Here is a 72089-nt window from a genome sequence, read left to right as displayed (position 1 = left end):
TGCTAATTAATACCCCCCCAAAAAAAAAGTTATTTTTCCTCTTGAAATTATGGTTAATTTTCATTTATATAATTTGATATGGTGTACTAAGTTGTGTGGTTTCTTATATAGATTATTATATTGAAAAAATAATTAATGAGAAATGATATTTACAGTCTTAGAATATATACTCACGACAAGTTGTTCTTGGTCTTCAACAGCAAAGGGACATATGTGATAGAGTGGGAATGATCCTGAGTGATACAAAGCTTCTACTTTCAAACCTCATTAATTGGAAAGTTGTTTTTATTAAAAGATGTGGCAATGAGTTTGCTCATAATCTTGCTAAGGCATCTCTGGAGTTAGAAACAGATGTTGTTGAATTGGATATTAGTCCAGATTGTATGCAGGTTTATGCTATTTCTTTGAGTTAATGAAGTTTCATTTTTTCCATTAAAGAAAAAAAGAATATATAGTCGTTATGTATTCTTTTTAAAAAAAGTGAGTAAATCTAAAATTTATATAAAAGAATTATTTTTTTAATGATCGCCTTTACTTTTTTTCAAATTGAGTATATTGAGACTACACAATCTAAGATGGTATATAGCATTAATGTCCATAATTAAAACATGCCACATAGATTGTAGATTATAGAAGAAAAACATTTCTCATCTTTCAAGGTATATTTAGGTTGGTTACATCTCCTCCCCTTTCTTACTTTTGAAATTTTATTCCCTTTGCATATATGCGAGAAATGTTTATTTTTCAACCCTTCAAGCTTGAGAAGTGAGATCATTATTAATTTGTTCAACAAGCTCTGATTTTATATTCAATTTTTTTTCTCTTAATTTTTATGTTAGATGGTTTAATAATAAAATACATAGTAGAAATATTTACCTAAAGGCAAATTTGGGTCAATTGATGTTATTCCACGAGCACGTTGTTACTCTAGTTATGTCATTCTCAATAATTAAGTATGCTATGCGGTAAAATTAGGACAACACTCTTATGTTTTATAGCCTAAATATTGGGACTAGAGGGAACAAATTGAGACAAAGATTTCTATTTATGCCAAAAATTACCCCTTACACTAAAACGAAAATGGGCTATATTGAGCAATTAATAAGGCCCAAACGAAAAATACTATATAAATTTAAGATGAAAAAAAAACATTTTATTATATATATTTGTCTGATGATTTATAAAGCTCTTTAAACTTTAAATTTGAGCAATTAATCTTCAAAGAGGAGTACTGCTATAGCCACAAAGAAATTACATAAAAATAATTTTACAAACTCACGTGGATTTATGTGATCTGGTAGATTTACTTTATAATAAAAATAACTTTGACGAATTACATGAAGCCAAATCAGCTTGTAGAATTTCTTTTGTATAATCTATTTGTGGCTAAAATATTTCTCATTTTTAAAGCTATATTCAGTTTCCATACAATTTATAACTCTCAACTTAAATTAAGGTGCTCATGTGGCTATTAGTCTCAATATATATGACAACAACTAACTGCAAGAAGACTGCTACTGAATTTTGGTCCTCTCCTTTTGAAGGGTGAGATTTCTCTCTTTGCTTAGGAAAAGACTTCGTCTCTTATTGGTCTGAAGAGGTTGTTATGAAGGGTGAGTTAGAGAAGATGTGGGTCTCTTTTAGTCTCATTGATCAGGAAAAACAGGAAGTTGTTCTATCTCCTTCAACTCTACATGAGTTTATGTCAAAATGCAAGTCTTGTCTTCTAGCACAGGTGATTGCAGATAAGAATGTAAATAGGGAGGCTTTCAGAACAACCATGTCCACAGTTTGGAAACCAGAGGGGTGGATTTGATTTAAGGAAGTGTGGGAAAATAAAATGCTAGTGGAGTTTCAATATGAACAAGACAAGGCAAAAGTGCTATTGGGGAGGCCTTGGACCTTTGATAGGATGCTGGTGTGCATTCAGGAGTTTAATGGGAATACTTCTCCAAAGGAAATTCCTTTCTAACCAGAAGTATTCTAGGTCTAAGTTCATAATATGCAACTTGCTAGCATGACAAAAGATGTGGGAAACCAAATTGGGAAGGGTCTTGAGAAGGTGTTGGGAGTGGAAGTTGATAGCAGTGGCTTTGGATGGGTCAATTCATGCATTTAAATGTAGAAATAAATATTACTTTACCTCTAATTCGAGGTAGATTTCTATCTGTTGATGGTAAACAATTGTGGCTGCCTTTCAAATATGAAAGACTTCCAATGTTTTGTTTTCATTGTGGAGTTATTAAACATGTAAAGAAAGTCTGCTTTATGGTTGCACTACGGTAGAGTGCTTTAGAAGAGAAGAAACTACAATATGGTTCATGAGTATGTGCCACCCCATCAAAACCAGTTGGAGATTCATACAGGAAGTATGGTAGAGATAGGGGTCAGCAACTCCATCACAACTGGCAACAGTGGAGTCTAAGCAAAAAGACTATTAAGGAAAGTATCACAATGATCACTGATATGCAAGAGCCATATCAAGCTCCAATCAATGGCTGTTTCAATCAACAGGAGGATCACGACCATTTTGGAAAGTTTCCTAACTCAGCAAAGGTCTTAATTCAAAAACAAGAGGGAAGTTTGGAAGGCAAGTCAACCTTAGATACTAAAGAATTTTCCTCAAATGAAAATATTTTAGGAAAGGAAAATTTGACCAAAAGGGAAAGTTGACTTTAGGGAGGAGGATTGTATGGAAGATATTATAGGAAATGATCAACAGGATTCAATTGATACTTCCTTCTATCACGCGCAAAAATGACTAGTTTATCTTGGAGTAGGTGAGTTCTTTGTATCACTTTATTAATACTCAAATTCGGGTGCTTGCTAAAATAAAAAAAAAAAAAAAAAGGCCAGTTGGAAGAGAAGAGCTTGTGAAAATTTTTTTCACTTGTGATTCCTCTAATGACCATAATATGTACCTGTTAGTTATGGTCAAACCAAGAGGAGAAGTATTTTAACTGGAATGGAGGATTAGCCCAAAGGAGTTCCCAAGAAGGCAAAAACAATACTCTTATCTGGAGAGAGCTTAAACCAGACAAACATGGTGGTGGTTGCCAACATAAATGAGTTGCCTTAGCTGGAATTGTAGGGGCTTAGGAACTCTCGGACATTTTGAGAGCTTCACCTTTTGGTGAAAAATAAGAGTCCAAGTTTCATCTTCCTGATTGAAACTAAGTGCAATAGAGAAAAAGTTGAAATAGTGAGAATAAGATTAGGATTCGATCATAGTTTTGTGATTGATAGCAAAGGCCTCAGTGGAGGCATTGCTTTTCTGTGGATAGGAGACTATGCTGTAGTATTGAATCATACACTAAGAGTCATATCTCTTTAAGCACTCATTCTTTAGCATAAGAGGAATGGATTTTAACTGGTTTTTATGGAAATTCTCTAACTTCTAGGAGAACTGATAGCTGGAACCTTTTTAGCGCTGTAAAACCTTTATATGGCATGGCATCGCTGCTTGTGGGAGATTTCAATGAGATTTTATACCAGGATGAGAAGTTTGGGGATGCTATGAGACCTTACAATCAGATGGAAGACTTCAGACTAGTTGTGGAGGACAGTGGTTTGAGTGATTTAGGCTATGTGGGAGACATGTTCACCTGGAGCAACAATAGAGAAGAGGGCAGTTTATAAAGAAAAGACTGGATTGTGTTTTTGGCAACTCAAGATGGCAAGACTTATTCTCTTTTTCTTTTGTGACTCATGAGATGGCACAAAGTTTAGATCATAAGCCTATTACTGTCACTATAGCCCCTCAGAAGCCTTTCAGGTATGATGCTAATTGGGCACTAAGAGAGGATTGTTTGCTTTTAGTAAAAGAGAAATGGAAGAAACCTATGTTGACTTCACACAAGCTAGCAATTGCAACTAAAGGACTACAAAGATGTAAAGCCAAATTGCAGACCTGGAGTAAGGTGACTTTTGGGAACTCTAAGAGACTTGTCAACTAAAAACTATCTTAGCCCTCGAGGCTTCAGGAGTCTAACAAAGGTGTTAAAAAAGAGGTTGACTTACTTCTTGAAGATGAGGATGTTAAATGGAAGTAGAGAGCTAAACAAAGATGGCTTAAAGAAGTGGATAAGAACACAAAATTTTTCCATCAATGTGCAAACCAAAGGAATAAAATCATCAAGGAGGTTGTGTTCCAGATGAATTCTCTGAGTTCACTTGACCTAGATGGTTTCCTCCTTGCTTTCTACCAAACTCATTGGGAGTCTGTTGGAAAAGAAGTCACTGAAGTTGTTCTCTATGTTCTCAACTCTGGTGGTATGGTTTTTGATATCAATGACACTTTCATTGCACTTATTCCTAAGATAAAATCCCCTACTAACGTGTCTGATTTCAGGCCCATTAGTCTCTGTAATGTCCTTTATAAGATCATTTCCAAAACCACTGCAAATAAGCTGAAAAAAATTCTCCCAAATATCATCCCACCAACTCAATCTACTTTTGTTCCAGGGAAATTAATCTCTGATAATATCATTATAGCTTATGAAGCCATGCATATGATGAACAGTAAAGTATCAGGAAAATAAGGTTATATGGCATTGAAACTTGACATGAGTAAGGCCTATGATTGTGTAGAATGGGCCTTCTTGAGAGTTGTAATGAGGAAGATGGGTTTTGCACACCAGTGGTTTGCATTAGTGATGAAAGTCTTACTCCATCTTGATTAATGGCATTCCTCAACCATCTTTCAAACCATCTAGAGGAATTATGCAAGGTGATTCATTATCACCTTAACTATTTATCCTTTGTGCTGAAACTTTGAGTTCCCTACTGAATAATGTAGAACAAACAGATGCTATCAATGGAGTCCCCTTGAAGAGAGGAAAACTTTATATTAATCATCCTTCTTTTAAAATTTTTTTTTACAGATAGTAGTTTACTTTTTTTGCAGAACTAACTCATTAGAATGGAGTAGATTAATCTACCTGCTGAATACCTATGAACAGGCCTCTGGAAAAAGACTCAATAAGGACAAGACATCTATACAATTCAACAGGAATACTCCAAGAGAAACTCAAGCCATTGTTCTAAGCATTGCAGGGATTAGATCAAGCATATCATATGAAAAATACTTGGGACTCCCAGCCCTGATGGGAAGAGCTCGATCTAAGTCAAGTCTCTCATGGAATCAGTAACTTCAAAGTCAAGTCTCTCTCACATGCAATCAAGGAAATCCTTTTAAAAGCTATTATATAGGCCTTGCCTACTTATAGATGGCAGTTTTTAAACTCCCTTATAACTTGCTGAGAGCGATTAATAAGGTGATGTAGCACTTTTGGTAGGGGTAGCAAGAACAGGAGAGGAGAATCCACTAGATTTCACGGAACAAAATGGGAAAATCAAAAGCAGTGGCCAGAGGGATGAGATTTAGAGATTGGGAAGATTTCAATCTCGCCATGCTCGCTAAACAAGGATGGAGGCTTCTTCAAGACCCTCATTCACTAGCATCCCAAGTACCAAAACAGAAGTACTTTCCAAAGGAACAGTTCTTTCAAGCTTAAACTAAGTGGAAAACTTTCCTATATTTAGAGAAGCACCCTTGCTGCTCGAGTCCTGCTTAAGAAGGGCACTCATTGGAGAGTTGGCAATGGTAGGGAGATTCATATTTGGAAGGACAAGTGGATTTCAAAATCCACTAATTTTAGAGTGCCAGGTGCAGTCAATGGTCTAGATGAAAAGTCAAAAGTCCATGAGTTGATTGATCCAGATACTAATCACTACAGATTTTATCTAATTGTAGGGATGTTTTCAAGTGAGGATACTGAGAACATAATGAATATCCTAACAAGCTATACCAATAAACCAGATAAATTGATTTGGAAAGGGACACCCAATGGTCAGTTCACAGTGAGAAGTGTTTATCACTTTTAAAAAGAGCTGAAGGAACTCGCAAAGTGTCAACCTTCAATATCCAATGATAAAAGAGCTGTGTGGTCAGTTCTATGGAAGCTGAATATCCTTCCTGCAGATAAGATTTTTTTTGTAGAGAGCATGCTTAAAGGGTCTTCCCACCAAGATGAACCTGTTTAAAAAAAGAGTTATTGACAATCCTCAGTGTCCTATCTATTTTGTAGAATAGTCTATAGTCCATGCTTTATGGTCATGTCCTACATCACAGGATGTCTGGAGCCTATGTTCTAAGCAAATTCAAAAGTGTGCCTACTCGAAAAAAACATTTTTAGAGCTGTTTGAGGCCTTTTGCTCAGGTTTCGAGATAGGCATTGTGGATGAAATATCAATGGTGGTAAGGAGGATTTGGCAGAGAAGGAACAAGTTTACTTTTCAAAATTATTTTTAGCATCCTAGAGTGGTGGCTCTGTAATCTAAAGAAGTTTTAAAGGAGTTACATGAAGATCAATTAAAGATAGTCATTACTAGGGAATCATCTAGCAATCTAGTTCAAACATGAGAACCTCCCCCTTTAAACATTCTCAAAGTCAATTGGGATATTGTAATAGACAAGGTAAAAGGCATTATTGATATTAGAAATAGTATAAGAAATAGTGAAGGATCAGTGTTAGCAACATCACATATAAATAGAAGCAATAGGAGCCTTACAAGCTATCCTCTTTAGTCTGGAGTTGGGTCTACAAGCAATTATTTAGGAAGGAAATTCACTACAGTTTATAAAGGACATCTCAAAGGATAGTGATAATATTTCTATCTATGATATGGTGTTAAGTGACATTAAGTCAAAGCTGTTGAGCTTCACTAGTTGGTCAACACATCATGTGAAGAGGGAGGCTAATTGTGTAGCTCACTCTTTAGCTAAATCAACATTACTTGTTACTGATATAATAGTGAATAAGGAGGATTGTCCTTTATGTATTGTTTCCCTACTTTAAGGGCTCTGAGGAATAAAAACTTCATTAAAAAAAAGAAAAGAAACTAACTACAAGAAATTAATTCAAGAGAATTTATTTCTTCCAAGGAACTGCATGCATTGCTTTCATGCATGACTAGTCACTAGCTATGAAGACATTCATGTCCCCTGTGAATTGCAATTATTTTCAAAAGTTAGAAATGTAGTGATTAAAGTCTCTTCTCTCTCTCTCTCTCGTCAACAGGGGTAGAGTTTTTGTAGAAGTCTTTTTTTCCTAACCTTTACACTATCATCTAAAGTGTTGAGAAAAGGAAAAGGTCCTAATTAGAGATGGAGGAATGGAAGGATCGATGGGGGAGATTAGCCTAAACTGAAGAGGAAAACTTAGTACTTGAAGTAAATGATGATAGTTTGATCGAGACTTAGAAGAAGGTGGAACGCAACATGGTTGAAAAGGTTGACACTAAAAGAACTATTGGGAAGGAAATCATCGCTTCAACCATGGATAAAATATGGAAGGTGAGCAGACCAGCAAAGTTCCAAGATTGTGGGACTAATATGTTCATAGTAACATTTGCATGTGGATAAACAGATTGTAATGGTAGAGAGGCCATGGTTGTTCGACAATAGTCCATTTGCTCTCAAAGCTATTGATGCTTTCACCCCACCTAGCAAAATTAAGTTTAATAGTAAAGTTTTCTAGCTTCAGACACACAATATGCCATTTGCATGCATGAATAAAGACTGTGGTGAGCAAATAGGTAGGTCAATTGGTGAGGTGATTGATATGGATATTCAAGAAGATGGGATAAGATGGGGGGACATTTTCTTAAAGTTAAAATTGAAGTTCCTCTACAGAGTGCACTAGCTAGAGGATGTACCATCTACGTTCATGGTGAGAAATTTGGATCCCATTATAGTATGAAAAATTGCTTGAATTTCCTTTGATTGTGGATGGATTGTAGATGGTGCTGCCGGTGTCTATCTAAAAAGAAAGAAAGAGTAGAGAAGGGAGCAAAGTAGTCTCAGTTTGGGTTATGGCTAAGAGTTGACATGAGTTTGATGAGGAGGGTGCAAGGTAGGCTCGGAAAAGGTGATAGTGGGGACAAGAAGGAAAAATTGGTGGAAAAGCTTTGGAAATGGTGAGGTTGATTGTAGTATCATGAAAATAAAAGTAAGGCCAGTAGATGGGAGAATTTCGGTGACAAAATGTTCGTGCAAGGGGAAAGAGATCAATGACTGATGTGGAGGAAATCTCATAGGGATATTGGAAGTTAGTGATCGGATGAGCACAAAAGAGGATAAAGGGGAACATAATAGCCAAGATTCTTTTGAAATTCAGCTTAGGAGAGATAAGAGTGTAGTAGATCAGAATAACCAAGATGATGTGGAGAAATAGAACAACCAAGGAATACATTTAGAAAATGCTAAGGATATGGGAAGGATGAGTGAAGATTTGAGTCAATTTCCTATGGCTCAAAGTATGGGCTTTGGATGGGAGGGAGGAAAGCTCACAAATAGTATGTTGGCTATTGAGAGTAACGAAGGGCCAAAGAACAACTAGATAAAGGATTTGGATTCAGTAGTGGTCTAGGAAAATGAGATCAGAGACAAACAACACATCCCAACATACCAAACCTATAGCATGAAGCAGAATAAAGGTAAGTGGAAGAAGATTGTGGGAGCTAAAGGCACAAAGAATTTGACTAAAAATTTAAATATACTAAAGAAAAGGTGTCTAGTAAATGAAGTGATAGAGGATGGCTTGGGAGAGCTTAACAAGAAACAAAAGATGGCTAACTTTATGGTGGATATTTGGGCCCTAGAATAGTTCATAAAAGCCCCGGATAGTTCATAAGCTTCACTGGATTATGAAGGAAAAGATGCCTGATTTAGTTTTACTATTGGAAACTAAACTTAATAAAGGTGGGTGGGAGACTTTGAAGAGGAGATTAAAGTATGATTGATGTTTTATAGTGGAGTCGTGTGTTAGAAGTGGTGGATTAGTTTTGCTATGGAAAATGGAGGTTGAGGTTGATATTCAGTCCTATTCTCAAAATCACATTACTGCTTTAATTAAGTATGCAGTGAGGTTGGAAGACTAGCAATTCACTGGATTTTATGGACATTCAGAGGCCAGTAAAAGGCATCAATTGAGGGATCTATTAGGTCTTTTAAAACTTAAGGATCAAATGCCATGGTTTGTTTGTGGTGATTTTAATGAAATAGTCTCACAGAATAAAAAAGTAGAGGGAAATCTACAAAGTGAAAGTTAGACGGAAAAGTTTAGAACACTTTAGAAGTTGGTGAGCTACATGACCTGGGATGGATAGAGATGGCACATATACAAAGGAGAGGCTAGATAGCGGTGTTGCAAATGCAAAATAGATCAGTTTTTTTTTTAGGAATGTGAGAGTTGAAACATCGGCAGTAGGTTGTTCTGATCATAGACCACTACTAATTTGCTATAACAAAGAACATTTCAATAGGTTGACTTACAAAAGAAAATTTAAGTATGAATGCAGTTGGGGTAAGGAGGAAGAATGTAGGAAGATTATACAAAAAGAGTGGCAAGCTAGAGGTGAGTAGACATAAGAGTTCTGAGGGAGAGAAGAGAATAAAGGTATTATATGAGAGAATAAGGCAGATGCAAGATGTTGAAAGGCAGCACACCATGGATGAATTGTAAAAATGTCAAGAGGAGTTAGAACTGCTGCTGCAGAAAGATAATCTATAGTGGAGACACAAAGGGCCAAAAGTCACTGGTATAATCTTAGTGACAAGAACACTTGCTTATTTTGTGCTACACAAAAGAGGATGAAGAATTTTATAAAGCATATCCAAGATAGTGAAGGAAAAATAGTGTATGAGGAGTCTGGTATTACAGCAGCCTTCAAGAATCAATTTCAATTGATCTATTCCTAATATGAACCTAAAGATGCAGTGATAGAAAAATGTTTCAAATATGTATATACAAAAGCACGGAGGAGATGAATGTGTAGCTGAAGATGCCATTTTCCTATAATAAGGTTTATGAGGCATTAACACATATGGGGCCTTTTAAATCTCCTGGACTAGATAGCTATGGTGCAGTTTTTTTCCAAGAGCATTGGTTAACAGAGGGGGTAGAGGTATGTAAGTTTGTACTTCAATTTCTTAATGGTGGAAGTATGCCAAGGGATTTAAACCAAGATCAAATCTCCTTGCCCTGTTAATGATTATAGACCAATATCACTTTGTAATGTATTGTATAAATTGATTGCAAAAGTCCTTGCAAATAGGCTAAAAAATATACCGCCTAACATTATCTCTAGCAATTAGTGTGCTTTTGTAACATTTAGATCAATAACAGATAATGTAATGGTGGCTTATGAGGTTCTTCACTCTATGAAAACAAGAAAGAAAGGAAAAACTGGATGTATGGCACTAAAACTTGACATGTCAAGGGCGTATGGCAGAATAGAATGGAGGTTTTTTGGAAGCCATGATGAGAAATATAGATTTTAATGAAAATTGGATATGGTTGTTGATGGAGTGTGTCAAGTCAATATTATATTTAGTATTGATAAATGGGATAGAATGAGAAGTGTTTAACCCAATGAGAGGCTTAAGGCAAGGGGATCTCCTTTCCCCATATCTTTTTATTTTATGCACTAAGGATTTGAATAGCTTGCTGAGTAGAAGTGAGCAAAATTAAGGGATTAGTGGGGTGGCAGCAACGAAAGAAGGAACAAGGATAACTCTTTTTTTTTTTTTTTTGCATATGATTGCGTCATATTTAATAGAGCTTCTTAAATTGATTGGCTAAGAATCTTGGAAATTTTGCAGCTCTATGAAGAATCATTTGGCCAATTTTTGAATAGACAAAAGACATCTGTCTTTTTTAGTAGTAACACTAGTGGGGTGGTTTAGAGGCAGATTCTTGAGGAAGCAAATTCAATATTGTGTGGTGATTATGGAAAATATTTGGGGCTTCCAACTATAGTGTGAAGGTCTAAATATAAAACCTTTTGGGTTATAAAAGAAAAAAATATGGAAGAAGGTCAACATTTGGCAATCAACTTTTCTATCTGCTAGTGGAAGGGGAGTGATGACTAAAGCTGTGCTCCAAGCCATGCCTACAAATAAAATGAACGTGTTCCTTTTATCACAACACCTGTGCAAGGAGATCAATGCAATAATTGCAAACTTTTAGTGGAGTAGTAAGAAGGATGGGAAAGCCATTCATTGGAAAAAGTGAGAGAAACTGGGGGAATCAAAGCAACTTGGAGGCTTGAGGTTTAGAGACATCCAGCAGTTCAATATTGCAATGTTGGCAAAGCAAGGGTAAAAATTTATACAAGAGGTTGATGTATTGGTCAGCAAAATTTTTAAAGCGAAATACTTTAAAAATTGTCAATTCATGAAAGCTAGACTGGGACAAGCCCCATCCTTTATATGGAGAAGCATCTGGTCCACACAGACATTGTTAAATGAGAGGCTAGTATGGAGAGTAAGGAATGATAGGGACATATCAATCTAGGGACATAAATAGATATCAAAGGCAAGCTCTTTTACAACAGTCTCTCCTGTAAAAATTTTGAATGAGAATGTTAAAGTTGGGGAATTAATGATGAAGGAGTTAAGAGGTTAGAATGAAAACTTGATATATGAGATTTTCAAGAGAAATGAAGCTGTAAATATTTGCAGCATTCCTTTAAGCAGAATGGATGTTAAAGATGAGGTTATATAGGGGTATACTAAGGATGGATTGTTTTTGGTTAGAAATGCATACCACTGGGGAATGAGCTTGGAGAAAGATAAGAAGGGAGAGACATCAATTTTTTAAGAACATAAAGTAATGTGGTAGAGATTATGGAAGTTAAATGTAGATGGTCCAACAAAACAATTTCTCTAGAGAGTTTTACAAGCCATCCTTCCTACAAAGCAGGTGTTGTTCAAAAAGAAGATCACAGAAGATGAACTATGCTTGATTTGCAATAAGGATATAGAATCCATAAGCCATGTGCTTTGGTCTTGTCTATTAACTAGTGATGTATGGGCATAAAAGAAAAGCCTGGTGCACAAGTGGAGCAGTTGTGATATGGATTTTGTACACCTGTGGAAAAAGTTGCAGGAAAATTTTAACTAAGAACATCTAGAAGAAATGACAACGATTTTTAAAAGATTGTGGCATAGAAGGAACAAGTATGTTTTTGAAAATAAGTTTGAAAGTCCAAGTTATGTTTTAAAAGCTCCAATTTCTAGCCTTGAAGATTTTCAAGAAGCACAAAAACTGAATAAAAGACAGCAAGAAAATGGGGAGGCAAACAGATAAAGGATTAGATGGAAACCACTCGTAGAGGGGTATACAAAAGTTAACTTTCATGCAGGGGTGGACAAAGTAAATAGGAAGCTAGGGATTGGTGTAATTGCTAGAAATAGCAAGGGTCGGATTCTTTTTTCATAAGGCACTTGTTCTTCTTTCATAGGCCAACCTTTTTTAGCTAAAAGTTATGATTTGTGGAAGGCAATTGAAATATGTTCTTATCTATGGGTGAAAGATGTAGTGTTTGGAGGAGATGCAAAGAATTTGATCCAAGCTATAAAGGAGAGCAAGCAGGATTGGACTTAGACAAGGCAGTTGTTGATAGAGATAAAAACACATTATGTTATTGAGGACAGACTGGCATGCTCATTTCACTTATCGTGAAGGGAATGCAGCTACTCATGTATTAGCACATAAGGCACTTCTAAGGAATGAGGAGCAAATATGGACAGAAAAATGATCAAGTGAGATAAGTGTTATTGTATTGAAAGAAATGGATTGCCTGTATATGATTTGTTGCAAAGTAGTAGAAAGAAGTTTTGGTTGATTAAAAAAAAAAAAAAAAAAGAAATGTAGTGGTTACACTTTTGGATAAAAGAAATTAGGGTTAATGACACTTTGCCCACTTGAACTTTTACTCAATTCACAATGTGCTTCTAAAACTAATAATTGCATCAAAGTGGACCTGTTTACTTTCAAAACTTCCCAATTCCCAATTTCCATCTACTAGCAGTGTTAAATGTAACCGAAATGCCCTCCACGTGCTGCTCACATGCATCTCCCTCACTGTAAAGACAAAACCACCCCTCACTTATCGACTTCATTGTCCCTAAACTAAAAGAGAAATTCAAAAACCCTTAAATGCAAAATTTGAAAACCCTAAGTCAAAAACCACTACTTCCTCCAAACTAGACCATCAATCATCGATCGATTGCTATTCTCATTGGTGTTTTGTTCATCTTTATCGAGTTGCTAAGAAATAAAGATGAAATTGCTTCTTTTTTTTAACATTTAAACTGACTTGGTTCTTTATATCCAATTGATTAGTCTGCAGAAATAGTTTCTGTTGGAACTAAAATGAATTCATGCTTCTTGTTGTTTGTAGCAGCTACACATGCCTAAGAGCTGCATACTTTGTTTCGTATAAAATGGGGATATAGCATAAGCAAGTGACGCAAGTATTCCAATTCTGCCATGATATTGTCTTAATCTTAATGTTATCATGGTCAGATAATATTCCAGTTTATTTGTCATGATATATTGCCTGGATCCAATTCTGACATGACTTGGACTCATATACAGACTAACAAGTATATTTCAGCAGGTTGTGAAAGATGCCCAATGGTTCATCTAGCACAAGCTAGGGTGGTAAAGCACCACCGAATAGCTCATTTTGCTGTTGCAATCTGTGAATACATCTAAGGTGTCAACTAAGGACGATAACTACAAAAGGAAGTTTTGAAAATGCCCATATTGGACTCCTGGTTGTCAACATGGGAGTGGAGACATGTGTTGTACATTTTTTGATTTGATAGATTATGATTTTTACTCCACATGCGGAGATGTCGTTGGCCAGATACAAGATAGACTCTAGATAGGTGTCGTGAATTGAAGATTGAGAAGTCGGAATTGGGGGCTAACTTGGTGATGGAGAGGGAGCGCATGGAGCATATCTGTTGCCCAGATGACTAACACAAGAGGGGGGGTGAATTGAGTTGTATTAAAAAAATAACAATTATAAATCAAATATATAATATAAAATATAAACAAAATATGAAATAACAATAAATATAAAGAGTAAGGGTAAGAGAGAAGCAAATTCAGTATGTTAACAAGGTTCGGCCCCACTGCCTACGTCCTCGCCTCAAGCTACCCCTTGAAGATTCCCAAATTCACTATTCAACCTCCTTCAGGTGGAGATAGAAACCTATTACACCTTTGAACAACACCGCTACAAAGGATCCGTGTAGAACACCCTCTACACTTGCAATCACCTTACACGTGATGATTCAACTATTCCCCGTGTAGAATACTTTCTACACGCACAAGGGTTATACACACCATTTTTCTGATACAAAAGCTGATAGTGGGTAGGTTATCAGAAAACACTCATCAATGAGTGAAATAAGAACAATACAGCGCAAACTATATCTCTCAAAATGAACAAGGATTAAGGCTCAATGCTTAGAGAAGAGAGAATGAAAGTTTTGAATGAATGTTGTATGCTCTTGGTGTTGTGAATGTGAAGCTCTCAAATGATCTATTTATAGGCATATGAGACTTCATATTCAAATTTAAAAAGATTCACATGTCAAAGACAACATCATTCATTTTTTCAAAAAATTCAAATAAAAGGTTCTTCTTTTTCAATTGTCAAAGACAACATCATTCACTTTTTCAAAAAAATCAAACCTAATCTTTTACTTTTGGCATATGACAAAATGAGCATACTTTCCTTTTTCAAAAAATTCAAACCTAATCTTTTACTTTTTGTATAAGTCTAAAAAAACATCAATCACTTTTGAAAATATTCAAATAAAACATGCACATGTGAAAAATGACAATCAATCATCTTTAATATTTTCAAAGTTCAACCCTTTAATCAAGGCATGCACATGCAAAAGATGACAATCAATCATCTTTCAAAATTTTCAAATTTAATTTTCAAAAATATTCATGCACATATGGAAAATGTATTTTAATGCTTTATGATAAAATATTAATTTTGAGCATTAATCCTAATTTCGAATTTTAAGAGATTTACAACATTACTCTATAACTTTAATGTGAACTTGTTTCCTTCTTGCTCATGCTTGGTTCTTTGATGTGCTTGATTCCATTGTGTGAACAACTTGAGCTTGAAACTCCTTTATTCTTTGAATTTATTTGTTATCATCAAAATCCATGTGTAGATTTATAATCACATGAAACTTGAAACCTTGAGTTCAACAATCTCCCCCTTTTTGATGATAACAAATACTTGATAGAACTTGAAACCTGTATTAATACTTAAGCTCCCCCTGAAAATATGCGTTAGTTTTTCAAGCAAAAGTATAAATATAATTCCAAGCATATATAACAAGTTTAGCAATTTAAACAATGTTAATGTTCTAATCTAAAACTTCTCCCCCTTTTGGCATCATTAAAAAGGATCGGCAGCAAATAAATGGACTAAAGAAAACGATGCGTTTAATAGTCACTATAGATAGTTGAAAAATGGAACCGTCCGTGACTCGACAAGTGCTGCAAAGCCTCGAGGCCTAACTCTATGAATTTAATACGGCTGAAGATTTAAACAATTGCCTGATGTTGTTGACAAACGGGATTGAAGGCTCCGAGTTTCTATAAAAAAATGATCATTTTCATCTATCGGATGCCAAAAAAATAATCGTTTCTTGACCTGAGTTCTGTTTTTCCACAACGATAGAATGGCTGAGCAATTCTCTTCCACTAATGTTCCAAACTTGAATCAGGAACCCTTGACGCATCAATCATCAATCTTCTCTCCTGAGGCCGTCAATACCATGATAGAAGCAGTGAACCGTTTTTCTAGTAAGACTGATTCTGAGATTATTGCAGAATCAAGAATGCTCAGTAGTCAATATGCTACCTCTGTTACGATCATGTCTCGGAGGTTAATGGTGAGGGTGAGTGAGATTGATCATCTTAACATGCAAATATTTGAGTTACGACAGAAGCTTGCTAATAAGGATAGTGAGAATAAAAGGCTAAAGCAAGAAAACCAAGAGTTGAAAAAATTTGCAGATTGGTATGCTCATGATCTGCAACCACGAATAGAGGAGCTGGAACGAGAAAGAGTTCAGATACAAGGTCAACATCGGCAGATAACAGCAGAGGTTCATCGTTTACTAGAAAAATAGGGACAATCTACTGTTAATCTCGCTGGCTTAGTAAGAAAACTTTTGACAATATGTGTCCAGCATATCTTGTATTTCTTTTGACTAAATAAGATTTGAAGAGACAATAGGTTGTCTTATTCTTTATGCTATCTCTATAAAATCAATCCTGAAGTTCATCCAATCCGCATCAAGTTTTCATCTCATCTCTATAACTCATCTGCATTCCTTCAGCATTCTCGTTTTAAGCCTTCTATTATTTTCTCAATGGCTCATTCTTCTAACATTTCTCTAGATCCATCCATGAGGCATTCTGCATCTCAACCTCCTGTCCTTTCTGCAGCTGCCATTGGTGCCATGTTGCAGCAAGAAAATAAAAATCTGACTAATAAGTCAGATTCTGATGCTATTAATGACTTGGTGAGTCTTGGGACTCGCTACTCTTCCTCTATTGTTGCTTTTTCTCAACGGCTACAAGCCAAAAATCACGAAGTTGAAAAGCTCAAAGAACAAATTGTTGTACTTCAACGAATTGTTCAAGAGTCTCACACAAGGGAATGAATCATTCGGCAGAAGAATAAACAGTTGAAATCTTTATTAGATTCTTCATTCCGCTTGCCGGTTCCCATGGATAAGAATGACATGATATTGTATGAAGAGAATGAGCGTCTCAAACATGAGGCTAAGAATCTCAAGTTTATGTAAAAGTATTAAAAAATCTATCTCTATTTTTATTGACTCTAGTCTATCTTTTAAGAGATATTCATAGCATGCATCATACCTATTTCTCTTCTGATCATGCATAATCTATCTTCTGGTAAAGGTTTTGTGAAAATATCTGCTAACTAATCGTGTGTGTTTGTGAATTCTAGTACTATATCGCCTTTCTGCACATGATCTCGAAGAAAATGATATCTTATTTCAATATGCTTAGTTCTAGAATGTTGTATTGGATTCTTTGAAAGATTTATAGCACTTGTATTATCACATTTGATTGGAATGTGATTATACTTGAGTTTAAAATCTTCAAGTTGTTGCTTCATGTAGAGAACTTGAGCACAACAACTACCCGCAGCAACATATTCTGCCTCAGCAGTAGATAGTGCAACAGAATTTTATTTTTTACTAAACCAGGAAACTAATGCATGACCTAAGAAATGACATGCTCCACTAGTGCTTTTTCGATCTATTTTACAGCCAGCATAATCTGCATCTGTGTAGCTGATTAGATCGAAAGATGTGTGCTTAGGGTACCATAACCCTAGGTTAATTGTATCACTAAGATATCTAAGAATGCGCTTAACTGCAATTAAATGTGATTCTTTTGGAGATGATTGAAAGCGTGCACATAAGCATACACTAAACATAATATCTGGTCTACTGACTGTTAAATATAATAAGCTACCAATCATACCTTGATATATCTTCGAGTCAACTGGCTTACCGGATTCATCTTTATCAAGTTTAGTTGATGGGCTCATTGGTGTTCCAATTTCCTTAGCATTTTCCATCCCAAACTTCTTCAGTAATTCCTTAATATATTTTGATTGATTGATGAATGTCCCACTTTTTGTTTGCTTAATTTGCAATCCGAGAAAGAATGTAAGTTCTCCCATCATGCTCATCTCAAATTCTTCCTGCATAGTCTTAGTAAAAACTTGACACATATTTTCATTAGTAGCACCGAATATTATATCATCAACATAAATCTGAATCAAAAGAATATCATCATTTTCATATTTAATGAAAAGAGTTGTGTCGACTTTTCCTCTTGAAAAACCTTTTTCAATCAAGAAACCACTGAGTCTTTCGTACCAAGCTCTAGGAGCTTGTTTAAGTCCATATAGTGCTTTTGTGAGTTTGAAAACATGATTTGGGGAAATATGATTTTCAAAACCTGGAGGTTGCTCAACATATACCTCTTCATTTATAAAACCATTTAAGAAAGCACTTTTAACATCCATTTGAAAAAGTTTGAAATCTTTATAACAAGCATATGCAAGTAGCATTCGAATAGCTTCTAATCTTGCGACAGGTGCATATGTCTCATTATAATCGATTCCTTCTTCTTGATTAAAACCTTGGGCTACAAGTCGAGCCTTATTTCTAGTAATGACTCCGGACTCATCTTTCTTGTTTCTAAAAACCCATTTTGTTCCAATAATAGTATGATTTTTGAGTCTAGGAACAAGTATCCAAACATCATTTCTTTCAAATTGATTCAACTCTTCTTGCATAGCTAGAATCCAAGATTCATCAAGAAGTGCATCATCAATATTTTTGGGTTCAATTTGAGATAGAAAAGCAGTATGATTGCAAATATTTCTAAGAGATGATCGAGTACTTACACCTTGTGAAGGTTCTCCCAAAATTTGTTCCACTGGATGATCTTTCACAAATTTCCACTGTTTGGTTGCATCTTGTATTAAATTTTGATGATCTTTCCTGATGGCTCCATGTTGAACTTCCTTTATTGTTTTCTCTTTGTTGAGATTGAGACTTTCCGTATTATTTATACCTCCTGTTTCTTCATCAATAGATTTCTTGGAGAGTGAAGAATTAGATTCATCAAATACTACATGCATAGATTCTTGTACAGTCAAAGTCTTTTTATTGAATACTCTATAAGCTTTACTATTAGTAGAATACCCGAGAAAGATACCTTCATCAGATTTTGCATCAAATTTGTCTAAATTATCCCTATCATTCAAAATAAAACATTTGCATCCAAATACATGAAAGTAACCAATGTTGGGCTTTTTCTCATTCCAAAGCTCATAGGGGGTTTTATCTAACTTAGACCTTAGCATAACTCTATTTATAACATAACATGCAGTACTTACCGCTTCAGCCCAAAAATAACTAGGCAAGTTGTTCTCATTGAGCATTGTTCTTGCCATCTCTTGAAGAGATTTATTTTTCCTCTCTACTACCCCATTTTGTTGAGGAGTTCGAGGAGCAGAAAAATTATGCACAAAACCATTTTCATCACAAAATGTTTCAATATTTTTATTAACAAACTCTTTTCCCCTATCACTTCGGATACTTGAAATAGTATAACCCTTTTCATTTTGAATTCTCTTACATAACTTGGTAAATGCATTATGTGTCTCATCTTTATGAGCAAGAAAGATGACCCAAGTATATCTAGAGAAATCATCAACAATAACAAATGCATAATATTTTCCTCCTAAACTTGCAACTCTATTTGGTCCAAAAAGATCCATGTGTATCAGTTGCAATGGTCTAGTAGTGGAAATATGTTTCTTAGTTTTAAAAGAAGTTTTTGTTTGTTTACCAAATTGACATGCATCACAAATTTTGTCTTTAAGAAAATATGTTTTTGGTAAACCTCTCACAAGATCATTTTTTGAAAGTTTGGAAATAAGTTCCATGTTGGCATGACCTAATCTTCTATGCCATAACCAACTAGTTTCATTTTGAGCTGAAAAGCAAATAGCATCTTGTGAAGTAATTTCTTCAAAATCAATTGTATAAACATTATTGTTTCTAAAAGCAATAAAACAAATATTACAATCATGATCATTCAAAATAATGCATTTATCCATTTTAAAAGTAACTGTAAATCCTTTATCACATAATTGACTTATGCTCAAAAGATTATGTTTTAAACCTTCAACAAGTAGAACATCTTCAATTATGAGAGAAGATTCATTACCAATTTTACCTATTCCCACGATCTTCCCTTTAAAGTTGTCTCCAAATGTCACGTGTCCTTCTTCTTTAGATCTAAGATCAAAGAACTTAGTCTTGTCTCCCGTCATGTGTCTTGAACATCCACTATCTAAAAACCACTTATTTTTACTTGTGGATGACTTCATGCATACCTATAAAAACAATTAAAATGATTTTTCTTGGTACCCAAGTTCTTTGGGTCCTTTATTTATTAGTATTAGAAGAAACAAGATTTTTAGGTACCCATATGGCCCTAATAGTCATTGTATGATTTCTTCTAATAGGACAAGTATGATAATTATGACCATTTCTATTACAAAAATTACAAATAGCATGTGACATATATGAAAAACTTGAATGATTATAATAATATCATTTTTTGACAAAATTATTTTTATGAAAAGAATTTTGAATATTAGTCTTTGATGTAGAATGATTATCAAAGAAATTTTTATAAGGTTTGTATTTTTGTTTTGGCATATCTCCCAAACCTGCCTTGTCAAAAACACAACTTTGACTACCAAGAAATTTTTCAAAATTTCTTTTTCCATTCGTAAAGTTTTCAACAATATTTTCTAAATCGGTCTTCTTCTTATTCAATTCAAGATTTTCATCTTTCAAAATGATACTTTCTTTTCTTAAAATTTCAATTTCGTTTGTTAAAGAAGAATTTTTCTTTTTCAAAGCAGTATACTTCATACCCAACTTTTCAAATTCCTCATAAATCTCTTCTAAAACATTTTGCAATTCTTCATATGAAAGATTTTTAATATTATCAAGATTTGTTACCTCAATGTCATCTTTAGCCATAAGACAAAGATTTGTTGATTCTCCATTGCTTGATTCACTATCTGAACTACTTGAATCATCATCCCATGTAACTTTCATTGCTTTCTTGCCCTTGTTTCGATCTTTCTTTAGCAGAGGACAATCTAGTTTGATATGACCAGGTTTATTGCATTTATAACAAATTAAAGTGTCATTTTTACCTGAATCTTTCTTGGAAAACTTTTTGAAAGATTTCCTTGGAGGAGTTCTATTTTTCTTCAAGAACTTCTGAATTCTTCTTGTTATCATCGCAACTTCTTCATCTTTATCTTCATTTTCCTCATCTTCATCACTTTCACTTTCATGAGGAACAACTTTAAGTGCTAAGCTCTTATTTGGCTTTCATTTTTCTTCTCCTCTTTTCAATGTGTACTCATGGGTGATAAGTGACCCGATGAGTTCATTGACTTCGAGCTTTTTGAGGTCTCTAGTTTCAAGAATCGCTGTCACTTTTGATTCCCAGCGTTTTGGTAGAGAGTTGAGAATTTTTCTTACTATCTCCACCTTGGAATAAACTTTGCCAAAAGCTGTCAAGCTGTTTATGATGTTAGTAAAACGAGTGTGCATACTAGAAATAGATTCATCATCATTCATCTTAAACATTTCATATTCATGAGTAAAAATATAAATTTTTGATTCCTTGACTTGCGAAGTTCCTTCATAAGTATCTTCCAAGTTATCCCAAATTTCTTTTGCCATAACACAAGTCATTATTCTATTAAACTCATTTCCATTGAGAGCATTAAATAATAAATTCATAGCAGTTAAATTCAAAGTATAAAGTCTATCGTTTTCACGATCAAACTCTTCTTCTTCCTTTTTGACTTTTACTCCATCAACCACTTTTGTTGGAATATAAGGTCCATTTACAATACATTTCCAGATTTCTCTACCTTGAGCTTGAAGAAATATTCTCATTCTAACTTTCCAGAATGAGTAATTATCTCCACAAAAAGGTGGAGGCCGACTGCTAGATTGACTTTCACCAAACGAAGCTGAAATGTTAGCCATAAGATCTTAACTCAAAAGATAGTTAATCTTATAATAGAACTCTTAGCTCTGATACCAATTGTTGCCCAGATGACTAACACAAGAGGGGGGGTGAATTGAGTTGTATTAAAAAAATAACAATTATAAATCAAATATATAATATAAAATATAAACAAAATATGAAATAACAATAAATATAAAGAGTAAGGGTAAGAGAGAAACAAACTCAGTATGTTAACGAGGTTCGGCCCCACTGCCTACGTTCTCGCCTCAAGCTACCCCTTGAGGATTTCCAAATTCACTATTCAACCTCCTTCAGGTGGAGATAGAAACCTATTACACCTTTGAACAACACCGCTACAAAGGATCCGTGTAGAACATCCTCTACACTTGCAATCACCTTACACGTGATGATTCAACTATTCCCCGTGTAGAATACTTTCTACATGCACAAGGGTTATACACACCCTTTTTCTGATACAAAAGCTGATAGTGGGTAGGTTATCAGAAAACACTCTTCAATGAGTGAAATAAGAACAATACAACGCAAACTATATCTCTCAAAATGAACAAGGATTAAGGCTCAATGCTTAGAGAAGAGAGAATGAAAGTTTTGAATGAATGTTGTATGCTCTTGGTGTTGTGAATGTGAAGCTCTCAAATGATCTATTTATAGGCATATGAGACTTCATATTCAAATTTAAAAAGATTCACATGTCAAAGACAACATCATTCATTTTTTCAAAAAATTCAAATAAAAGGTTCTTCTTTTTCAATTGTCAAAGACAACATCATTCACTTTTTCAAAAAAATCAAACCTAATCTTTTACTTTTGGCATATGACAAAATGAGCACACTTTCCTTTTCAAAAAATTCAAACCTAATCTTTTATTTTTTGCATATGACAAAAGGAGCACATTTTCCTTTTCAAAAAATTCAAACCTAATCTTTTACTTTTTGTATAAGTCTAAAAAAGCATCAATCACTTTTGAAAATATTCAAATAAAACATGCACATGTGAAAGATGACAATCAATCATCTTTAATATTTTCAAAGTTCAACCCTTTAATCAAGGCATGCACATGCAAAAGATGACAATCAATCATCTTTCAAAATTTTCAAATTTAATTTTCAAAAATATTCATGCACATGTGGAAAATGTATTTTAATGCTTTATGATAAAATATTAATTTTGAGCATTAATCCTAATTTCAAATTTTAAGAGATTTACAATATTACTCTATAACTTTAATGTGAACTTGTTTCCTTCTTACTCATGCTTGGTTCTTTGATGTGCTTGATTCCATTGTGTGAACAACTTGAACTTGAAACTCCTTTATTCTTTGAATTCATTTGTTATCATCAAAATCCATGTGTAGATTTATAATCACATGAAACTTGAAATCTTGAGTTCAACAATATCGAAGAGTTGTTGTATAAGGAGAAGGAAAAATCTAAGGACTTGTGCAAGAAATACAATAACTGCATATGGTGTGGTGTCACTATAATTGTTCTTGTTGTTGCTATTATCTACATGAAAATGTCCCATGATGGTGATGAAGGTCGCAAGAACTTGATAGCGTAGGATTGGTTAATGTAATTTTTTGCATGTGTATTGACTATGGTTGTTGTTTTGAGTTTGATTCTTGTATTGGACATTACTTGTTGTGTTGACTTCGGTTGTTGTATGTAATTTGGTTATGTATTAAATTTTGTGGCAACAACTTATTGTGTTCTATTGGTGACTATTAGGTTAGACTACTGCAAAGTATTTATTTCATACATTTATCATATATAATAAATATGGTAAATTAAAGATCACACATAGCAAGAGTAGGTTGTTCCCTATCCAAAAAACCTCAGTACATAGTAGTCAAGTGGTGGTAATAATGTCACCATACATATCAAAATTCCTCAATTAGAATGTCACCATAACATTATAAAACCAAAAATGCACTGGTTTTGGATGATTACAACAAAAATCTTCTAATACCAGCAATACCATAAAACCCTAACTACACTATTACAACAATAGTCAATATTTCTAGTTTGGTCTCTTCCTTTTTCCCTTTTAATTTTGGTTCATCCTCTCCACACGTGAAGATGACTCTACACCATTCCCTTTCTGCATTAATGCATTAGCCTTGGCAGAGGCACTTGGGTGTTGGGTGGTAGTTAACCAACTCTGAATTGCATACCTCCCTTCAAGATGGTCCCAAAAACACAGTCTTCCTTGTGCTGGATTGCTTGTATCAACATCTAAGTTCACAAATACAAGTGGCTGTGTACTAGTCTATGAGTGGTGGCCCTCAAGTCTTGCAGACTGCTTTCTAGGTGGTCGTTTGGCAATCAACTTTGGCACAAGACCCAAATTGGCTTGCAGTTGATTAATTTGGTCTGCTGGACTTGTTTGCCATGCTGCCTGCAAAGGCTCTGACAGGGGAGTCTACACTGTTGAACTTGTTTGCCATGCTGCCTGCGAAGGCGACGGCGATGGAGTGTGCTCAATTTTCCTAGATTGGGTTGTTGGCTATGAAGGTTCTGACAATGGAGATAGTGAAATGACCTAGTAGTATATTTAAATGTAAATGAACATTTTCAACATATATGTAAATGAATACTGTATAGTAAATAAGGAATAATTAGTCACAAACCAGTTCATCTAGAAATGAAACAGCTTGAAATTCTATTGCAGAAGTGAAGAAGGGCGTGTCTGCATTCCCCTGCTAACATTTTCTTCTTTTGTGATCAGCTTACTTACACTTTGAACAGGTCATATACACACACCAGTTTTTCTCAATTTGTTTGCTCCTTATTGATCATTCTTATTTCTTCTTCGATGTTTCTTTGGCCTTCTGGGTTGTTTCCTAACCTTAGGAGTAGTGGGTTTCTCATATGTGGTAGTGAGCCACTGATCCTCATTAGGCATAGGGTAAATTAAAGGCTTGTATGCTGCTCTCCACATCTCCACGCTATAGTAATGGTGCACATATCCCTTTCGGTCTTCGTCAAAATACACAATACATGTGTATGCATGAGGGCATGTGTCCCATCTCAAACATGAGCTGGTCTTCTTACCCAAATCAACCACATATTGCCTACCAGTATTGTTAACCTCAAACTGACCACCTCCTACATACATTGGAGTACAATAGATGGACAGGTCATGCATAAGTTCAAGCTTTGTAATTATTCGAGGTGTTATTATATTCTCCCATTTACCAATTACTTCCCTTTTCAACTGATACCACCTCATCAGTTTCTTCCGTATGGTCTCCACCATAGTCACAATTGGCTTATCTCGTGCTTGTAGAATATACGCGATAAAATATTCACTGAGATTATTCACTACTAGGTCAGACTTACAAAATGTGTTAAACCATGCTCTAGACCATTATGATGGATTTATGACCTTCAGGTAGTCATATGCAGGCTCACTGAGGGCTTTCAATTCCTCCCTAGCTCTCTCAAAGTCCCTCTTGGTCTATGTTGTGGCTGCCTGCCACAATTTCTCCTTCAAAATCACACCCCTATGGCCAGCATCTCGAAAAATTGGTATATAAATGCCTCATACAAATACGGTTGTTATTGTAAGGCACTAACTCCTCCATTGCTGGCTTTAAACCCTACATATAATATTAGATGAGGGGCTCAATTAATAGGTTGACTTAATAGAATATATTGAAAGATTTACAAAATTACCTTTTACCTGTCACTAATAAATGTCCACTCGCCTTCAACATGTTGTCCCCCAAGATCGAATATAAGTGTTTCAATAAACCATCCCCAACTATCATTTAACTCTGCCTCCATAATGGCTATGGCAATGAGGTATATGTTATCATTTGCATCCCTACTAACAGCACATAAGAGCTGCCCCTTAAATGGTCCTTTTAGGAAACAATCGTTCAAACCAATCATTGGTTTACAACCAACCTTGAAACCCTCTCCATAGGCTGGCAATCCTACATACAACTACCTTGGTTCATTTGTTTCAGGGTCTCATAATAGTCTCATGCCTTTGCATACTGTTCTCTATGGCTGCCAAATATGGTAAACTGAGCCTTCATTCGAGCATGATACAACTTCATTTTAGGAGCTTCCACTCCCCACTTTCTCTTAATCTCATCAGCAAGTGCATGAATAGGTACATTAGGTTGGCTCATAAACAGTGGCATCAGCTTATCTGCAATCTAGGATGATGTGACAATGGAGTTCTCATAACTTCTACTACACTTATGTCTTGGATTCATAAACTTTATCTGGAAAATCTGTTGCCCTCTAATCCAAGACCCATAAACCCGATAAGAACATTTAGGGGTATTGCAAACAATAGTAACCATATCCCCATCATTCTTTGCAAACTTTATAAACTTACCAATATTTAGGTTGAACCTTCTTACTATCTCTCTAAACTGTGCTGTAGATCTAAATTTCATTCCAACATATATTTTTGCTGTAGATCTCAAAGTCAACATGTTGAAACTCAAGGAACCTGAAATCACGATGTCCTTCGTTGTCACTAGAGACAAGAGATTGAAGGCCATCACTTGGGGCCATATCAGATAAGTTACCTACTAATTGTGAAACCAAGCACTGTTTAGTAGCTTTAGAAAAATGAATACTAAAATAATAAATAAGAAAATAAAGAAGTATTTTATACCATTGTCATCCTCCTTTGGCCACCTTGGACCACTTCTGTCCTTGCATGTTCCAGGTGGCAGATGATTCCTTTCAATCTCCTCATCCTCAGCATTTGAGGGAGATTGTGACTCTTTATCATCAAGTGTCACTTGACCATCAACACCAGTGAACACTGGTTGTGCAGGCGTTGACTTCGACCTCAATATTCCCACTGTGCTGACATCAATGTCATACAACTCATCCTCACTACTCAACATTGCGTTCCAAAATGGATGATTAAGTCGAAGGCAATGTGTTTCTACTTCCTCCTCATCCTTACTCACATTATCCTCGATGTGATGATCATGCAAATAAGAATGGTGCACTGAAGTTTGAGAATGAGATACAAGATACAAATTAACTATTTATTAAGCCTGAAGTGTAGCCACCATAGACAACACATTATGGTCAGATTTAAGCAATTTAAGACTATTATGCATCCCCAAGCCAAGTTTTCTATAGTAGACTAGATCACTTAGATTGTAACCATACTTGGTCACAATTGTCTATATCTCAATCCATGACATCTGATCCTCATCATATGGTTCATGGTATACATTAGTCTTATCCCTAATATATTCCATATTCTGCCGCCTATCAATTACCCCACCATGATGGACTTAAAATAGCAAATTCCTCGTATCCATCCTACAAAATATTGTCAATTAAATTAGTTATAGACTGTAGTCAATTATTAGACCAAACATAAAGAAAATAAAAGTAAACTATTGGACCAAACAGATAAATTTATGCCTTTTCCTATGCAAGGGACCAGCTTTGTTACAACCTAATAACAAAACACCCCAATATTATTGTGTTCTCAAATTGGGACTACTAAAGTCACTTAGCAATATATTAGCGTCATATTAGGAAGCATACAACATTAGACTTATCCATGTGCAACATTGGACACAAAGATCCCTAAAATCGAAACATTTGCCATGTCAAATTACTCATTTTCACATGAAGAACATACAAATTCGATGAAGACAAAGATGGACTCGTCTCTGTGACACCCACTGTGCAAAGAAGACAGAGAGCAACTTGATGAAGATGAACAAAAATGTTTGAAGCCACTCAGATTGGCGCGAGATGAATGAAATACCAATGAGAACAACAATCGATTGATGGTCTGGTCTGGAGGAAGTCAGTGGTTTTCGACTTAGGGTTTTCAAATTTTGCAAGCTTAGGGTTTTTGAATTTTGCATTTGGGGTTTTTCGAATTGAGTTTTGCTAGGTACAAGCAAGTTTGTACACTGATTCGCGCACCGATGATCTTTTTTATTTAAAAAAAATATAAAAAACTTTTGAGAGAAGAATAAAATCTTCTATTTCATGAAAATTATTTTCGTTTTCAATCCACATCGTTTTATTAAACATATGCATTACATATCAATATCGGTACATGAATTGGTTAATAAACTCTACTTGCAAGAAAATTTTTCCTTTCAAATTTCTCCTTCAGTGATGGGTGATTTTGTCTCTGTAGTGAAGGAGATGCATGTGAGTTGCACATGGAAGATATTTCCGTTTAATTTAATGCTGCTATAGAAGGAAAGTGAGAATTGAGAAGTTTTGAAAGCAAGTGGATCCACTTTGATGCAATTATTAGTTTTGGAGGTATATTGTGAATTGAGTGAAAATTTGAGAGGCAAAGTGCAATTAACCCAGGAAATTAATTAAGACAATTGTATTGGGAAATTGTAATGAAAGTAGAAAATACATGTTGATCGATTCACGCTAATTCCTTATCGAAGTTCCAAAATTTATGTTTTACCGTTTGACAAATATATGAAAATTGGTACAAAAAGTGGAATAAACATAAGATTTTACCCTAGAAGCAATCTTATCATTCCACCAGGTCGAATATATATAAAAATCAATTAATAAAAAAATTTATGTTTTTAAACGTGATCCACAACATCTCCAAAGAAAATAATAAGACTACCTATTAATAAAAACTATCAATATTTTTAAACTTTTTATCTATAATAAAATCAATATTACAAACCCAACAATAACCAAAATAAACATAGACCCAGAATTACAATCCCAACTAGGGGTGTAAGCTGGTCGGTCCAGATCGGAAAAACTAACTAGACTGGACCGGAACAAACTTTAGACCGGTCGGTCTCGGTCCCATAAATTGTGGACCGAGACCACTCGGTTCGGTCTCAGGGTCTATAAATTTTAGATTGGACCAGACCGAATGGACCAAACTCCTATATATATATTTTAAAAATATTTTTAATAATTTAATATCTTATTTTTATAAAGTAATTATATAAGTGAATTATGTAATTTTCATCTAATTTATTATCATTGACCATATAAAATATTTTTTTAATGAGGTAGTTACATAATTTATATTAATTATTCACTTCATTTTAATTTTTTAATTTAAATAATTTTTTATTAATTTATTTTAAAAAAATTTAAGGAAATAATTAGACCATATCGAACAGATCGACTAGATCGATCCTTATGAATGTTCAGTTTGCGAAAAATTATGGACTGAAAATTTCGGTCCATCACCCCCTGATTGGACTAGACCGATTTACACCCCTAATTCCAAAAATAATAATATAATTTTATAAAAAAATAAAAATATAAGCATGTTAAAAAAAAACTAATATTACAATCCAATAATAATAAAATTATAATTTTAAAATAAAATTTAAACATGTTATTACAGGTTAATTTTAAATTAAGCGAGTTGATCTGTTTATTAATTATATTTTAACGGATCAACTCGTTTTAACTTAAACTCAATTATATCAATCTTAATCTCACTAATTTTGTATTATATTCGTATAGAATTTAAAGAACGTATCACGTATTCTCCTTTCTAATTATCGGCCACGTATGTTACTCCACGGCTTTTACAATATGGTATTTATCAAGGGCTAGATTAATGGCGTTGGGTTGGCCCAAGACTTCTATTGTCGGCATCGTTTGGGTTATGGTTCTTCAACTAAGCCCAACCAAACCAAAGCCTAACTCAAACCTAGCGAAGCTCACATTTACCAATAAGATGGGAGCAGAAGCCTGACTCGAGAGTCGAGTGCGAAGATCCGACTCCAACTCGAACCCAGTTCTTGTTTACGACCCCTGCTCCACAACGCAGTTCTTTTCACAAAGCCAGCAGCAGTAACGCAGTGTGTCGAAAATGGGAGGTAGAGGAAGATCTCGAACCCAGAGAAGGCATTTTAAGGAGAACAGAGAGAACGTTTGGAAGCGCCCCAAATCCGATCCTTCCTCTGAAAACAACAACAGCAACAGCAGCAGCAGCAATAATGAGAATTCGTATTGGCAGCCCTTCGCCACCCAAAACCCTGCCTTTGATGAATACTATAAGGTACTTTTACTCTATAGACTTGATGAGTATTTCTCATACACTCAAACGGGTTCTGGCTGTTATCTCATGTATGAATTTTGTTCTTTATTTTTTGGTGTGTTTCATGGATTATTTTGCCCATTTGATATTATACTTACTCAATTGAGTTCAGAATATTATGCTATATTATTAATGTTCTTCTTTGCTATATTCTTAATGTTCTTCTATTTTTGTGGGAATACGAACTTGTGGTTTTTTACTTCTTTTGGTGATATTAGGAGCAAGGGATTGTGTCCCCTGAGGAGTGGGACTCCTTCATGCAAGTTCTTCGAAAACCATTGCCTGCTGCTTTTAGAATCAATTCAAGGTAATGTTACAATTGGCGCGTTTTGATATCCTATTCTATTGAAATGGCCTTTGGCGTGATCTTATCAGAAAATGGAGAGATGGAACTCCTGTAGACGTCTAGCTGTGCTCTTTTAAGCATTTGTTTTAGTAGAAAGAATGAATTGTAGACAATGTTTGGAAGGAGCCAAAAACAAGTAGGCGGTAACGAATGTAAGCAAGCAACTTCCACTTAAACCCTTAAAAGCGTAAACTTTAGGTAAAAATATTTTCCCTCTCCCTTTTAAAAGAAATATATAAAAATATATAATAAGATATATATTATATAATAGAAGAGTGGCTTATGGATTGTTCGGTATTTCCTCAATTCTTTGCCGTAGAAGATAAACTTCCCTATTACAGAAAATATAATCTTTGAAATTCATAGGTGCTAATGGCATGAGGACTCCTGTGACTAATGAAATTGAAACAATCAGAAACTGGCCTTTTCCCTTTTTCTGTGTAATTTAAAATATATTTGGAATTGTATTTTATTTCCCAAGATTCCAATAGATTTAATTTGACGATCACATATCTTTTGTACTTTCATTTTTTGCAGTAGCCAGTTTTGTTCCGACATTCGATCACAGTTAGAGAATGACTTCATGAAATCTCTTCAGGCTGAGGTAAGATACATAATTAACTTAGCAATTGTAGTTTAGTTATGATCTTGATGCCGGCATTGTTCATAATTTGTGACAAGCTCTTGTGTTTCTTTCGCTTTCATTGTTTTAAGGTCACTGATGGTGAAGCGGAGGCTATTAGACCATTGCCTTGGTACCCTGAGAATCTCGCTTGGCATTCAAATTTTTCCCGCATGCAGTTGAGGAAGAACCAAACACTTGAGAGGTCAATCATGCTTTGTGTGATGATATATGTTAGTGTAACCGAGTAAATTGCATGTGTAGATTGCCGGTTGTGTCGCATACCTTATATATTAAATTTGATTCCAGAATTTTTGTGGTGACCCCAAATGGAACCCAACTAAAGTCAAGGTTTGAAGATGCCACTAAAAAGTTAATGTAATAATACCTTAGTTGTGATCCCTTATTGAGGGATCATCAAGGTTAAAGGGATGACCATTCTGAAATTCTCATATTTTTTTCACTTATCATATAATCACACATTTGGTCATTCCCATCAAACTAGATAAAACTATGCAGAAGTAAATATTCATATAGTAACATATACCCCGTTGTAAGTGTTGGAATTCTAGACCAACCATATTAAGTTGAACCAAACATAGAGAAGAAGTTTAAGAGACTATTCTGCAAAGGGCCCAAACCAAACATTTGCTCTAGCTTGGGAATCCTTCCAGTTAGCTAACTTTCTTTATCCAACAGGCTACAACTATTGTCATGGCCGTGGTTCAGTGAACATGGGCCATTTAAGGGGATAATAGGAAAAGTAGGGGTGGGTTTTACCCCTCAGTATGCCAATTTACCAATGCCACTGTGTGAAGAAGGGTGAAATGCAGGAATATAACACCCATGATGATATAAAACAACAAGGGCATCATAGCGTGCATCTTTTAAATAAGGTAAAACGCATAAGTCAAAACACTTATTTCTCAAATGCTAACACACAAGTAAAAGAGCACGTAGAATCATCTATATAGGAAGTTGCATCATCAAGCCAACAATATAAATCATAGGAGGGCGTTAGTACACACACTATATGATCTTAAGAGTGAAGAAAATAGGAGGGACAACATGAATAAAGATTTTAGAAGATAACAAAGAGAGATGCTTACCAAAATTTTAGAAAAACAAAGAATTTAAGAGTTTACCTACCCATTCTAGAGAGCACAATGAAGACAACAAAGAGTTTAGAAGAATAAAAGACTTCTGACTATATGCAATATGTACCTGCTTTTTATCCTGGATTTCAGCCCGTATGTCTGTTCACATTCTGCTATGACGTGAATTTTCCAGGTTCCATGAGTTCTTAAAGCTTGAAAATGAAATTGGAAATATCACAAGACAGGAGGCTGTCAGCATGGTAAGCCAACATTGTACACACTCTGTCACTCCTGAAGTTTATGTACTGATGTTTGTAAAAGATTTTAAAAATCTCTCTGCATTTTGGATGCATTTATTTCGTTAATGGTTATATATTTACTTGTGATGCAGGTGCCTCCTCTCTTCCTGGATGTAAACTCATATCATTTTGTACTCGACAGTAAGCAACTTATTGTGCATTAAAAAAATTCTCTTTAAACCTTCCTTTGTCTTGTAATATCTTATTTTCGAAAATCTTTTTAACCAAGTTATTTGATTTCTTTGTCTTCACATTCATCAAATGGTTGTTAAAATTGCAGGGAAAAAATAGTTGAAAACCCATTTGACATGTAAGAAAATCGGGATATTTAACCAAGTGTTTTCTGACCAATTATTTGCTTTTGCTTAGTGTGTGCTGCACCAGGATCAAAAACATTCCAACTGCTTGAGATTATACACAGATCAGCCAAAGAAGGATCACTGCCTGATGGATTGGTTTGTATCCGTTAATCATTCCCATTTTATACTGTTTACTACTGATTTTATATTTGTATAGTCTGTGCTCTTTGCTCTTTTTATTTAGCTTGGCTATCTTGGTCCATTGATACAATTTGAACTTCTCAATGAAGTCCTTGAGCTACGCCTGTTTTATTCTAAATAAAGTCCTTGTTTTGCTGATAAAAAAAATTTGAACTTCTTCTTGCTCTGCTAATTCTGGTTTTGAAATTGATTTCTTCATTCTTTCAGGTTGTTGCAAACGATCTTGACGTCCAAAGATGTAATCTTCTCATCCACCAAACAAAAAGAATGTGCACTGCCAATCTGATAGTCACAAATCATGAAGCTCAACACTTTCCTGGCTGCCATTCAAACAGAAATTGCTCTAGTTCTTCTGAAAATACAATGGGATTTCATCCGAGTGTTAGTCAACTTATCTTTGATCGTGTCTTATGTGATGTTCCCTGCAGTGGAGATGGTACCCTTCGCAAGGCTCCCGATATCTGGAGGAAATGGTCGTGTGTTTTTCCCTTTATCTACCTTTTGTTTCTTTGTTTCTTGAATTTTATAACTCCATTTCTGTTTTTACCTTTCTTTCATGGTGGATAAGATTTTATTTTCTTAGTACAGGAGTCCAGGATTGGGCAATGGGCTCCATAACCTCCAAGTTCAGATCGCCATTCGAGGTAACCTTTGATCGAAAACTTTAAATCAGAAATCCTCTTTATTGTATGCCACAATGCTTGTTTGGATTATATGATTTTTTAGTCTTTTTGAGTTTTATTTTGTTGTACTAACTAGCTGATTATGCTTATTAACAATTACTAGATATATTTGTGCATATTTTTTAAGAACTTTACTCATCTAGGTGGACTCCATCATGTTAGATGGGCTGGAAGCCTTTTTTCCTAACTTGGTAGGGGCCTGAAGTTTAAATTTTCATTTTAAAATTTTCATAGCGTGTATACTTCTTGTGTACTTGGGCTATGCCTATTTGCTTGGAATAAAATTCTCTTATTAACTTAAAAAAAAAAAATCCATAGTGTCCAATTGGATCCATTTTCTTAAGTTATATTTTATGAACACATGATGGAATGAAAGTTAATGATGATAGTGGCTCTGGTGGGATTTGGAATGGAGGAGAGGGAGACGGAGAGGAAGATAGACAATTTTTTTTTTTTTTTTTTTTTTTTTTTTTTTAAGGTAAGCATATAATTTAATATAATTTGCAATTGTTGACATGGTATGGCAATGTGGCCATTTCACTGCACAGGTACTATTAACATGCCACCTTGATTTTCCTTCCCCCCCGACGAAGGACCAAAAGTATATTTCAGTCTAACTTATACCATACTTGTATATTTATGGTATTTTAATTCTATTTTATTATAGTATGTATTAATGATCAAACTGGTTTGAGCAGTGACTTTGTGAATCAACTATCTTTTTGGCTCAGTTATTTAGTTTTAAATCTTCTTCTTCTTCTTTTTTTTTTTTTTTTTGAAGTAAACGATTTTATTAATGATAGGCATAGCCCAAGTACACAAGGAGGTATACAAGAGATAAGACCTATTTACGTCGTAGTGCTAGCAACAAGAAAATCATGAAAATCAAGGCCCGCAATGGCTCATAGAAATAAAGTTCTAAGTTCCTCTAGTGTAGGCTCCTTATCTTCAAATGTCTTGTTATTATGCTTCTGCCATAGGCACCGCATAATACAAATCGGGACCATCTTCCGCACAACTTTGATTTTTGGATCACCTCTTGGAAGTATCTAGTTCACCAAAAGCTCAACAACAGTAGCGGGCATTACCCGAGCTAACTCTATGCGGCCAAACACTTCAAACCACAACGCTTGGGCAATCTCACAATGTAGTAATCACCGTCTCCCCGGATTTCTTACACATGCAGTACCAATCTAATATAATCACCTTGTGCTTCCTTAGGTTATCTGTTGTTAAAATCTTACCCATGGAAGCTATCCAAATAAAGAAAGCCTCTTTGGGGGGGTGCTTTATTTCGCCAAATTCTTATCGATGGGAATTGATTATTCGGCATGTGTGAGGGACTTATAGAAGTAACGAATTGAGAATGTACCTTTAGCTGTTGGTACCCACCACAACCTGTCAGGTCGTTGTCCATTTGGTTTCACAGAGTCCTCGAAGCTGCCAACTTCCCAATCTTGTGTTGCCCTACTAAAGGTGATATTCCATGGACTTGGTCGCTAGTACCATGAGGTCCGCCACTGAACCTTCTTGTTTACATGCAACCTGGAAAACTGAAGGAAATGAGTCCTTTAGGGCATTATTTCCACACCATATGTTACTCCAAAATTTTATTTTGGAGCCCACTCCCACCCCAAGTTTGGTATGGTGAGTGAAGAACCCCCACCCTTGCCTAATGTGCTTACACACTCCCACTCCATAAACCCCATTCACCCCTCTAGTACACAAACCACCCCAAAAACTTCCATATTTGCAACCAACCACCAACTTCCCTACGGCTTCCGGCTCCCTAGTATATCTCCATAACCATTTGTAAGGCCCGATTGAAAATTCTCAAATTTCTAATTCCCAACCCACCAAAGGAAATAGGTGTGCATATATTGTCCCAACTGACTAGATGGAATTTGAATTTAACTCCCATGTCGCTTAATAAGAAATCAAGGTAAAGTTTATCAATCCGGGCCCCCATGCTAGCTGGAATTGGGAAAAAAAGATAGAAAATATGTTGGTAAGTAAGAAAGAGTACTCTTAATTAAGGTAACTCGGCCACCTTTCGACAAATACAACCTCTTCCACCCTGCCAATCTTCTTTTTATCTTTTCAATCACTGAGTCCCATATTGAAATAGCCTTGGGGCAGCCCCCAGCGGAAGACCAAGGTATTCTATGGGAAGAGAGGAAACCTTACATCCAAGCATGTTAGCCAATTGCCGAATGTTGCTAACACTCCTAGCTAGCACTAGCTCTGATTTATTAAAGTTCACTTTCAAACCAGAAATTGCTTCAAAGTAGAGTAGAAGTGCCTTAAGTGCCTGTACCTGGTGTTGGTCTGCCTCACAAAATACTAAAGTGTCATATGCAAATAACAAGTAAGAAATGTTAATAAGACCCCTATTGGGGTCGCCAACCAAGAAGCAAGTGACAAAGCTATTCATAACCAAAGCCGATAGCATCCAGCTCAACGCCTCCATAATAATGATGAAGAGAAGTGGGGATAGTGGATTCTCTTGTCTTAAGCCTCGAGAACTGCTAAAGAAGCCAACTGGACTGCCATTTATCAAAACTAAGAATCTTGCCGTTGAGATGCACCATCTGATCCACGAACACCACTTCTCCCCAATTCCGCATCTCCCTAGCAAATAAAGTAGGAAATCCCAGTTTACATGATTATAGGCCTTCTCCATATTCAGCTTACGTAGGATCCATTTGATGTTGGATTTTATTCTGCTATCCAAACATTCATTGGCGATAAGAACTGAATCCAAAATTTGTCTGCCCCTTACAAATGCATTTTGTGGTTGACTAATGATCTTACCCAATACCTCCCCTAAATGATTAGCAAGCACCTTGGAGATAATCTTGTATACCCCATTGACAAGGCTTATGGCCTGAAATCTTTTACCTCCGATGCACCAATCTTCTTAGGAATCAAAGCAATAAAAGTGGCATTTAGGTTTTTCTCAAAATTTCCAGCTGGGAACAGTTCTTGGAACACACATTATATCCTCTTTCACCACCTCTCAACATGTTTGGAAAAATCCCATGGAAAAACTATTCGGACTTCGTGCTGTGTCTTTGACCATTTTTCTTATACACCATAGACCTCTGCCTCCTCAAAAGGCCTCTCCAACCAAGATGCTTGCTGCGGCTCAATAGATTGAAAACCAAATCCATCAAGCTTTGGCCTCCACCCCTCTTGCTTTGTAAGCAGCTGTTCAAAAAAAATCAACAACATGTTCCCTAATCACGGGGGCCTCCATGCAATTTACACCATTGATATTTAGCATATCAAGATATTGGTTCTCCTATGGGAATTAGCTATTCTGTGAAAGAACTTCGTACTTCGGTCTCCTTTTAGCCACAATGCTCTTGATTTTTGGCGCCAAGAGATCTCCTCTAGAGAAATTACCCGTTCAAATTCTAAGACCAACTCTATCTTCCGAGATATCTCTTCTAAAGAGAGGGCCCCATTCTCTTGTATCCACTCTAACTCTTGAATCTTCTCTAGCATGAATTTCTTGTGTTCCCTTATGTCTTAAAAAGATTGAGTATTCCATAGCTTTAAATCATTCTTTAAAGCTTTAAGTTTACCTGCAAGACTTATCAAAAAAAAGTTTACCTTCAAGGGGATAACTAGGAGTGTCATGAAACTGATATGAGGACCACCACGAAACTAGTTTTAAATCTTGATCCAATCTTGTCAGAAATTGCAACTAAAATAAAATAAAATAAAAAGACTCGGATGTTGTCCTAAGCTAAAATGGTGTTTTTCTTGAAATGTTGATGTGAATTTGTGTCTAAGGGAGATATGGAAAGAATCAACCCACCCATGTGTAGCCCAAGTGGTAAGGGCAAACTTGTGTGCATGAGCCCCATGTCACGAGTTCGATTCCCCTTGGGATCAAACTGCGATTTAAGTGGGAGGCCATGGTGGTGGGTTGCTGCTTTAGTCTCCCCGGGGGTTTAGGTTCCATTGGTGAGTCCTAAGGGCTCTACCGTGGGGCGGTTCCTCTGTCATTAAAAAAAAAAAAAAGGATATGGCAAGAAACAGCTCTACTATATGTTTTGTTACGAGTAAGTCACAGGTTCCCATGGTGCTGATAAGAGGCTAATCTCTTCAAGAGCCCTTCCTTCTTTTATTTAGTCATTACATTACAATGCATGTTGTTGCTTAGACTTAAGTTTTTTGATGGTTCATTGATGGTGTTCAAGAGATGTTTGTTGTATTATATGGAACTTTTTTTTTTATTGTCAACGTACAAACAGTCCATACGGGAGGCTACAGACGGCGCTGCAATAGAGGGAGGCTGGTCAACACTACTAAATAGAGGGAGGCTACATACGGCGCTGTAATCTAAATCCTCAGGCGTAATTTTAGGGGCTCTTCCCGCTCAAACTAGACAATACATAGATATGTAAATATGTTCTATATAAGGGGGATAAATCCTCTGAAAAAGGATCATCGAATTGGAATCCATTTTGACATGGTATCAGAGCTTCCTTGAAATTTTTTTTTTTTCGGTCTATCTCTATTGTTGTGGTCCTACAGAAATTTTTTTTACAGAAATTCTCACCGAGCTACTGCTGAAGCTCTTCAGACTTTCTTTTCAGCACCTCTTCCGAAATCCAACTCTTCAGAAAATTTCGAAATCCAGCTCTTCAGCAACTGAAGCTCTTCAGAATTTTTTTTTCAGCATCTCTTCAGAAATCCAGTTCCCGGTTCTGTTCTGTATCTTTCGGCACCCTCATCTCAACAAGTTCTCAGGCAAGTTCTCGGCACCATTATTTTCGGCACCCTCCTCTCCTCTCGGTTTTGTGTGTTGGCGTTGGGTCTTTTATTTTCGGTCTCAGTCAGTGTTGGGTCTTTTCTTTTCGCTAACTCACTTTCATGTGGCTTGAATTTTGCCGTGCTCACTTTCGGTTGGGTCTAACTCACTTTCGGTCTCAAGTCACTTTCACGTGTTGGGTCTCAGTCTTTGGTCTTTATTTCTCAGTCACATGTTGGGTCTCGGAGTGCTCACTCACTTTTTCAGTCAAGTGTCTCGGTCTTATCCAGCTTGCAGCAAATAATTGTTTATTTGCTGTTCTCGGTCCCACGGTTGCAAAGAAACTCTCACCGCTGTTGCAAGTGTCTCGGTTTATTTGCTGTTCTCGGTCCCACGGTCCCACGGTTGCCAATAATTGTTTATTTTTTTTGCAAAGAAACCTGGTTCTTTAGGTTCAGGTAATAAACTCTCACCGCTCGGTCAAACCCAATATTCTCGGTTGCCTGTCATTCTCAGTTGTTTTTTTTTGGTCGGCCACAATTACTTTATTTCAACTTTCTAGTTTCTTAGCCTTTTAACCGTGGTCTTTTTTTTTTTTTTTTTTTTTTTTTGTGGGTTTGCCGTGGGATATAATTTATTCGTCTTATCTCGGGTTCCATTTAATCTTCTTCTCGGATTTAATTTTTTTTAACATGGACTCCGTACCTGTATGTACTAAGTTTTCGGGAAATAATTATTCTACGTGGGCGTTTCAATTTGAACTTTTTCTTAAAGGAAAAGATCTTTGGGGGCATATTGATGGCACTGATTGTGCATCTAATCCTGATAAATCCAAGGATTGGGATGTGCTTGATGCTCGAATTATGTCTTGGCTTCTTGGCTCAGTTGAGCCACATATTATCACCCACTTACGGTCTCATCGTACCGCTCAATTCATGTGGACTTACTTAAAGAAAGTATATCATCAAGATAATGGTGCTCGTCGTTTTCAGTTAGAGCATACGATTGCCTTGTTTTCTCATGACAGTCGTTCCATTCAAGACTATTATTCGGCCTTTCTGACTCTTTGGAACGAATATTCTGATTTGATTACTGCGGATGTTCTTGTTACCTCTCTTTCCACTATTCAAAGTCTTCACGAGACTCGTCGCCGTGATCAGTTTCTTATGAAACTTCGCCCCGAGTATGAATCTGTTCGATCTTCTCTGCTGAATCGCTCGCCTGTTCCTTCTCTTGATGTTTGCTTTGGTGAGTTACCTCGTGAAGAACAAAGGCTCAGTACTCAAGCTTCTCTGGAACACTCTCATGGAAGTTCAGGGTTCCCTCCTATGGCTTATGCTGCTCAACGACGAGGACCGCCTGTTCATTCTCGCACCTTACAGTGTTTCTGCTGCAAGGAATACGGGCATATTGCTGCTAATTGTCCTAAGAAATACTGTTCTTATTGCAAGAAGAAGGGTCACATTATCAAAGACTGTCGTATACGTCCCCAGAATCGTCAGGCTCAAGCATTTCAAACTTCTGTAGCACATGGCTCTTCCTCAGGTGCTTCCTCCGATCTTGCACCTCCTGCAACAAATTACTGTACACTAGAAATGGTGCAACAAATGCTGATTTCGGCATTATCTGCAATGGGGTTTCAAGGTAAAAATACAACTAAACTCTGGTATGTAGACTTGGGTGCTTCTAATCATATGACGAATACTCCTACTGCTCTATGTCATGTTCGGCCCTATGCTGGTCAATCTGCCATTCAGACTGCCAATGGTAGTGCCTTGCCAATAGCTGCTATCGGAGATGCCTCTCCTCAATTTACTGATGTGTTTCTTGCTCCTCAACTTTCCACAAATCTTATTTCTGTTGGTCAATTAGTTGATAACAACTGTGCTGTTCACTTTTCTGGTGATGGATGTGTTGTGCAGGACCAGGTAACGGGGAAGCCGATCGCGAAGGGACCTAAAGTGGGGCGTTTATTTCCACTATTTTTACCTGTTCCACTACTTTCTTCAGTTTCGTCTATTAAGTCCTTTACTTGTCATAATGTTCCAACTCTGAGTATGATGTGGCATCGTCGTTTAGGTCATCCCAATGCTCAGATTTTATCTCATGTATTGCACTCGGGTTTTCTTGATAACGAAGAACGTTCTTCTTTCTCTTCAATGTGATTCTTGTAAACTTGGTAAAAGTAAAATTCTTCCATTTCCGTTACACGCTAGTAGAGCTTCTCACTGCTTTGATCTTATCCATAGTGATGTCTGGGGACCTTCCCCTGTTAGTTCACGTGAAAAATTTAAATATTATGTGACTTTCATTGATGATTATAGCAGATTCACTTGGGTTTATTTTCTTCGCTCTAAATCTGAGGTTTTTCGTACTTTCACTGAGTTTTTTGCGTATATTGACAATCAATTCTCTGCGACTATTAAAACATTACGCACAGATTCTGGTGGTGAATATTTATCTACTGAGTTTCAGGCATTCTTGGCTTCTAAAGGTATTATTCATCAACGTTCATGTCCTGCTACTCCCCAACAAAATGGAGTAGCCAAACGAAAAAATCGTCATCTTCTTGATGTGGTACGTACACTCTTGTTAGAATCATTTGTTCCATCCATGTTCTGGGTCGAGGCTCTGAAAACTGCTACTCACTTGATTAATCGTTTACCTTCCCAAGTCTTACACATGGAGTCTCCCTATTTCTGCTTGTTTGCTAAACAACCTAGTTATGATAATCTTTGTATCTTTGGTTGTGTATGTTTTGTCCATTTACCTCCTCATGAGCGACATAAATTATCTGCTCAATCTGTTAGATGTGCATTCTTGGGATATAATGTGTGTCAAAAGGGATTTGTTTGTTATGATCCCACTTTACATCGTACGCGCATTTCTCGGAATGTATTTTCTTTGAAAATCAACATTTCTTTCCTGTGTCTTCTATACCTTCTTCCTCTACTGTGGTCCTCCCATCTTTTGAATAGCAGTTCTCAGATCTTCATCCAGTCAGCTCCCGTTTTAAACTAGGTATTGTGTATACAAGACGCTCCCACTCACAGTCTCTTCCGGTGGCTCAACCAATATCTGATCCTACCATGCTCCAGGATCAATCAGTTGCAGCACCTTCAGAGCACTTGGTATGTCGCTCTTCTCGAGTATCAGTACCTCCGGATAGGTATGGGTGGTTTGCCTCTGCTCTTACTACTACATTATCCAATTTTGATATTCCCACATGCTACTCACAAGCTGTCAAGCATGATTGTTGGCGACAAGCTATGCAGGAAGAAATTGACGCTTTAGAGGCCAACCACACCTGGGACATTGAGCCATGTCCTCCCACCATTGTTCCTCTGGGTTGCAAATGGGTTTATTCAGTCAAAATCCAATCTGATGGAAGTTTAGATCGTTACAAAGCTCGGCTTGTTGCACTAGGGAATAATCAAGAATATGGTATCAATTATGAAGAGACCTTTGCTCCTGTGGCTGAAATGACTACTGTTCGTATGATTCTAGCTCTTGCTGCTTCCAGTGATTGGCCACTACATCAGATGGATGTTAAGAATGCTTTCCTTCACGGGGATCTTAAAGAGTGTATTTATATGAAGCCACCCCCGGGATTGTTCAGCTCTCCGACTTCACATGTGTGTAAGCTTCGTCGCTCTTTATGGTCTCAAACAGGCTCCGAGGGCTTGGTTTGATAAATTCCGCACAACTTTATTACAATTTTCATTCAAGCAGAGCAAGTATGATACTTCATTGTTTCTTCGGAAATCAGACATAGGTATTGTTGTTCTTTTAGTCTATGTTGATGATATTGTGATCACTGGTTCCGATTCTGTCTTACTTGGCCAGCTCAAGACTCATCTCTTAGAGTCCTTTCATATGAAGGATCTTGGATCTCTCACATATTTTCTTGGTCTTGAGGTGCATCGTAGTCCCTCTGGTATTTCACTCAATCAACATAAGTATGCTAGTGACTTGGTGGCTACAGCTGGTCTACAGGAGGCTACTTCTGTGGATACTCCTATGGAATTAAATGTCAAGCTTCGCAAAGAAGAGGGTGACTTACTTTCTGATCCCAGTTTATATCGAAAGTTGGTGGGTAGCCTTGTTTATCTCACTATTACTAGACCCGACATTTCTTTTGCTGTACAGCAAGTCAGTCAGTTTCTTCAGACTCCTCGTCATCTTCATTTGGCTGCTGTTCGTAGGATCATACGATATGTTAATGGCACTTCTGCTCGTGGTTTATTCTTCCCAGCCGGCAACTCGACTCGTCTGGCTGCTTATAGCGATGCTGATTGGGCTGGTTGTGCGGATACACGTCGCTCCATCACTGGTTGGTGTGTATTCTTAGGTAATGCATTGGTCTCTTGGAAAAGTAAGAAGCAAGACCGAGTTTCTAAGTCATCTACAGAATCTGAATACCGAGTGATGTCTTTAGCTTGTTCTGAAATTATTTGGCTTCGAGGTATGCTTGCTGAGCTAGATTTTTCTGAGACCGATCCCACACCTCTACATGCCGATAATACGAGTGCTATTCAGATCACGGCCAATCCTGTCTATCATGAGCGCACGAAGCATATTGAAGTCGATTGTCACTCTATCCGTGAAGCATTTGAAGCTCGTATTATCACTCTTGCACATGTTTCTACTGAACTCCAAATTGCTGATATTTTCACCAAGGCTCTCACTCGTCATCGACATTGCTTTCTAAGTAGCAAATTGATGCTTGTTGATCTACGGGCATCAATTTGAGGGCGGCTGTCAACGTACAAACAGTCCATACGGGAGGCTACATACGGCGCTGCAATAGAGGGAGGCTGGTCAACACTGCTAAATAGAGGGAGGCTACATACGGCGTTGTAATCTAAATCCTCAGGCGTAATTTTAGGAGCTCTTCCCGCTCAAACTAGACAATACATAGATATGTAAATATGTTCTATATAAGGGGGATAAATCCTCTGAAAAAGGATCATCGAATTGGAATCCATTTTGACATTTATGAGTATTTTTTATTAGATGGAACTTCTAATCATGCCACTTAGTCTTTCCTTTTTAAGTTAATATACAAAGGTCATACTAGTGTCTGTATTTGGGTCTGCACATGCAGTCCAGTGAGTATTCAAAACTTACAAAAACTATGTTGTTTATGCAGGTTTATCCTTGCTTAAAGTTGGTGGCAGAATGGTTTACTCAACTTGTTCAATGAATCCAGTTGAGAATGAAGCTGTGGTTGCTGAGGTAATTATCAATTATTTTTCTACATGAATCCAGCTAGTGAATGAAGCTATGGTTCAATGAACTTGCTCAATTTTTCGTGTGCATGTGCACAAACCCTACCTCTATATCAAGTAACATATCCACTATTTTAACAGCCTACAGGAGATTCTTTTTTTATTTCTATATTTAACTGTCTTATCACTCAAAGATGGTATTAGGAAAAGGTAGAACAGAACTAGTAGGCTGATAGGCTCAAAAGAATAATTTTTTTTTGGGATAAGTAAAGATACCACGTATTATTGTTAAGTGCTGGGGGCACAACCCAAGTGCACTCGGGTTATAGAAAAGAAAATGCCTAATCTGAAAAAAAGAAAAAGAAAAAAGACTAAAGATTCTACGTATGGACAAGTAAATTTTGTGGTCCTGGTCCCTTAGGCTGCTCCTTTAAAATCTTCCCTTGAATGAAGACGCCCGATTACGCCAAGATGTGTTCATTGACAAACGTGTCCTACACTGCTACTGATCTCCTAATGAAATCCTACATAGTGTCTCACCAGCTTATTCATCTCTCCATGACTTGGAATGTTTATGCTATGTCCACATCCTGAAGTACGTTGGTCACAATTCTTTGTTTACAAGTAAAGCCTGTTTGTCACAACGTATTCTCTATATAAAGCAAATCAATTTTGATTCTTGAATAATTATGATTTTATGTATGGACCATTCTCTTCATGATGCCAGCCATTATGGACCAGTTCTGCTTCAACTATAACATTTTCTTCCCTTTAAAAATTATTTTACTTATGTACCATTCCTCTAAACATGAGGTTTGTGCTCATTTTGTGACCAAATTTACATCTAATGATTGTCATGCACTGCCTTCCTGTATCCCTAAAGGAACTCCCCTATCTCAAGACGATTCACGGCACCTCAGCAGTAAATTGAAGAGTAACAACAGCAAGTGTTCGATTTCCTGTCCACTTCCAAATTTCTTAATAACTGGTTTTTACTTTGACTGAGAATTCAGAAAGTTGGTATAAATAAGTAGATGGAGGAGAAAAGATTGGACCATTTGATTTTGAAGCTTGCTTTCTAGTATTTTGGAATATCCTATCTCAATTTTCACTTTCATTCTTTTCTAAGATTGTTAGCACCTTGTGTCTTGAGAAGATCTGATCTGTTTTCCTAAACTCATGTTGCTGTATAACATATGAGATAATTTGTATGTGAATTTTATGCCTGCAACTTTTTGTTCCTACTGTATTTTCTTTTACCTTAACATAAGTGTCGAATTTGGGTCAATTTCGGCTTAATGTGTTGGTAATTGATCTTACCAAGTTGTTTTCTTCTTTAGTCTTTAATTTATATTATTGTCATATTTTTTAATGGTTGGATTCCATTTCTTCTAATGCTTATGCCCTCATGGATGTGGCAACTTTCTTTCTCTACACCAACTGGAGGTAACTGGAGGTTTATTCCTTCGCATAAATTTGGTCACCATTGCTCATTTTCTACAGATTTTGCGGAAGTGTGGAGGGTCTCTTGAACTTGTTGACGTCTCTTGTGAGCTTCCCCAACTTGTTCGTCGGCCAGGCCTCAAAAAATGGAAGGTTATTTCTTGGTGTATAGATTGTGGTTTTTCATTTTTTTTACTAATACAATTACTCTGGGGTATGGATGATGTGTATGAGGCAAGAAAAATCCCTATGGCTGCTCTCAGTCACCTGCAAACTATGTGCATTGTGTTACCCCCAGGAAAATTGGACTGAAAATGTTTGGTTCCTGAGCCATCACATTATCTACTGTTCTACCCAAGCGGGTACTAGTTTTTTGTTCTTTTTGGTCGACACTATTGCTACATTACTTTTGTGTATACTGAAAGTTATCTTAAATATCTATCTCAGACTTGGAGTGGAGAGAAAGTAATGTCTGTTACTTGTAGTAGTAGTAGTAGTAGTACACTGGTTGAAATTAATATTTGGGTTTGGTACAACCAGAACCTCCGGACGTATAACAAAATCAAATTATGACCCTGTAGATGAAAGAAATGGTACAGCTGACTTTGGCGCACCATAGAAGCTTACCTTTCTAATTAAATTGGGAGGACCCCGTATACTGTTTTTCCCGCTTCACTCTTAAGGTCAAAATGCTGTTTCTCTTATTGATTAATGGTGAAACAGGACTTGGTGCCACTTTTTAGTTGACTATTTGGTGGGAATTGACGAAATGCCTGTCAATTTTTCCTACTTGGACCTTTATTTCTTGACTGGAAAATGTTTGTATTGAGTGTATCGGGGTTTAATGTTGAAGTTGTTACTTTTAGCTTACGGGTCATCTATTCTAAAATAAATTGAAGTATTATCAAATTAGGAATTAATGCTATGATAGCGAGTATGTAGTGAGTGACACTCTGCATGACAAATGTCTGGGTTCAAACTGGATATTTTCATGGAAAATGGTATTCTCTATCCAAATCAAAAGCAACAAATTGCTAACCTTGCCCGGTAGCAAGACAATGATATAAAATTTTGGTCAACTTTGTGGAATAAGTTCCAGCATTACACCTTTAGCTGGCTATATGCAGCATACAAGTATATGGTTTTTTATTCCTTCTCCTGGACATGCAGGTGCGTGACAAGGGCACTTGGTTTGTTTCCCACAAAGATGTCCCTAAGTACCGCAGAAGTTTGATTGTTCCTAGCATGTTTCCTTCTGGCAGAATCTATGTGGAGCGAAGTGAGAATAACCCTGATACAGAATTGGGAGAAAAACATGAGAATTGTGGTAATGGAAATTCCAAAGATGGGTTCCATCAGTTAGGGGATCCTGTAGCTGATGATTTAGATGAGGAAGTTTGTAATTTTCCTCTAGAACGTTGCATGAGGATAATGCCTCATGATCAAAACAGTGGAGCATTTTTTATTGCTGTCTTCCACAAACTTTCCGCTCTGCCAGGTAACTTAAGATCTAATCTAACTAATAATACTTCTCATGAGAAGCCAAGACATTCAAGGTATGGGTCATGGTAAACCCAAAGTGACCGCATGCATGTGCTAAACATCCATAGATAAATCCCTTTATTGTGTCTTCTCTGTTCTGTGTTCTCTTTGTGGGTAATAATATTTTTTCTAGTGTCAAATTTTTGGAAAATCAGATGAATGGTTCAATACCCTTTTGCAAATGCATCATGTTTATGATATGCTTTTGCAATAAAGTTTTAAATTTATTATTTATATCCATTTTGGAGTAATTCCTGTTCTCTACATTCTGTTTTAGGGTTCCACATCAAGATGATTACACTGATATTTTTTTGTACACAGCTGTGCAGGAGAAACCACATACTCTGCAAGTAGATAGTGACTTGTCTGCAAAACAATTGAATCAGGTTATTGAAGATACAAATGGGGTGGAGGTTATTTCAGGAGATGGCACAGATGAGAAACATTCAGTAGCCAATTTAGAGGCTGGTACAGATGAACCAGATGAGGCTGCTGTGGAACCTCATCTTTGCATTACAAGTGAAGTGCAGAATTCTGAAGAAGCCCAGGCACTTGATCATAAGGAAATTGATGTGAGGAAAGCTGGAGGTAAAAGAAAGAAGCAAACTCAAGGCAAGTGGAAAGGGGTTGACCCTGTTGTTTTCTTCAAAGATGAAGGCATCATCAATAGCATAAAGTTATTCTATGGTATTGATGGCACCTTTCTATTAAATGGGCACCTAGTCACGAGAAACAACGATACTAACCATGTGAAGAGGATATACTATATTTCAAAGTCAGTTAAGGATGTCCTTGAGCTGAATTTCTCAGTAGGGCAGCAACTTAAGATAACGTCCATCGGCCTGAAGATGTTTGTAAGTATTTCTATATGTCATTGTTACCACGATTATTTAGTATGCCCTAGTTTAAGTTCCCGTTTCAAAGTAACATGCTCATAAAAGGTTTCCTTCTCCCCATCTTATTCTTGAGGGTGTCAATCCTGATTCCTGTGTATGAATTAACTACCTTGTAAGTTAAGAATAGTGCCATTGGACGAGACATAACATATCAGCTACAATTTAACAAGTCAAAGTTTAGTTGGCATACGATTAACAGTACAAATGGTCAAAGTTTATTCTGAAAACGTTTCACTTTAGCCCCAAAAGAGAGAAGAGAATCAATAAGCACTTGCCACCCTGCTTATAATTTCTACCAGGAGTTGAACCATGATCAAATTTGCTTTCACCTATGTTGGGGGTTTTATTGGTGGAGTATCAAAACAAAGACATGGAAAAATAAATGAGAATCCAGTCCATGATCTGGTCCCCCGTTCATATTTATGCCACCAACTAATGAATGGTTTTCTTTTACAAGTACATATTGCCAAATTTCATTTTATTTGCTTGTGATGAGTTTAACTGCACTCCTGTCTAATCCTAGTTGTATTACACGAATAAAGTTCCCTGATAACTGCTATTTTTGTGTAATTGGAGTTTTTTTCACTCTGTTAAAAAACAGGAAAGACAATCATCCAGAGAAGGGAGCTCTGCACCATGTGTGTTCCGGATATCTTCCGAAGGACTGCCACTGATTCTTCCCTATGTCACCAAACAGATACTATATGCATCCCTAGTGGACTTCAAGCATCTTCTGCAATATAAAACTATTAAATTTGCAGATTTTGTTGATTCTGAGTTTGGACAGAAGGCAACAAACCTAATGCTAGGCTGCTGTATTATAGTTCTGAGCAAAGGTATACATTACCATGTTGGCAAGATGATCAGTTCCCATTTACCTGAGTATCTTACATCTTTTTCTTTCTATTTTTTTTTTTTTTTTTTTTTTTTTTTTTTTTTTTTTCCTGCAGGTAGCCGAGCCTCATTAGATTCTACCCAAGTGGATGACTCAACAATAGCCATTGGATGCTGGAAGGGCAGGGCCAGTTTATCTGTAATGGTCAATGCAATTGAGTGCCAAGAACTGCTAGAAAGGCTCTTAATACACATGGATGCTCAAAACGGCTCTTTGGTGCATGAAGAGAAATCTTATGTTAAGGGTGTCGAAGTAGAGGACATGAATGACATAGAAAGGAATGAGGACATGGAGAGTAGCATACTTGCAACCAAGAGTTGAACTAATTTCAAGAAACACATTTTTGTGTTGTATTATAATTAGCTAATCCAATCTTGGATGTTATCATGATTAGTGTGGCAGAGTCCTCCGTTTTGCTACTTTAGAGGAACTCTTTTTTGACAGTGTGGACTCTTAATTTTCCGTACCATATCATGTTAATGCGATTCTTAAGAACAAGAAATTGCGGGTTTGTTTTGCTGAAAGTTAGTCTTTTATGCACACTCCTAGAAACCATGATCATGCATGTGTCTAGGTCGAAGTTTTATATTATAAAAGTTTTTCGATGGCCAGCGAGCATGGACATGAAAATTTGTTTATCAAAAGTATTAAAAAGAAAAAAAACTAGAAAATTCTTGTTGCTTCAAAGTTAAAAGGGTAGAAAAATGACTTCGTGCATCAGAATATGCTCTATGTGACCAAAAGTATCCGAAAAAGGGAGTATACTGCAAAATCATATAGAAGTTGTTACATCATCCACCACGGTGCCGTGTGTCACATTATCAATATTTAATTGGGACCCCACCCGTACAGAATTTTAATAAACAGTATTGAAGGCAATTGGGTATCATCCCAATTGAAAAAATTTCTCCGGGAGAATGGGCAATATTTTTTGGGGACTTTGACATTGGTAGAAAGAGAATCTAAACTCCCATTTCATCACATGCAAGTAACCAGTTGCTCATACAAACGGAACTGAAGCATTGGAAAATATACAACGGAAATACAACACACACCTCAAAAAATTGCTATGACGAACACATGACCAAGATTCACGTATTTTGAAACTTCAATTCAATCAAATCACGCTAATCTACAGCACATACTGCTCTTAGCTGGGATCTCTTGTGCGGGACCTGGGATAATGATCTTTTTGCCGGAAAGGGATGCGGGGTTCCCATTACCTTGATTTTCGTCTGCAACTAGGTTCTTCTTGTTCACAATGTTGAAGATTTCTGTCAACACAGTCAAGAAGGCAGTTTCAACATTGGTTGCTTCCAGCGCTGATGTCTCCAAGAAAAACAGTCCTTCCTTTTCAGCAAATTCTTTGGCATCCTCTGTGGGGACTGCACGCTGATTCTCAAGATCACTCTTGTTCCCTATCAGAATGATGACAATGTTCTTGTCTGCATGGCTACGCAGCTCTTCCAGCCAACGAGGTATGTGATCAAATGTCTGGCGCTTGGTTATGTCATAAACCAGCATTGCCCCAACAGCACCCCGGTAATATGCGCTTGTCACTGCTCGGTATCTGATCAATCAACCAAAAAACAATATCAGAGGATTATAGATAGCATTGAGGCAGACAGTTTACCTCAAATGGCTTAACAGATCATTCAATCACAATCCACACAAAACCTAATCACTAAAAAAAAAATTAGGCTTCGAGATACTAGAAAGGAAACACGGTCTCCAAATACCACAGAAATTTGTCAAAGGGCCCCTCTCATTTACCCAAGGGTAGAATGATAAAATCCCAAGCTATATGGAGGCTCAGTAATATCCCTACTGCCTCAACCAGTGTGTTGTTATCACTCTTAAAGCAAACCGTCATACAAGTGACAGGCATTTGGAAAATCTTGTAGAAGGAAGAACCCACACACAAGATCAAGTCATCATTCATATTGGACAAAAAAAGAACTACTCTGCAAATAAAATATCAATCTTTACAAGCATTGAACATGTTTCAAACTTTCACCTCGTATCTTCCAAAAAGGAATATAGAAGCTGAATAGAAAAACCTACACGTTTGTATCCTTGTGATTTGGATCCATTTCCAGATATCAAAAGTAGCCTTAAAAAGGGAATGTTCTTGAAGTCAATTAGATGATTTAAATATAATCATGTAAGTACTCATTATCAACTACAACTGAAGCCCACCCGACTTCTCCAAAACCCAAATTTCTCAAGTGCGAACTTCTTACATTCTTTCTTTTATTTTATATTTAGAAAATATAAAAGATTTTGACAGGCAATAAAACGGAGACTCTAAAGAGAAAGGGAGGTGGGTAAGCTCTCATACGGCTTGGAAGTAATCCTTCTGACCAAAGTTCCAAACATCATCCAATGGAAGAGGTTTTATCACAAAACCAATGGTTTCAAGAAACGCCGACTTGCCTAAATTTGGATTAAGTGGTAATAAGATTTCAAATCATTTCGCATGCTGGTTTTTTAACGCACATTATTCCAATATACATCTACGATTACACAAACAATCAATTACCAAATCGAAATTATACCTCATGACAAGCATTCAAAGGACTTGAGACTCTCTGATGGATTGGATCTAAGAATAAAAAAACTAAGATAACATTTTAATACAATCATACCAGGAGACAAATTCCTGATCCCAGTCATGCGCACTTCATAAATTACAACTTCAACTAATAAGGAAATCTAACTGAAATAAGGAAATCTAACTTTTTTCTAAATTGTAAAGGAATCAGTAACAAATCAATGCAGAGTAAAATTGACATTGGTTTGACTTATCAAAATTCGGCGTGGAAATAGAGAGAAGACTGGAACTGCATTTCCTGACAAATCAGTAACCTCAAAAGGCAGTGAATTATTTATTTAGCTAGCTAGTTTTCTCAAAAGAAAGATCGATCTCAAGCTTTGAGCACAAATCAGTGAACTAAATGAGAACCGTATGAAGCAATCAAGAAAAGTTGAAAGCTAAGTGTGTAGCAGAGAGAGAGTTGATGAGCACCGTTCTTGGCCGGCTGTGTCCCAGATCTGGGCCTTGACGCTCTTGTGCTGGATAACGAGGGTGCGAGTCTGGAACTCGACCCCGATGGTGGCCTTGGAGTCCAGGCTGAACTCGTTCCTTGCGAACCGGGCCAGTATCTGCGACTTCCCCACCGCCGAGTCCCCTATCAGCACCACCTTGAACACGTAGTCTATCTTCTGGTTCGCATCCCCGTACCCACCTCCTCCCCCACTCGCCATTCTCTCTCTCTCTCTCTCTTCTCTCTGTACAAGTTCACGGATCGAAGCGGAAAGGGCACTTTTGAGGGAAAGCCGAGGGCTTCAGGCTGTTGATATAAATCAAGGCAATCGGTATTTGGGTGTGAGGACGGGAAGACCAATGACGACTTCCCACGTCGTGGAAAATTGGATCGAAATTCCGGGGAGGTATTTGTTGGCTTACGTGGCGTGAAGGGAATGGGCAGGGTGGTATGCAGGTTTGAAAGGGTCAGCACCAGATGTGGACTGGAAATAGTGGGAGCTTTCGCTTGCAATGATCGCAATGTCGGGTCGTTGTTTAGCCGCTGTCGTGTTTCAGCTTAGTTGTCTGATTTATTTTTTACGGTCCATTTTTGTCAGTGCTAGATTTGTTATGTCCTTAAAATTCCTATTTCTGGTTTTCGACGTCGTTTAAAAAGTTTGTATTTTATTTTATTTTATCTTTTTCTTAAAGAAATGCTTTAGCAAAAGAAAAAATAAAAATTTATAAACAAAATTTACAAACCAACATGACTTAATATGATAAATTAAATTATAAAATAACTTTTATTATAAATATATCTAATATATTATATAAAATAATTTTAATTTTTAAATTTATTTCTATGAAATTTCTTTGTACATGTAATATTTATCTTTTATTTCTTTTATGATGGCTAAAGTTCACCATGTTTAGTTTGAAAGATTATAAATTATACATCAATCTCGTTTACTTATCATTGAATTTTTGTATCTTTTTTAAGTAACAATTAATTTAAACATTACTTTCTTTTAAGAATGTTCCCTACATTTCTTGGGCAGGCATCCCTCAACCTCGTCTCCCACCCTGCATGGGAGGGAGGAGAGGGGAGAGTAGGTGCCGTTGTGAGTGGGTGTCCCTATCCGAATGTTGAGAGCTGAATTGGCCTCTAGGATCGTCTATCTATAGAGAGAGACCTAAAGTTGTGAGTGAGAGAGACAGAGAGAGTGGCGACCATCCATAATATGAAATAGAGAGATAATAACGAGGGGGCGAGTGTTTGAAAATAAAATAGAAGACAAATTACGTTATTTTATTAAAACAAATTTATTAATATATATGTTATATTAGGTCGAGAGGATGTGTGAATATCGAGGTTGACCGGATGCAGGAGCTCACCGCCTAGACCTACTTACTCTTATGAAATCAATAAAATGAAATATTGATGAGATAATATAAATTTTAATCAAAGAAAATATGTATTCTTTACATATTTAAGAGATAGACAACAAAATACATATGATAATTTAGTAGATAAATTATGAAATTGAAAACAAAAAACTTTATTCTTTTCCCTACAATTTAAAGCCCTTCCTGTTTATAAAAAGCCTTTTCGGATCCGTTGGGCTGGTCACTATGTCCGTACTATTATTTAATTGGGCCAAAATGTCCGCAATTTATAAGTGGATTGTTTTTTTAGTAAGACATGATTTTATTAGTAATGCAACCTCGGCGTAAAAGTACACAAGAGACTCACAAAACTAAGATTGGCGAAAAAAAAAGGCTAAAATTGAAAAAAAGTTCTACTACATAGAAGCCACTGTAGCAAAGCACACATTGCACTCACTATGTGGCTTCTTCTAGTGTTTTTTTATTTTTATTTTTATTTATTTTAAAACCAAAACGCACCGTTTTGAATCAATTTGAAATACAGTTTCATTTTTCATCCCTATTCCAGGAATCACCCTCCTCCCTTGATAGCAACTCGTGGATTGCTTCACCTATCGAGCACCTCCCGGCAACGACGTGTCTCTCGTCAGTGCCTTCTCTTGCATCGCTCCTTCGTCAGCCCAGCATCGCCCTCCCCAAGAGCTTGTTGAACGGAGCAAACTAGGTCAACATTCCCCGAAACCCACCCTCCTTCCTTGCCACGAACCCGCGTCTTTTTCCTTTTCCTAGCACCACCTCATGATGGCAACTCTCTGTTCAGCGCCACCTCTTGTGTCTCCTATGTCTACCCAGTACCGCTACTCACCGTGAGTTGATTGAGCGGACCAAGTGAGCCAAGTTCCAACAGCTTTATTTCGGAAAATGGATTGAGAAACTTCCCAGGTAAATATTGTACCATTTTCCTCGTCCAGAACATTATGTTCTTCATGTGTACATTAAGATTTGATTTTTCTGTTTTTTTAGATTGGTATGGTAGCTTAGGTCATGGAGAAAAATCTCAGCTTTTGCAAGGCTTCTGTTAGGTTTGAATGGTTGTGGATTGTGACATAAAAATCTCAACTTTTGCTTGATTTCTATTAGTTTTGAATATTAAGGAATGCACCACTTATTAGCTTTTTCTACCAACAGTGTATGTACGTACATGAGCAGTGAGATTAATATTTAGCATAGTTGTTATATAAGAGTAGTGAGCTTAAATATTTAAGATGGTTTTTATTTGAGAGTTAAATTTTGAAATTCATTCTTACATAGATTTTGATAATGATCATTCTCTTGCTGCATGAAAAAATAAAATCTATATAATTGGGTGTGCACTGTGTGTGTGTTTCATGATTTGTATCATGGTGTTAAATTATAAGTAAAAAGTGATACAAATCAGTAGAGTTACATGTGTACTAGTCAGTTATGTTAGTTAGCTATCAATGTATGTGTATAAATAGAGGTCTAATTCATGTAAAGATATACAAGAAATACAATACAAGTTTTTGATCATTTTCCTCTCCAAGACTCTGTTTTTCTATGTACTTTCTTACAATACATTTTCTTTCTTCTATTATGATACATGGCAATATATAATAGCTAGTATATTATTATCTAGCTCCTTAATTTTGCTTATAAATTAAGTACTAGTAGGAGTGCATGCATGTTTCTTCATGGGATTAATGATAGACCATGTTATAAGATAGATAATTCATGAATGACTCTTTGTTGATTGTACACATAATGCTTATGGAATACCATAGAAATAAAATATATCTCAATTCCAAAAGAATACCTTAGAAATAAAATATAATAAAATAAAAGTGGCAAGTAATTTAATAACACGTTTAGGATTTGTTGAACAAGATTGATCTCATATTGGTTTTGAGAGATTTTTCTTAACCATTATCTTGCCCTATGTTTTTGGTTCATGGATTTGTCTCCACCGATAGAAATACTTCGTATTGAGATAAACATGTAAATTGCTTGTGTTCTTTTCAATAGTTTTGCATTATTTGGTAGTTATCCTAATATCAACAAAAAGTAAATATGGAAACTTTACTTTATTTTTTTTAAGGAAGTTACAGCTGTAACTAATACATACAAGTAATAAACCCCGATTACAAGCCAACTACTCATCTGTTGTACGCTTTCTCACACACAAATTTCATTATGTCGGACATTGTCTAAACTTCAATAAATTCTCTAGTGACAAGACCATTTTGAGATGCGAGACTCTGAAACAGTAGAAGTTTCCATTTCGACTTGTCTAAGAAAAAACCCATACCAAACCCCACCCTCCAAAAGAGGAGCAGGACTCAAACCCTTCTCCTTCAATGAAGGAGAGGGACGCAACCCTCCTCCATTGGAGGAGGGACTATCTTGCCTATTTCTATTTATTTTAACCTAACTACATCTTACAACAAAAACTAATAAAACAACTCTGCAGTCAGTCATGATGGGATTTTACCCATTAGAATAATAAAACAACTCCCACGCCAACATCCACTTTCTGCATTGTCTGCCCACTTCCTTTTGCCAATTCACTCTGCACACAATAGCACCCACTTTCATTTGTATCCACTCTGCACATGAGCCAACCACTCCACCACGAAGCACGGGTGAATGCATGGCAACCAATGAGAGGCAGCCCATGAACGCACCACCTCTCTCCTCCTTGGCTTCATCACCATTCACTGGGGTTGCTGTTGCTGGCTTTGTTTGGTAGCTGTGTCTCATCTTCTTCTCGATGCCTCTGGTTGCGCTTGGGAGGTGTTTTTCTTTTTTAGCTGCAGATGGACGACCCCATAGCTATGAAAACAAGCACCCGACACCCTTTAATCCACCATAACTTCAAAGCACATCAAAATAAAATTGGAAAAACAGGAAAACAAACATAAAAACATGAAAATAAAGAGAAAAGAGGGAGGTGGTTTTCTGTTTGGCTTTCTAGAGAGAGGTGAGAGCTTCTCTCTCTAAAGGGCTGATGGGATCATATGGAAACTTTATTGAGTGTCTATAAAGTAGCAAAACAAAATGTACAATGATACACTTAGCCTTATATTTGCATCCATGAGAAAGTCCAATATCCCTGCCATAGTTTCCTTTCTATTAGGTGATAGTTGACACTTCCATCGCTATTCTAGTGTTGTGCCTTCATTATCAAAAGTCCATGACAATTGCACAATGAATACCACATCCAGATATTTTTATGTGCTCCATTTCTACTGGTTTATGGTTTAATGGAAGATTGACTATGCTTAACAAAGAAATCAAATTGAGCAATGATGCATTCCAATGCCAATATTGAACATGAGTTTTGCAGTGCTCTATTTAATATCTTCCACAGCAACAACACCCAGGGGGAGGATATGGTCAACCTTTAACAGAAAAAAGTCTTACGCCCAAAATGAATTAATGATCATTCATTTATTTCTCTTGAAGAGACTAATGCCACCAGGTCTTGGTGTGTAAATACTTCAATCACTAACTAAGTGGTTATATATATGTTTTTTTTATAGGTTCACAATTCACATTCTTCTGATCTAATTATTACAAGAATATGGTTCTGTCCTACTTAATTACTATGCATAAATATTCAGCATAATTTTTATTTTTCTTTTATTTGTTAATATCTTCTATGCTTTTCAATTCACTTCTGTTATAACTAACCTGCATAACCATCAAGCTACAAGCAATTAGAATCCAGAAAAAAAAAAAATTATTGTGTTTCTATCAAGGCCATGTAGATTTGAAATTAACAAATCAACTTGATCAAACAGGTGTAGAAATGCAAACGCTAACCATATATGGCTGCTCATCAACCACAACCATAGCTCAGGTCCTCTCTTAAGGGCAACGACACATTCTTCTGGTGAGCCAAGAGCAACTAGTCTACATTTTGGGATGTTGAGTTCATCAGTCAAATAGATTTTAGCAAAAGATCTTACTTGGAATCTTATAGGTTCATTGGTAGTCACGAAGGCATCAATTCCTTTCATGTAATTTTTTGTCTAAAATAAACATTTATTCATCTTCCATTCATTTATCATCCTCTCATTTCATTTAGACCTGCCCAAGTTTTTAATAAAGATTGTCTGATGTGCTCATGGATCTAACTAATCCCATAATTGCAGCATCCTTGTGAGGTTGAGATCAAATTTACCTTTTAATAAAGTTTGTTTGACATGCCCATCATTCTAACTAAGTGCATAATTGCAAAATCCTTTTGATGTAAATATGGGCTACCTTTCACCGAGTAGTCCAGTAGACTTTAACCCATTTGATGATTCATTTCAGGTATATTTGTTTGAGAATTTAAATTCCATAAATTAACATGTTAATTTTCTTAGTTTAGTGAGAACTTCTATTTTGCCTAACAACGTGCATGTTTGAACAGATGCCACCTTATATGCCTTACCCTCTGTCGAATAATCCAGAGGACCTGAGGCAAGAAGCGCCCCCCGTGTCAACTATGCCAACTGTTGAAATTTGAACAAAATGTTGGATGTACATCATGGATGAGTGATGAAAGTGTTCATGAAGATGATCATGGTATTATAGTTTTCTTTGCCTTGATTATAGTTTATGTAATATTGTTTTAATGCTAATCCATCCATATGTGAATAAATGTAGAAATGATCTTCGACATAAATGAAGATTTAAAGTGTACCACTGTTGTCAAAGATGATGAGGTACAAGTTGAAGCACCAAGATCTGGTATGGAATTTGAAAGTGTGAAGGAGCTAACAGCCTACTATAAGCAATGTGCAAAGTAAGAGGATTTTGGTGTATGGATACAGAGGACTAGGAGAGATGATGATGGGAGGCTTTTGTATGTGACCGTTGGTTATGCCTGTGGCAGAAAGTACCAACCTAAGAATAGTAATATCTCAAAGCCATGACCAACAACCAGAATAGATTGTAAATCTAGAGAAAATGCGATGTTAAGCAAGAATGACAAGTGGGTTTTCACAACTATTGAAAATGTGCACAACACATAGCTGTGAGCCCCAAGAAGACTAGATTCTTGTGATCTCTCAAGTTTTTAGATGAATACAGTCAAAGGATCCTTAACCTGAATGATCGAATCAATATACGAATGAACAAGAATTTTTATTCTCTTGCCGTTGATGCAGGGGGTTTTGAGAATCTAACTTTTCAAGAGAAAGATTGTCAAAATTTCATTGATAAAGCTAGACATTTAAGGTTGGGCAAAGAATGTGGCGAAGTACTTAATCAGTATTTCAAAAGAATGAGAGATAAGATTGATGGCTTCATTTCCAACATGAACTTGGATGACGAGGGAAGATGTTGATGCTCGGAGTCGAGCAGCCTATGAGTATTTCAGAGATGTTGTAACTTTCGATACAACATACCTAACAAATAGGTATGGGATGCCTTTTGCTCTATTTGTTGGTGTTAATCATTATGAATAGTCTATATTGTTAGGGGCGGGATTGATTTCAACTGAGAACACGCCTACTTTTGTGTGGTTATTCCAAATGTGGTTGGATTGTATGAATGGTCAAGTGCCCAATGCCATCATAATCGACCAAGATCGGGCAATGACGAGTGCTATTGCCATTGTATTCCCTGAAACTCTTCATAGATATTGTTTATGACATATTATGCGCAAACTTTTAGAGAAGTTAGGATCTCATGCCAAATTCAATATGGGGTTGAAGACTGACATTTAGTCTGCATTATATGACTCACAGACCACTACAGAATTTGAGGAGAGCTGGGGTGAAATACTTGCCAAGTACGATCTGGTTGGCAATAAAGGACTTTAATCCTTATATGAGAAAAGATCTTTTTGGGTTCCAGCTTACTTGAAAACTGTATTTTGGGTTGGTATGAGCATGACTCAAAAGTCGGAAAGCATGAATGCATTTTTGAACGGGTATGTCCATTCCAGAACCACGTTGAAGGAATTCTTCGACTAGTTTGATAATGCTCTTAGAAATAAAGTTGAGGTAGAGACAACTGTTGATTTCAATTCTATCATCCAAACAAGCCCCCACCGTCTCACTTCAAGATTGAGAAGCAGTTTCAAAATTTATATACAAATGCAAAGTTCAAAGAGGTCCAAAGGGAGTTGTTTGGCCTAATGTGCTATAATTGTTCGTTGGTAAGCACACAAGGGTGCATTTTAAAATACGATGTGTTGGATGAAATATCTACTGATGACGAAGAGGAGTTGAATTTACGATGTCTCAATTTACTATAATAAAGAGGAGTTGAAGGTAAAATGCACCTGTGCACTATTTGAGACGAGGGAGATTTTATGTAGGCATGCACTATGAGTTTGTCAGTTGAAGAAAATTAATATATTGCCAGATGTATATGTCTTGAATAGTTGGAGAAAACACTTAAAGAGGGAGATACACATTACTCAGAAATAGTTACAATGACCAGCAACGCACGGAATTATGAGCTTATAGTTAACAGATGTTTGAAATTAGCAACCAAAATTCAAATAATGTCCAAATTAGTGCATTCCTGCGTGTTGTTGATGAGTTTGACTCAAAATGTGAATGTTCAACACTAGAGTCGACATCCGAACAAACGAAGGCCAAACCAAAGGTCGACTTGGATAAAGGGAAGAAGAAGATACTAAGCCCCAATGTGGTCCGTGGGAAAGGGAGACCCCCAAGTAAGAGGAAGGTTCCACTCGTGTAAAAGATGGCAGCAAAGAGAAAGAAACCGGTAATTTGAGTCAAAATTTGTACACCTTCAATAATTAGTATTATGCTTCTAATAATACTCTATTTTTGTTTTGGAACATTAGACTTGCAGGAAAATCATTGTAAATGAAACAGAATTGGGTGACACCACCCTGGGATCTCAACAGCACCAATTTGATGATGGGGTTTGTATAGGGACACAAAACAGCATTCTTACACAATCAACTCCACTAAGAAATGAGGGTAACTGTCTTATAATACTAGTTGCTTTAATTATACTTGTTCTAATTATAGTTTTTTTTATTTCATATGTGTGACCATATTGATTCACACTTGTAACTCCATGGTGATGAGAAGAAACATCTCCTAGCATTTCGTTGGTGATGATTCCTCCAAGATAAGTTGCGTTTTGGAACAACTAGAAATTTTGCTTCTTAATGCTATGATTGCACTTTACTTATTGCTTGCCTTCTTGGAACTCCCATTCGATCTCCTTGACTGCTAGCACAAATTAGGAACAATAGCAAAAGCAAATGAAGTGGAAAGCGAGTAAGAAAGTAATTGAATTGATAGAAATTCTAAATTGTGTGGTTTTTCATTTTTTTTTTTTTAATCAATGGTTCCTTTTGTATCAAGTTCTCACTGCTTTCTGTTTTGACGTTGCTTTTAGCAGTCCCGACAGTCTCAGCTCCAAGCCAAGTGATAACAATGTCACCTGCACCCAAAAAAGGGGATGAGAGTGGGGAAGAAGAAGAGGATGATGAATAGGGTGCAACTTGCGGGGCCTGTGGGGATAACTATGGTAGTGACAAGTTCTGGATTTTCTATGATGTGTGTGAGAGATGATTCCATGGCAAATGTGTAAAAATGTACACTTGCAAAGGTTGAGCATATCAAGCAGTACTAGTGTTCGAGTTGTAGTAACAAGAGGGCTAGAGTTTAAATTTAGGTCCCGAATTTGGAGACTAATACTCATTAAACAAAGCTGAAAAGGTTTAGACCTTCCATTACAATTTGCAGGAAGACGCAGTCAATGTCTTGTACTTGATGAATTTGGATGCCATATGGATTTCGGATTTCAAGTTTTGGTACTCTTGGTACCCATTGTCTCACATTTTATTGGATGTGTTTTTAAATATTTAGTGGAGTGCATGCGAAAGATATTATGCCTGCAGTTTTCTGGTTTAAATCTTGGTGCATATTGTCATGTCTCTGCACATAATTATTTTTATGTGCCAATAGGCAAGCTATGCTTGTTCAGAACCTCATTGTACGTGAATCTTCTAGAGTTGAGATATTTGGTAGAGAATGCAGTAGGCATGAAAACGTGCAAAAGATTAGACTAACAATTCTTTTGAAAACTATCTTAGTTTAGCTAAGATAAGCGCCATTCGAAATGAGTAGAATTAATGGACTTTTAAATATAAAAAATGCCAAAGCAACCGATCAGGAAGGTTTTGGTTTTGGAGCAGCTTTAAAATTTCTATTTTGTCAACATATCAAGAAATGCCAAAGCAGCAGATCATACCATAAATCTTAATTTGTCAACATCTTAACTTCTCCCAATTGCAACTTTGGTAATAACTACTGCTAAGGCTGGACAATTTTTTATCATAAACCTAATTTGCACAATCATAGCCAAAAAAACAAAACAATTCCAACATAGTCAATCAACTACAACAGATTTGGCTAAAGTTTACAAAGTCAATTGAAGACTTTTTAGTGCACGATCTATTTTCATTTCACAAGTTGATTTAGCAACATACAATTTACATAGTTTTCATCAAAACATGGTTAACAAGCTGTTTCCAAAATCTAACCCATCTAATCCATAAAACGTGCTTTTTACATATAATTTATCCAAACCAAGCAAACACTATTACAAATGCAAGAACTCAGTACAAACACAACAATTTTGTCTTCTCCTTTTTCAGATTCTTCACTATCTCTGTGACTTTAGCTTGAAAATTGTCTCTAGCTTGAAAATTTTCCTCTAGCAGATGAGGTATATCTGCCCATACAAAAAATTCACACCTCGCATCTCCTAGCACACAGTGCGGACTCCCAATTAATATGATAAAATACACCCCGCAAGTAGCAAATTGATATGCAAATATGACAAATATAAAGTTGACCGTATTGTAGTTTTGGTAGGCATAAAATGTCCTTCCAGGATTTTTGTTAGTGTGAGATGTCTTTAGTGGTGTTTTCACACCACATGAACAAGTTGGTGACTCCATCCCAAAATCATTAACTAAAGATAATGATTGGGATGATGCCATGCGTGCTCTTGAAAAACCAAAGACAAATTGAAATACAATTTGTGAGTAAGTGAGTGATCATCTGTAAAATGAACATATTCTCTGAAACTGAACTACTATGTTCTATCCAAGTTGTCAAATCGAAATTATATGAACACCTTATAGCAGGAGTTGTAGCATAATAAATATGTAAGTTTTTTTCAGCAAGGGTATTTCCTTTTACTTTAAAAATAATCATATATATTATTTTTTGCCTCCTTAACTTCAACACTAGAGATACATATGGCTCGTTGATACAATAAAGATTGTAAAAAAAGTAAAGCATTTCAATAAAATTTACTCCAAACAAAGAGACCATTTCCTCTAGAGAGGTGCTACCAATACCAGCCGGACGAGTGAGAGATCTTGTTTTACACCCTCAAATAAGGAGTTGACACAAATGAGTTGTAGCAAATTAAACAATAGGCTAAATGCAGATAATCTTTTTTTTTTTCTTGAAAATACGTCTCAGCCCAATGTCTCTCTCTTTCGGTCTCCTCCTCCTCCCACCCCTGTAGGCCTACTCCCCCCCACCCCTCTCTCTACAAAATCTATCATTCACAATGCAATATTACACTTCCAAAAATTTACAACAGAGATCATAAATTAATAACTGAAGATTTACACCAAAAATCCAATATTGCACCTCTAAAATTCATCTTCATCCTTTTGAGATTAAAACAATGTTTAAATGAACTCAGATTTTATAACTTTTCTAGACAAACACATTTCAATTTCTAGTCCAATAATATTCAACTGGGTTAATCTGAATGACTCTTGTACTTGTTTCCAATTTCTTCATTTTTTAGTGAAATGATATGCGCCCATCTCTTCATATAGATCTCTTGCTAGTGGCCAGTTACTTTTTCACTTATGTTTGCAAATTACTCTCACTACAACAAAAATTGGATTTAGTGACAGACAAAATTGTCACAAGAAATGGAAAAAACATCACAAAATACATTAGGTGACGGTTATAAACCGTCACCCCCACCGTCACGAAATGTGTGTCATAGAATACATATGGTGATAGTTTATTGTACAAGTGTCACTAAAAATATTTTTAGTGACGGTTTGTGATGTGCGATTTTAAATAACGTTTGAACGTTTACTTTTCTGTGACGGTTAGAATTTGTCATAGAATATTACGTTCGAACGTAAACTAGACATATTGACATCCGAATGAGAGCATGTAACGTTTGTTGATTATAGTTCAAACGTATCATATTTATGTTCGAACGTAACGTTCAAATTTAGATTCCAACATAAAGGAAACAATGTCTGAACGTTCAAATCATAACATTCAGACGTTCTTTCCAATGTTAAGAAACTAGAGTTCGAACGCAAGAAGTATGTTCGGAAGTTTGGAACGTTAAAAGTTTAAACATTCGAACGTAATTTTCATTTGTTGGTGTAAACGTTCAAACGTTATTTTACAATTTTCTGTGATTACGTTTGAACATGTGTTTGAATGTGGAATACTGTTCAAATGTATTTATTTACATTTGAACGTACATATCAGAAATATTAAACTCATCCCATTAATAAACATACAAATTATACCAATTGTATCATATTACATAACATATTTAACAACCAACAATGTTTGTAATTGTTTTCCAAGTAGATATTAAAAATTTAATACACTAATAAAATTCATTTCTTCTTCTTTCCTCGTCCACCAAAATTCTGTTGCAATGACATAACACGCTCCATTTGCAGCATCATCTCCCGCTGCACTTGCTCTTGAACCTCACTACGTATTCTTTCCTCCTGGTCTCTTTGTTGGTCCTGCAAACGCGTCTCTAAATGAGACTATCGCTCTAAAAGGGGCTTCAACTCTTACTGTCTGAACCTTATATACTCATTCTCGCATCGTGTAGTTTCTAAATCTTTGCTAAGATTATTAATTTGTGAAGTCGATGAGGTTGAGGAGGATGAACCGGAATGTTTGAAAGATCGTCCCAAACCTCTTGCCATGCTAGAGTTGGGCCTGAGAACTTGTGTGAAAACGTCTATATCACTAGTAGAGGATTCCCTAGAAGTTGACTACAACTCCATCATTTTTCCCTGCAGTTTGAAAGATCAAAACACACAATAGGTAACGTATTAAAAGAAATACAAATAAAAAAGAATTTAACCATATATTGCATAGTTTATTTAACAAAAGGAACATCGCTTACATAATTAATTGTAGCGGCAGGATCCATCTACTCACTATGCTCATTAGTGTGAGCAGCAGCATAAACATGAATGAGCGAAAAGTTTTTATGATCATCACGTTTCTAACAAAATGACATTAGCAAATTTAAAAAGATAGTGCTAGTACTTATATAAAAAAATAACAGGAAAATAAATGAATTATATAGTTTATTAATTACCATTTTTTCAGCAAGACGATGGAATGATCTTGAACCAACACGATGGTGAATAGTCAGAGCGGATCTCTTATGTGCATTTGTACAACTTAAGTGCTATAAATGCACATTAAGAATGTTAATTATAATATATATATATATATATACATATAATATAAATAACAAATATTAATGTAAATAATTAATGAAAATAAATCTAGAATACCTGATATTCTAGAGATACAAAAAGATCACAATATTTTATCCAGTCGTCTAACTTTATCTGCTGGAAAGGTGACTGTGCAGCCTCTTCAAACGACTCAAACTTTTTGAAGTGGTTGTGACATCGTCTCTTGTGACGTCAGAATAGTGTAGCCATTAACTCATTCACAATTCTCAAATCCTCGCTACGACCAAAGTCGAGGTCAAATTCATCCTAATTATAAATTAATTAGGTAAAAAATATGATATACTAATCTAGGTGAAAAAAGTGAACTATCAAAGTAAACTTACCAGCACACGACTCCGAATGTGTTTCTTAATCTCATTCGGCACATCTTGCCAGGAGTACACGTAAAATGGAGCATAAGTTCGAACTACTGTACCAATATAGGAGGAAAGCGCTGCTGCACTATCATCTACTCCTCCAGTGGAATTATCAGGAATTGTGACTTTTAGTTTGCCATGCTTTCAATTTTTCTCAAGTGAGATGCCGCGTGTATAGCCACGACCTCGACGAGCAGATGCATAAACTAATATAGATGATGTGTATAATTTTTATAGTTATATAGTTATTGAGACAAAAATATTAACTATATAAATAATTATCAACAACATTTCCTTACTAGTAGGTGTCGATTGGCATCGTTCTCTATAGTGTTAACTTCATCTTCAGGAAAGGACTCTTTAGGTGGGGAGTCCTCAATGGGTTCGGGATTTGGACTTGGTGGAGGAGGCACATTTCTTCTTTGTCTTTTTGGCGGCATACTTGAAATTGATTATATATACCAAAAAAATTTAATTAGATGAAATTAATTATTATCATAAAATTCTATACTCATATATGAATAAAGTTTTTAGTACTTTTAGTCTTCATCTTCAGATGTATTTTTCATGCTTGTTTCAGAATCTCTCTTTATAACATCTTCATCATCATCATCAACCTCTTCTTTGTCCTCCTTATCCACTTCCCCTCTGGATTCTTCTTCGTCTTCTTCTTCTTTCTCACTTTCTTGAATTGAATGATTATTTAATACAGACGGATCGAGATGGATCAGTGGGACTTCATCTCTACATAAAGGGAGCAACTCGAGTGCACTGAGGTCAACAAATAAGTTAATACCCTCTCCATCTTCTTGGTAGGCCTCTACATTCGAAGTGTCATCTTTAATGGAAAATATCGCAAGACTTTAACTGGCAGGCTTTTCTTACCCTTCCACCTCGACTCTCCGCATATGGGATATGCTTGTTTCTCCTCGTTCTCCTTCCAAAATAAAACACAATCATTCTTGCATGCATGTATGGACTTATACTCAAATCCTAATCCCTTTCTCAACTGTTTCGCTTCATAAAAGTTCTTCGGTAATGCAGACCCTTCAGGAAGCACTTCGTTAAATAAGTCTAATACCATGTTTATTGCTTTGGTAGATATCATACACAATGACTTAATGTGAAGCAACCGTACAATAAACGACATTTTGGAATGTTTTGTACAGCCTGGATACAGCTCGCGCTTTGCATCTTCCCACATTGCAGGAAAATTCTCAGAATCATTCCCTCGGCCACTTGAGGCATTGTCGTCAACCTCATCCATAAACATCCCAGCTCCAATATCACTCAACATCTCCTCCATCTCATTTCGATCATAATCATCATCCACGTGCCGCGAATAATTCATCCGCTGATTGTGCATACGGCTCACCATGCAGTATCCATCGAGTAAACCTCAAATCCATACCATTCACAAATTTTTACAACCTCGATATGGACATTTAATGTAATCACGACTATCAGCAGAGGCCCTTGCAAAATCAATAAAGGTTTTTACTCCATGTGCATAGAGTATGTAATCCTTTCTAAGTCTATCGCCTAGCTGGATCCAACTTTTATCCATTTCTAAAATCATCTAATTATTAGTAATACGTAGTATACTATAATACACATGCATGTCATGCTCCCATTCAAATTACTCTTTCTCAAGGTAGTTGGTCATATCCCATTCGAGATTATATTATCCATATTGCACAAGTTCGGTCACTCTACTACTTTCCACGTCAGTAAAAATTTCGGCAGCACCTCCCCATAGTTCTCCAAGTATACATGTTCACATAGAGGATTTGTAACCTTATAAACAGTATACTCGAAGAACAATAAAGGAGGACACCGAAACTTCATACTAAATGTCAGTAGGAATAACAAGAATGTGCAATACAGATAATATAATCTCAAACTGTCCACACTAGACAATTCAGGAATTAGTGTACATCTAAACATACACTAATTTCCAAACGGATCTAAGGTTATTTATGCAATTTCATACAATATCTTATAAAAAACACTACAAACAAATTCTCAACCATGTTGATTGAATTAAAAACTATAAACAAATATTCCCATGTGTTATATATTGTTAAACAATAGGTTAGATAGAATAGTATACTTACACATTATCTAATAAATTTTATATTGTTATTATATTGTATTAGGGATTCTTAATCTCTATAAAATTATATTGTTAGTATATAATTATAATATATATTATAGTATTTATTTATATTATATTTACTAATACTATACGATATATTAGATTATAATTTGTATTAGAGATTCTTAATCTAATAAATTTTAATTGTTATTATACAATTATATTATACCATATAGTACTTATTTATATTATATTTACTAATACTATACTATAATATTAGGGATTCTTAATCTAAAAAATCTTAATGTTATTATATAATTTCAAATATAATAAATATATTGCATATATTGCACAACAAATAATCACACTATGTAAATACTATAATATATATATATATATATATAAATTCTTTAATCACACATATTATACAAAAAATCCACAATAAACAATCCTTCAAAAAATTCACAACAAACAATCCTTCAACAAAATTGACAACAAAATTTAACAATAGAGTTTAGTATAATATACCTTGTGCTCACAATATCCTCCTCTAGCAAATCAAAAGTTTTCAATAATCCACAACAAACAATTCTTCAAAAAATTCACAAAACTAGGTAGTTAAATATATATATAAAAAATTAACAAATATAATATAAATTATAAATACATTTACAGTTAAAAAATTTACCTTACTTTCTCCTTTGGGAGGAAAAAAATATACACAAAAAAAAAAAAACACAAAATCTCTCCCTAACTCAATCTATCTCACTCTCACTCTAACTCTCTCTCACTCTAACACTCTATCTATCCTCTCTCACTCTAAGCCTCATCTTCTTCCTCTCTCTCTCTAAAACTCTGTCTCCCTCTCTCTCAATTCACGCACGGGATGAAAGCAGAATGATTCTGCTTTCCCGTGCGTGAAAGTTTTATTTTCTGCTTCTAATACAATAAACATTCGGACGTTCGAACATTTCATTCTCTTGCTAACGTAACTAATTTAACGTTCAAACGCTAAGTTATCCCGTCCAGATTCTGAATAATACGTTTGAATGTATTTACAATCCCGCCCATGGCGTTAATTTAACGTTTGAACGTTTTAGGGTTCCAACCTTAAAGCAGGAAAAATCCCGCCCATTTTTGTAATACGTTCGAACGTATAACATGTATGTTGGAATGTATTGGGACAAATATATATATATATTATTATATATAATATTATATAATTTCATGTAAACTCAATTTTTATTGATTAAATGAAAAAAAAAAAATCTTCATTAATTGTATATTATATATCATTTATATATATAGTTGGTATATATATTATATAATATATATATATATTCATAATATAGTAGTATATTATACTACTATAGTCTATATATAGTACATATACTACATATACTATATGTACATATAGTAGTATATGTACTATATATATTCCATACTATACTACTATATACTACTATAGAAAATGTAATATATATATAGTAGTATATAGTTATTATACTATATTAAATATAATATATATTATATTATACGTTATTATATATTAATACTATTATACAAACAAATATGATATATATATTAATAGTATTATATATACTATATTATATAATATATATTACATACTATAGTAGTCTTATATAATATACTACTATAATCAATATATAGTATATATACTATATACTACTATAGTAAATGTAGTATATATATATAGTAGTATATATATTATATATTATATTAAATATTATATAAATATGGACATATTATATTATACTACTATATATTAATACTATTATACAAACAAATATGATATATATATTAATAGTATAATATATACTATATTATATAATATATAATACATACTATAGTAGTCTTATATAATATACTACTATAGTCTATATATAGTACATATACTATATACTACTATAGTAAATGTAGGATATATACTATATATACTATATTAAATATTATATATATTTAATATATATATTATATACTATATGATACCAAGAAAAGTGCGGAAGTAAAGAGGAGAAGAAGAACCAAGAAAAGAGCAGGAAGATAAGCACAAAGATAAATGGCAAGAATTAAACGTGAGCAAGAATATGTTGCGGCTCAGCCGGCCTATGCATGTATGCAGTACTGAAATATAAATATGATTGCAGAATAGAAATATGATTGCAGGAAATAAATATGAATATGATTGCAGAAAATAAATAATGGAAAATATAAAAAAAAATAAGCAAATACTGAATATAAACAAGTTTATTAAAATAAACAAGTTTTAACAAGATTACAGAAAAATATCTGGAGAGGTTGGGGATGAAGAAGAAGAGAAGGAAGGTGAGGGAGAAGAGAGGCTCTGGGTGTAGTACCTAGAGTCGAGGGAGAAGCTCTAAAAATAAGTTGTGCCTAATGCTGAGGCCAGACATTCCTTTTATAGAGCAAGGAAGCACTGTATACAATCATTAAAGTAGAGATACAGTGAAAGTAAAAGTAAATGGTACTGTACACAATCATGAGTAGAGGTACAGTAAATATGTCAACCGTGATTGAACAGTGTATTCAATTCCGTGAATCAAGGCAGCTGGCTGTCAGCTGAATAATGATGGATGAGTCATTAGATAGTCTTAGAGTATCTTCTGAATCATGTCCAAATGTGTTACTGTAGGAGGCTTCAGAGGAGGCTTCTGATTCTAAGTCAGAACTGTCTTCCTTCAACGATTGTTGGAGTAGGTGAATTAAATCCTTCTTTGTTAGTCCCGTAGAAATATTCTTTTTCTTGGACTTGGAGGATTGAACAGACTTCTGGGAAGAGGAAATAGTTGCTTTCTTCTTTGAAGTGGTCGAACTGGTCGGTGCCTGGATTAATGGATATTCAGGCGCTGATCGGTCAATAACAGGGAAATCTTCAGAGTTTTTCAGATTAAGGGTAGTCTGACCAAACTCTTTAGAAATAGTATTGATCATGTTTTCCATGTGAGGGAATTTGTCCTACCATTTAACAAAGGCAAACCTGTGTAGAATATCACCATTTTTCTCGTAGGACCATTTTAGGATCCATGGAGGTTTGAATCTTTTACTGAAATGAATGCAGTATGGAAATTTAGTCTTATATGCATCCAACTTTGGAGAGATTGCTTGAATAAAGGATTTGTAGGCCCGTTGGAGTTCTTCTTGGAAGGTTTTGATATACTACCCAAGGTAGTAAATCGGTTGGCAATTTCCACAGGAGGTGCCGGTTTGGTTGAAACAGGTGGTGGTGGGGCGGGGACAATTTGTTTTCCTTTATCTCGTTTTTTGCTCATGGTTGCTGCAAGAATTCACGAGTAAGGAAATCAGGAATAGAATTATCAAAACCTTTAATATAATCAATATCAAAGTAAAAAACACTTAAAATAGCTTGCCATCTGGCGAAAATATGTTTAGATGCAATGTTTTGAACACCTTGTTCTAATACATATTTAGCACTCATGCAATCAATGCGTAACAGGAATTTTTTGTTTAATAAATCACTTTGGAATTTTGATATGCATAATACTATAGCAAGTATTTCCTTCTTAATAGTGCTATAATTATGCTGTGCAGGGTTCCAGACTCCAGAATGGAAATGAACAATTTGCTTAGAAGAGTCTGGTGAAACTTTTTGTTTCAGAATGCCGCCATAACCTATGTCTGAGGCATCTGTTTCCACAATTTTGAAGGAATCAGGAGTAGGAATACCAAGGCATGGAAGAGTTTTGACATATGTCTTGATCTGCTTAATAAGATTGGTATGGATATCTGTCCAAATAGGAGGATTAGTATGCAGACGATCAAACAATGGTTTACATTGTTTTCTCATGTTTTGATAGAATTCAGCAACATAATTGAGGGAACCAAGGAATCTTTGTAATTGATTTTTATCAGTGATGACATCAGGAAATTTGTCAGCAAATTCTATAGCCCGATTGATGGGTCTAATTTTGCTTTCTGAAATATCATAACCAAGGAAATGAATCTTGGTCTGGAACAAATTGATTTTCTTTGCAGAAACAACAAGACCATTTATTCTGATGATATCAAGAAACGTTTGCAAATGTTTCCAGTGTTCATCAATGGATTTGGAGAATATGAGAACGTCATCAATGTAAACAATGGTAAAATGGGTGAAGGCATTGAAAATGTCATTCATGATATTTTGGAATTCACTAGGGGCATTTTTGAGGCCAAAGGGCATCACGTTCCACTCATAGTGACCAAGGGGAGTAGTGAATGTAGTTTTGTACCTATCTGACTCACAGATCTGGATTTGCTAAAATCCTGACTTAAGGTCGAATTTGGAAAAGACTACTGCATCACTTAATCTCTGTATTAAGTTATTTTTGTTGGGGATGGGATACCTGATCCACTCTAAGACTTTGTTCAAAGGTTTGTAATTAATAGCTAGACAAGGAGTACCTCTTTCTATTTCTGCATTTTTTTGGACATAGAAAGCAGCACAAGACCATGGAGACTTACTAGGTCTAATAATGCTTTTAGCAAGCAAATCTTTGATTTCTTGTTTACAGAATTCTAAAGTTTTACTATTCATCTGAATAGGGCGAGCTTTAGTGGGAATGTTTTTCTCAGAGAAATCCTTAACATAAGGAAGGGAAACAAGATGTTTTTTCCTATGCCAAAAAGCATTGGGGAGATCAGAACAAACATAAGAGATTAATCTTTGATTAAAATCAGCAATTTTTTATTGGAGCAAAGGATTAGACAAATGTTCAGAGATCTTTTTGTATTTGATTTCCTGTTGAAGGGAATTCAAATGATGGGTTTTTGCCAAAAGCAAGGATTTCAAGCTTTTATCAGTGTCGATTTCAAATTTTGTAGCAAAATTAAATTTCACCTTCTGTTCAAAAGGATCAGTAGTGATACCATCTTTGTCAGATATAAAAGGATATAAAGCAAAGATAAAAGGAATTCCTAATATGACTTTATCAGACATATTTCGAACTAAAACAGAAGGGATTTTGAAGCAAACATTATCTTGGCAAACATGAGCATTGCTTAACTCATAATTGATCTTCATCTTAGATCCATTTGCCGCAAATAGTTTTTCAGTAGATTTTTCATAATATCTACTGGGAACTAATCCTTCTTGGATACAATTCATATCCGATCCGGAATCAATCATAGCAATAACAGAGAATTTGAAATCATGAGCAATGATAATGTTAACACGTGAAAACCATTTGGGGGGAATAGAATGGCGAATTAAAGCAATCTGATTTTCTGAAGATTTCTCTTCAGTTTTCTCAGAACTAAAAGGCTGCTCATCATCAGAAGGGATGTTATGATCAAACTGCTTATCAATTTTAACACATAAAAGCTCTTGCTGTAAAGCAAAGTTTGAATCTTTGAGTTTATTGACCTCAGTCTTGAGTTCAATAATCTCTTTTTTAATTAGATTTACTTCATTTTGTAAATCTTGGGTGGAAACTTCTTTAGGTTTTTTCTTCTGAAACCTTCTTTAGGTTTTTTCTTCTGAAACCTTTCTAAAGTTTCTTGAAAATTGATCCTTTGTTTAGGAGGCTTTGACTCAGGATGAGTCAGTGTCTTCTTGAGCTTAAGAAGGTATTCTTGTTTAAGCTCTGGATCTTAAATTTGTGAAATCATAGTTAATAAAAGATTTTCTTGTTCTTCACCTTTGGATAAAACATTAATTGTTTTCCCTGTAGATTTGCAACAAGAGTCAGT

General features: G+C 35.7%; 2 protein-coding genes across 2 annotated transcripts; one reads left to right on the top strand and one right to left on the bottom strand.

Annotated features, from left to right (window-relative positions):
* Positions 1-29228: 29228 nt before the first annotated feature.
* Positions 29229-48440, top strand: LOC122303650 (RNA cytosine-C(5)-methyltransferase NSUN2-like). The gene is made up of 15 exons (XM_043115519.1): positions 29229-29558; positions 29816-29904; positions 30481-30547; positions 30658-30770; positions 31856-31922; positions 32054-32102; positions 32331-32416; positions 32669-32934; positions 33050-33105; positions 43062-43147; positions 44644-44736; positions 45754-46081; positions 46447-46979; positions 47623-47857; positions 47972-48440. Exons 1-15 carry the CDS (start codon positions 29370-29372, stop codon positions 48235-48237), a joined length of 2523 nt encoding a protein of 840 aa, XP_042971453.1. The 5' UTR covers positions 29229-29369; the 3' UTR covers positions 48238-48440.
* Positions 48441-48862: 422 nt separating this feature from the next.
* Positions 48863-51257, bottom strand: LOC122303651 (ras-related protein Rab11A). Its single transcript, XM_043115520.1, has 2 exons — positions 50945-51257; positions 48863-49486 (listed from the first exon to the last, which is right to left on the bottom strand). The coding sequence occupies exons 1-2, from the start codon at positions 51181-51183 to the stop codon at positions 49039-49041; spliced, it is 687 nt and encodes a 228-aa protein (XP_042971454.1). The 5' UTR covers positions 51184-51257; the 3' UTR covers positions 48863-49038.
* Positions 51258-72089: the final 20832 nt, after the last annotated feature.

This window comes from Carya illinoinensis, chromosome 3, assembly GCF_018687715.1.
Source record: "Carya illinoinensis cultivar Pawnee chromosome 3, C.illinoinensisPawnee_v1, whole genome shotgun sequence".
NCBI classification, from domain to species: domain Eukaryota; kingdom Viridiplantae; phylum Streptophyta; class Magnoliopsida; order Fagales; family Juglandaceae; genus Carya; species Carya illinoinensis.
This window is presented reverse-complemented; position numbering and strand designations above follow the sequence as displayed.

What these genes read in the sequence shown, in the direction of transcription:
- LOC122303650 (XM_043115519.1), top strand. Translation starts at nt 29,370, where the DNA reads ATGGGAGGTAGAGGAAGATCTCGAACCCAGAGAAGGCATTTTAAGGAG. An exon ending in GACAGGAGGCTGTCAGCATG is followed by an intron (nt 31,923 to 32,053) that starts GTAAGCCAACAT and finishes CTTGTGATGCAG; the next exon opens with GTGCCTCCTCTCTTCCTGGA. An exon ending in CAAACTTTCCGCTCTGCCAG is followed by an intron (nt 46,082 to 46,446) that starts GTAACTTAAGAT and finishes TTTTGTACACAG; the next exon opens with CTGTGCAGGAGAAACCACAT.
- LOC122303651 (XM_043115520.1), bottom strand. Translation starts at nt 51,183, where the DNA reads ATGGCGAGTGGGGGAGGAGGTGGGTACGGGGATGCGAACCAGAAGATA. An exon ending in GACACAGCCGGCCAAGAACG is followed by an intron (nt 49,487 to 50,944) that starts GTGCTCATCAAC and finishes TTGATTGATCAG; the next exon opens with ATACCGAGCAGTGACAAGCG.